This window comes from Coenobita brevimanus, chromosome 30 (genome assembly GCF_032717465.1).
Source record: "Coenobita brevimanus isolate Jiangsu-jjx chromosome 30, ASM3271746v2, whole genome shotgun sequence".
NCBI classification, from domain to species: domain Eukaryota; kingdom Metazoa; phylum Arthropoda; class Malacostraca; order Decapoda; family Coenobitidae; genus Coenobita; species Coenobita brevimanus.
The window spans coordinates 801,378-862,325 of NC_136983.1; the positions used below are offsets into that span (position 1 = coordinate 801,378).

Consider the following 60,948-nt stretch of genomic DNA (forward strand, 5'->3'; position numbering starts at 1 on the left):
ATCTGCCATTAGGTGACCAAGGCTGATGCATGCTTGTTGAAGCCATTATAGATGTTTCAATATGAACAAACAGTACACATAGGATGGAAGAGAGTGTTACTTTGTTCCTACAGAGGTTGTGTAGTGGGCAGTGAGAAAGCTTGGGATTGAGGAATAGCTGGTTTGAGTGGTTATGGCGTGTACGAGTGTGCTGACATCCTGGTGACAGTGAACAGAGGTTTGAGTGAGTTTTCTCTGAGTGGTGGCACGCATCAGGGGTCAGTTTTAATCATCTCGTTTATTATTGTGGTACCTGAAGCTCTCTCTCGTAAATTGAGAACTGGGCTATGCTGATGACAGTGTTGATCACAGACGATGAGAGCGAGGCGGAGGAATGAGTTAGGAAGTGGAGATATGGAGTGAGGTGCAGTTCAAGGTGTTTGAAAGTAAATGTGGATAAAACAAAGGTGATGATAACTAGGGTTGGTGGCAGTACTGTCAAAGCAGAGGGAGTGTGGCCATGTGTGGTTTGCCACAAGGGTGTGGGAAGTAATTCCATCTTGTGCAGTGTTTGTGATAAGTGGGTACATAAGAGATGTAATGGTATTAGAGGTAGACTGTGAGATAATGCTGATTTTGTGTGTGTGTGTGGTGTGCTGGGGAGAGCAGGTGGAGATTGTCAGGTATGAAAGGATTGAACTTGCTGGTGAGTCTCTTGAGTGTGTGGAAGAGTTTTGTTATTTGGGAGACATGTTATGTGCTGGAGGTGGGGCTGGAGCAGCGCTGTGGCTAGAGTGAGTGGTTGTAAGAAGTTAAGGGAGCTGTTGCCTCTCATGACATTGAGAGGGCTCTCCCTACATGTTAAGGGATCTTTGTATGCAGCATGTGTTTGGAGTGTAATGTTAATTGGTAGAGAGACCTGGGCAGTAAAGGAAGAGGTTATTTGTAGACTTATATGTACAGAAATGGTAGTGGATAGGTGAATGTGCAATGCATCCTTGAGTGCGAGGCTAAAGGAAGAGGGGGGGGGGGCTAGGAATATGATTGAAGAGCTGAGAGGAAGGATGGAACTTGAATGTACTGATGTTGTATTAATAATATGGAGTAGACTGAGATAGTCTGGCTATGTTGCGAGGACGGAGGATGACAGTTGGGTGCGGAGGGTGAGACGTTTGAATTGTCGAAGGTAGAGTTGTGAGAGGCAGACTGAATAAGACTTGGGATGGGGTCATAGAGGGGTGACCTCAGGGATTAGAAACTGCCAGAGATCAAGCAGTGTAGAGAGCTGCCATTAAGTGGCCAAGGCTGATGCATGTAAGCATGTTGGAGCCTTTATAAATAATTCAATACAACATGATTAAAAGAATGCCTAAATATACTGTAATCAAAGCAGTTAAATAAAATGATGCAGTACTTGGTGTTAAAGGCTTGGCCAGGTACTGAGCTTGTATAATATGACACAGGTGATGTGTTGTATGGATGCAGGAGTTGCCAGTGAACACACCAAATCCTTGTTACGGGAAAAACACACACAACTGAAAATGATAATGATTTGCATGGACTGGAAGGTAAACCCACAGCCATACTAAGATAATCATTCTCCAGCAGTTGAAAAAAAATCTCCATACATCCAGAAATCTGTTAACTACAATATAGCCAACATTCATGGAAAACTCATCACTCAAATCTCCATTCACTCTCACCTATTCCAGCACCCTCATATGGTACATGGCCAGAACCACTCTAACCAGCCACTCCTCAATCCCAAGCTTTCTCATTGCCCACTTATTTTTTATTTTATAATGTCAGGTGTTGGTGGACTGACTGAGTTATTTGTCCTATGGTCATGTATTTTCTAACCTGTTTTTCTTTCTGTTTTCAGGTAGGCAATAAAACTTCCGGCGCGGGAGCCCCCCTTCTCGTGGCATCTCTAAGTCAAGCTCACCGGTGGTGAGTGTTAAATTATCACTGTTTGGCTAGGGTGTTAGGCTGTTAGGTCAGTAAAACACCGCCATGAATATGAATAACACTTTTTGGCCAGTCTCTCCCAGCCAGGATGAGTGTGTGGCACAGAGCCGGTGACTGGTGGTGGCGGGTGTGGCACAGAGCCGGTGACTGGTGGTGATGGGCCAGGCACAGAGCATGTGACTGGTGGAGGCAGGCCATGCACAGAACCGGTGACTGGTGGAGGCAGGCCAGGCACAGAGCCGGTGACTGGTGGAGGCAGGCCATGCACAGAACTGGTGACTGGTGGAGGCAGGCATGGCACAGAGCCGGTGACGGGTGGTGGCAGGCCAGGAACAGAGCAAGTGACTGGTGGTGGCAGGCCAGGCACACAGCCACAGGGGACAAGGTAAATGTCAGCAGTGTGGACCTGCCTTTGACCAAGGTTGATGCTACAAACACATTGGTGTCTTTATACACGATGTGATACAAAATTAATGGATATAAAGATACCTTGTGGAGTTTGTTGCTTTAGGTGGTTGATATTGGTATACTTGTGTGTTAAGTATTTGTACAGCACAGATCAAAGCCAGGGTTGATATTGGTATACTTGTGTGTTAAGTATTTGTACAGCACAGATCAAAGCCAGGGTTGATATTGGTATACTTGTGTGTTAAGTATTTGTACAGCACAGATCAAAGCCAGGGTTGATATTGGTATACTTGTGTGTTAAGTATTTGTACAGCACAGATCAAAGCCAGGGTTGATATTGGTATACTTGTGTGTTAAGTATTTGTACAGCACAGATCAAAGCCAGGGTTGATGGTGGTAGGTTTTGGTGGGTGTGATCCAAGGCTTATGTGGTAGGTTTTGGTGGGTGTGATCCAAGGCTTATGCACTTGAACCCAGTGGACTGGAGGCTGATGCTGCCTTTCTCATGGGCTCCATCATGTCAGCTTTGGGGGATAGGGAATGATTTGAGTAAGTTATTCAACTTTATGTTAAATATTAGGTGGTAATAAAGCTGATATTTTTCAGGATGATTCTATGGCATTTGGATGGAAGGGAGAAGTGTTGACAGAGCAGATGCCAAGTAGTGGTTACTGCAGCAGAGAACACAGCAGTGATGCAGCACAGGGAGGCACTGCAAACACAGCAGTGATGCAGCACAGGGAGGCACTGCAAGCACAGCAGTGATGCAGCACAGGGAGGCACTGCAAGCACAGCAGTGATGCAGCACAGGGAGGCACTGCAAGCACAGCAGTGATGCAGCACAGAGAGGCACTGCAAGCACAGCAGTGATGCAGCACAGGGAGGCACTGCAAGCACAGCAGTGATGCAGCACAGGGAGGCACTGCAAGCACAGCAGTGATGCAGCACAGGGAGGCACTGCAAGCACAGCAGTGATGCAGCACAGGGAGGCACTGCAAGCACAGCAGTGATGCAGCACAGGGAGGCATTGCATGGTGCAGAGTGAAGAGGAGTGAAGGCAGTGTGGCCAGGAATCAAGCACAGGTATTAACTCACATATTCACCATTTCATTCATAGACCCATGTTTGGTGTACACAGGCCGATCAGGGGTGGGTCGTTGTGCTACTAATGTACTGCATTACCCACACTGCCATCACACACTGCATTACCCACACTGCCATCACACACTGCATTACCCACACTGCCATCACACACTGCATTACCCACACTGCCATCACACACTGCATTACCCACACTGCCATCACACACTGCATTACCCACACTGCCATCACACACTGCATTACCCACACTGCCATCACACACTGCATTACCCACACTGCCATCACACACTGCATTACCCACACTGCCATCACACACTGCATTACCCACACTGCCATCACACACTGCATTACCCACACTGCCATCACACACTGCATTACCCACACTGCCATCACACACTGCATTACCCACACTGCCATCACACACTGCATTACCCACACTGCCATCACACTGTTTATATGCCTGGTAGTTAAGGCACTAGCAGTGGATGGGATCCATAAGGGTGTCAGTCAGAGGGCTGGTTGGGGTGTAATGTCACAGTGTTTTTAAGAGGCTGTAAATGTGTGAATTGAAGAGCCTAGCCCTGGTCCCCTATGTGATGATGATGGTGGTGATGATGATGGTAATGATGATGATGATGGTACTGATAATGATAATAATGATGATGATGGTATTGATGATGTTGGTAATGATGATGATGGTAATGGTGGTGATGATGATGGTAGTGATGATGATGATGGTACTGATGATGATATAATGATGATGATGATGGTAATGGTGATGATGATGATGGTAGTGATGATATAAGGTACTTTTTTTAATATTCCGAGGCCTATTTTCAACTTCAGTACATTTTTTGCAGGTGTGTGTGATCTGTTAGGGAAGTCCAGTCCATCAGGTGGTGTACATGATATTACGTTACTGCAGTACTGTACTAAACACATGCCCAGCGCTCAACCAAAGGCAGTTACGTCGCGTTTAATAAGGTAAATCAGTGACATACAGATTTGTTTTATTTCTTTTCATAGTGGTTGTAAGGTGGATGATGATGATGATGATGATGATGTTGATGGTATACTTTTTGAATATACAATAGCCTTTTCTTAAGTAATCTTGTGTGTTTTTTTTTCCAGATGTCTGTGTTTGTTTGTGTGCGTTTGTGTGTGTGATACATAATGGAAAAACTCCGTCCCACACCTGGTATTACTGCCACACGAGGGACCATCGCACCACCAAACACGCCTCGTCGCTTCGAACAAGGTGGGTGTGGGTAATATTGTACTCATATATAGCACTGATGATTGGTGGATGTGTTTGAGAAAAGGAGAAATACACTGAGGTGGTTTGGACATGTGGAGAGAATGGAGAATGAAAGACTGACTAACAGGGTGTATGTAGGTGAAGTGGAGGGCGGAGGAGACTAAGGATGAGGTGGAGGGATGGAGTGGAGAGGTACATGAGAGAGGGGGGTGTGAATTGGGAGCAGGGCAGTGAAATGGCCGGGGACAGGGTGACACGGAGGCGATTTGTTTGTGGCCACCCCATATGAGGGATTAAGGCTTCTGGCAATAGATAAATCTATAACTGATGATTGGTGACAGATGTGGAACTTGAATGTATTAGTGTTGTGATGAGAGGGAGTAGACTGAGATGGTTTGGCTGTGTTGAGAGGATGGAGGATGGCAGTTGGGTGCAGAGGGTGAGAAGTGTGAATGTCGAGGGCAGAGTTATGAGAGGCAGACTAAAGAAGACCTGGGACAGGGTCACAGAGTGTGACCTCAGGGATAAGGGACTGAATGTAGAGACAGCCAGAGATTGAGCAGCATGGAAGGCTGGCATAGGTGACCAAGGCCAGTGCATGCAAGGATATTGGAGCCATTATGGACATGTGTTGGAAACAAATGTCTTGACAGAGTTGTTTTTCTCATAGTCATGTATTTTCTAACTAGTTTTTCTTCATGTTTTCAGGTAGGCAATAAAACTTCCGGCGCGGGAGCCCCCCTTCTCATGGCATCTCTAAGTCAAGCTCGCCGGTGGTGAGTGTTAAATTATCACTGTTTGGCTAGGGTGTTAGGCTGTTAGGTCAGTAAAACACCTCCATGAATATGAATAACACTTTTTGGCCAGTCTCTCCCAGCCAGGATGGATGTGTGGCACAGAGCCGGTGATGGGTGAGGCACAGAGCCATTGATGGGCCAGGCATATAGCTAGTGACAGGCCAGGCACAGAACCAGTGACTGGTGGTGGCGGGTGAGACACAGAGCCGGTGACTGGAGGTGGTAGGTGGGGCACAGAGCCATGGAAGACAAGGTAAATGTGAGGACTTAGACTAAGACTGGTTAGATTGAGTCATTGACATATACAACACATTATGTTCCTCACTGGCCAGTTTGTATTTTAGATTGTAAATAAAAGCTATATATTTTGGCAGGGAAGTGCAGATGGATATGGTGGTGTGGGTGTGCTGGTTAAGGAAGAGTGGGTGGAAAATGTCATCATGAGGGTGAATGAAAGGATTACAGTAGTTAAAATATTGTTGGGTAGACTCACAGTTTCATTTATATCGGTGTATGCCCCACACGCTGGCTTGGGTGATGTTGGAAAAGACAGATTCTGGGATGACCTAATATGTATGGTGAGTGGTATGGGGGATGAGAGTGTGGTCTTGGGAAGGGACTTAAATGGTCATGCGGGTGAAACAGCTCAAGGATGTGAAAGACTACATGTGGGATGCTCATATGGTATAAGAAATGTGGAAGGGGAAAGGATACTTGAGTTTGGAGAGGCAATGAACATGATTGTGTACAACACACATTTTAGGAAATGAAAGTAGGTTGATTATATATGAGTCTGGGGGAATCAGCAGCCAGACAGACCATTTCCTGGTCACTGTGGCTGATAGGAGGTTAATGAGGGATGTTAAAGTTATAGGGAGCGCAGAGCATGTCCAGCAACACGAGTTATTGATATGTGACACGCAACACAAGTTATTGATATGTGACATGGTGTTTAAGGAGAGGGTAATGAAAGAGAGGACCTATGCACCTAGGGGGAAAATATGTAAGTTTTAAAGCTAAGCAGTAAGGGATGCCTTCCATAGTGAGAGGAGTAGAGTGGTGGCTGAACAGGGAGCTGTTGACAGAAGTATTAATGAACAGTACAGAGCCCACAAGAACAATCTCCTGAGAGTTACTGATTCAGTGTGTGGATGGACAAGGGGCCCACCAAGACATAAAGTGACTTGGTGGTGGGATGAGGGTGTAGAAGCTGCAGTTAAGGAGAAAAGAAGGCTTTCCCAGGAATGGAAAAAGGGTGTTAACAAAGAGGAACCAAGCATAGGGCTAGAGAAGAAGTTTACAGTGCAACCTCTGAGTATCAAAGACGTTTACTGGAAAACCTAAACAACACTGAAAGGAAGAATATGATATTTAAGGTGGTAAATCAGATGAAGAGGGAAACTGGATATCATAGCAGTGTGTGAACAATGGTGAAGGAAAGTTAGTGATGAATAGTGGGAATATTAAAGACACCTGGAGAGAGCACTGTAACTGGTTGCTGAATGAGGAGTTTGACTGGGACAGGGAAGGATTGGAGTCAGCAGATTCAGTGTTTGGCCCTTGGCCTTTGATTGATGCTGCTACTGTGAGCAGGGCAACAGACAGGATGCATCTGGGGAAGGCAGCAGGTGTGTCTGGGTTGACTGCTGAAATGCTGAAGGCCTCAGGAGATACAGGAGTGGGGTTAGTTACTGACTTGATAAATACGATAATATACGAGTGTGTTGTCCCAGTTGATTGGCTGAAGAGTGTGACTGTAAATGTGTACAAGGGAAAGGGTGATGCCCTGGAAAGAGGAAATTATATAGGTATAAAGCTTTCAGATCAGATAATGAAGGAATGGAGAGAGTTTTAGAAGGTATGATTAGAGAAAGAGTGAATATTGATGAGATGCAGTTTGGGTTTATGCCAGGTAGGGGGACCACTGATGCCGTATTCATTGTTCGTCAGCTTCAGGAAAAATATACGGGAAAGAAAAGGGATCTGTACTTTGTTTTTGTTGATTTGGAGACGGCCTTTGACAGAGTCCGTAGAGAGGTGGTGAAGTGGGCAATGAGAAGGCTTGGCTTGGAGGAGTGGCTGGTTAGGGTGGTTATGGCTGTGTTTGTGCTGCTGTATTTATATTATTCCCAGGGGTCAGGTTGGAGTGAATGGAGATTTGAGTGATGAGTTTTCTGTGAATGTTGGTGTGCATCAGGGGTCAGTTTTGAGTCCCATGTTGTTTATCATGGTACTTGAAGCCCTCTCACGTGACTTCAGAAATGGACTCCTGTGGGAGATGTTGTATGCTGATGATTTGGTGTTGATTGCATAGAATGAAAGGGAGGCAGAGGAAAGATTTAGGAAGTGCAGAGATGTTATTGAGAGTAAATGTAGATAAAAGTGATCGTATCTAGGGGTGGTAGCAGTACTGTCAAAGCAGAGGGAATGTGGCCATGTGAGGTGTGCCACAAGGGTATGGGAAGTAACTCTATCTTGTGCAGTGTTTGTGTTAAGTGGGTGCATAAGAGATGTAGTGGTATTAGAGGTAGACTGTGATATAATGCTCCTTTTGTGTGTGGTGTGTGTTGGGGGAAAGCAGGTGGAGGTTGTCAGGTGTGAAAGGATTGAACTTGTTTGTGAGTCTCTCGTGTGTGGAAGAGTTTTGTTATTTGGGAGACATGTTATGTGCTGGAGGTGGGGCTGGAGCAGCTCTGTGGCTAGAGTGAGGAGTGGTTGGAAGAAGTTCAGGGAGATGTTGCTTCTCCTGACATTGAGAGGGCTGTCACAGAAATGACAGTGAGTAGATGAATGTTTAGTGGGTCCTTGAGTGCGAGGCCTGGGGACTGGGTTTACGATTGCAGAGTTCAGAGGAAGACTGGGACTGGAGTGTATTGGTGTTGCGATGAGGAGGGATAGATTGATATGGTTTGGGCATGTAGAGTGGATGGAGGATGACAACTGCATGCAGAAAGTGAGAAGTGTGAACATTTGGGGTAGGGTGCATGAGGCAGACCAGGAAAGACCTGGGACGAGGTTATAGGGTTCTGACCTCAGAGTTAAGGGACTGATTAGGGAGGCTGCCAGAATCCAAGCAGCATGGAGAACTGCCATTAGGTGGTGAAGGCGGACTCATGACACAAAATTATATGACCCCTGTCTTATCCGCACTTAAACCCAGTGGACTGCGGGCTGATGTTGCCCTCCTGTTCCAGTCCACTACCCTTCCTCTGGGGGATAGGGTAGGAGGTGAGGAACATTGTTGAGTAATTACTGAGCTTTATGTTAAATATTGTGTTAATAAGGGTGACATTTTTCAGGATGAAGCTGTGGCGTTAGGATGGAAGGGAGCAGTGTTGATAGTTCAGAGAACAAACAAGAATGTTTAGTGCAGCAGAGAGCACAGCAATGATGCAGCACAGTGAGGCACTGCAAACAGCAGTGATGCAACATTGAGGCACTGCAAGCACAGCAGTGATTACAACACTATGAGGCATTGCATATTGCAGAGTATCATAGAGAGGGCGGTGTTGCAGTGCAACCAGGAATCTTTCACAGGTATTGTTAACTCATATATTCATCATTTTATTTATTGGCTTTTTTATGGTAGTTTTGTGATGCACACAGGCAGGTCAGTGTATGTCAGAGGATGGTGTTAGTTGGAGGGAGGGCAGCCTGATAGCATAGGACAGGATGACATGGAGGTGATTCATTTGTGGCTGCTCCTTATGACATTAAGGCATCTGACTCTAGATAGGTGGATAGTTTTGGTGCTGGGGAGACAGGGTGAGGTGGAGAGACAGGGTGGTGGGGAGAGAGAGAGAGATAAATGATGACGATGTACTTTTTAACATAGAGTAACCTTTTTTTTAACTGATTTATATATTTTTCCAGATGTGTGGTAGACAGAGAATGGAAGACCTGGGTGTCCCACAACAGGTGTTATGTGTTTATATTACTGGGGGTCAGTGTTCAACCAACGCCATCTCATCACTTCATAATTAGGTATGGTATTATTATTATTATTATTATTAATATTATTATTATTATTATTATTATTCTTGTTTATCCTATGTGGCCCCCTTTTAGATGTACAGGAGAATATTGTGTAATTGTGATGTTGGTGAGAAAGGTGACTTAGAGAGAGAGGGAGACATTATTTCGTGAAGATAGTGGAGGGTAATGATATTGTGCATTTTAAACATACTGTCGGAAATAGACACCTGACTACAGTAGGATAGACTGATAGGTAGAGAATTTGATATACAGCTAAGCCAACTCTGTGCCTTCTTTACCCCTGCACAGTTGTTGACTTTATACAAGAGTTTTATTCACCCCTGTGTAGAGTACAACTCTCATGTGTGGGGAGGCTCCTCACATACAGATCTTCTCAATAGGGTGGAGTCAAAGGCTTTTCATCTCATTAACTCTCCTCCTCTTACTGGCTCCCTTCAACCTCTGTCTCTTTGCCACGCTGTTGCATCTTTATCTCTTTTCTGTCGCTACTTCAATGGTCACTGCTCCTCTGAACTGTCTGTTTGCATTCCTCCACCTCTACGACGGGCGCGTAGCACCTGTCTAGCAGCAAACTCTCATCCCTTTTCTGTGCAACTCTCTAATGCAAGAGTTAACCGTTACTCCCAGTCCTTCATTTGTGCAACAGGGTAACAGTGGAACTGTCTCCCTCTGTCTGTATTTCCTACTGCCTATGATCTCCAGTCCTTCAAATACTGTGTGTCCAGGCATCTCAAAATGAACGGATCTTGAATTTGGCTCTGTTATTGTTTTTGTTTTTTCTCGGAGGGAACAATTTGCTGGCTTCTGGCCTTTGGTTCCTTCTTCCTTGCATTAAAAAAAGAAAAAAAAAATTAATTCTGGATGGGAAGGGGTAGTAAGGGATGGAGAGAGAGGGAGGAAAGTGAGAGAGGAGGGATGTGGGTAGGGAGAGTATACACACACACACACACACACACACACACACCTACTAGATTCTGTTGGGCCAGTGACTCTCCCAGCAGTAACAGCAACAGCAGCAGCAATGACAGCAACAGCATAGTGGTGGGGTTGGGTCTGAGGGTAGAGCATCATCATCATCATCATCAGTCATCACCACCACTGCAGTCCTCCTCCTCCTTCTCCTCTTCATCATCATCATCATCATCATTATCATCAGTCATCATCATCATTATTATCATCAATCATCATCACCACCACCAGTCCTCCTCCTCCTTCTTCCCCTCTTCGTCATTATCATCATCATCATCACCATCATCAGTCATCACCACCTTCACCAGTCCCCCCTCTCATCATCATCATCATCAATCATCACCACCACCACCACCACCAGTCCTCTCTCTCATCATCATCATCATCAATCATCACCACCACCACAGTCCTCCTCCTCATCACCATTATCATCATCAGTATAATCATGAAATGTGGGTGATGATTGGGGTTAGAGCATCCTGTGTGTGTGTGTGTGTGTGTTGTAGCTATAGTTCTTTCACATTAACTTGGCCCACTCCATAGCACTTCTTCGTGACTAGCAACATATTCTAGGTTTTAAGCTATTGTTAGAACTTATTCAGGAGGGAGAGACTTATTTTGCACTTGACACACACACACAGACACACACACACACACACACACACACACACGCACCTTTCCCTTACCTTGCCAGAGTCCAAATGACCCCCTCCCAACCCACATCCCCCTTTATATAGCTCCCCCCACCCACCCCCCAGCCAATGCCCTGATGAGAGATAGATAGATAGTTAGATAGATATAGGTAGATAGATAGATGGTAGATAGAGATAAATATAGATAGATTTATTGTTTTCCTTGTCATATTTCTCAGTGTTATTATTATTATTATTATTATTATTATTATTATTATTATTATTAACAAAAAACAATCACACACCTTGTTAAATTTCTCTCTCTCTCTCTCTCTCTCTCTCACCCACATCACCTGTACAATCCCACCTGCATATGTCATTAATTGTAAATACAGGTACATATATAGGTGAGAGAGAGAGAGAGAAACAAACACCTACTGCTGTGTGTGTGTGTGTGTGTGTGTGTGTGTGTGTGTGTGTGTGTGTGTGTGTGTGTGTGTTTGTGTGTGTGTGTATCATGCAGGTAATATACATATTCATGAGTTCCTAGTACAGTACCAATTGATTCTCTCTCTCTCTCTCTGTCTCTCTCACTCTCTCTCTAAAAACAGCTATCACTCTGTTCCCTCTATATGTCTATTTATATCTACCTATTTACCAACCTATCTATCTATCTATTAACCTATCTATCATCTCTGTCTGTCTACCTACCCTACCTGTTTATCTATCTCGCCAGTTCCTGTTAGGGGTGGCCATAAACAAATCACCACCATGTCACCCTGTCTTCTGCTTTCAGGCTACCCTCCCTCCAACTCACTCCTCTCATACTTTACCTCCACACTCTCCTAGTTAGTCTCCTTTCTCCATTGTCTGCACCTCATCTTTGGTCTCCTTGTCCCCTTCCACCTCACACATACTCTCCTTGTTAGTCTCTCATTCTGCATTCTCTCCACCCCATCCCCCTCCACCTCACACATACACTTCTGGTCAGTCTCTCCAATCTTCCCACCACATCCCTCCACCTCATACACTTCTAGTTAGTCTTTTACTTTCCATTCTTCCACAGCACTTCTTCATGACTAGCACCAGAATCTAGTGTCAGTTCAACCTCAGAATTCAAAATGGAGGTATGCCAGTTTTTCTATCTATCTGTCTATTGCCAGACGCCTTAATCCCTCACGGGGTGGCCACAAACAAATCGCCTCCACGTCGCCCTGTCCCCCGCCATCTCACTGCCCTGCTCCCAACTCACACCCCCCTCTCTCATATTGGCTACCTCTCCACTCCATCCCTTCATCTCATTTATTTATTTTTTTATACACTACAGGTTAGACACAAATATTTCTGTCATACATTCTCATTATTTATTAACTTTATACAGTCAAGGTTATTCATTTAAATTCTGTGATGTCTGTTATACATTTGAATATAACTGTTATTATACCGTTGTTCTGCCGTCCATTTAAACTGTTACCTATATTAATGGTTTGTCAGGGTCACTTATAAAAATATTCTCGCTTGTCTGCTATACACTGGTGAAAGGCAGCACGGATCATTGGAATTATCATTAGTGTCGTTGTCATCCTCATCGTTGTCATCGCGTATCATCATCATCATTGTCATCACCATCATTATTTTCATCACCACTGGCACCATCATCATCACCACCACCACCACCACCATCTTCGTCACCATCATCATCATCATCTTTACCACCACCACCACCACCATCTTCGTCACCATCATCATCGTCATCTTCACCACCACCACCATCTTCATCATCATCATCATCATCATCGTCATCTTCACCACCACCACCACCATCATCATCATCATCATCTTTACCACCACCACCACCACCATCTTCGGCACCATCATCATTGTCATCTTCACCACCACCACCACCATCTTCGTCATCATCATCATCTTCACCACCACCACCACCATCTTCGTCACCATCATCATCTTCACCACCACCACCACCATCTTCGTCATCATCATCATCATCACCACCACCACCATCATCACAACCGTTTGAGTGGTATAAAAAAACTTACGCTATAAGTAATACAAAAAAGTTAATTTTATACTGCAAAAACAACTTTAAAAATATATATTAGTAGTTCCCTGACCATAATATTATGTAAAGCTGCTTTTTAAGGCAAAGTGCATGAAAATAATAATAATAATAATAATGCTGTATTTTTAATAGTAGTAGTAGTAGTAGTATTAGCAGTAGTAGTAGTAATAATAATAATGTAATTGTAATAGTAGTAGCAGTAATAATAATAATAATAAATATAATAAGAGACAGAAGGGTTTGGGGGATATTTGACATTAGTTTATATATATATATTTTGGGAGCTTCCAAAAATAAATCATCAAGGAAAAGGTGTTAGAGAGCTTCCAAGAAAATAAATTGCTAAGGAAAAGTTGTTAGGGCATTCCAAAAATAAATTACTAAGGAAAAGGTGTTAGGGAGTTTCCTTAATTGACGAGATTAGGGGCTTGAGGGAGAGTGTTGAAATACTGTATAGACAAGTAATAAAAAAAATAATAATAATAATAATAATGGATAGTTATAGGGCAGTTAGCAGTGAGAAATATATTTAGTAAGCAGCAGTTCACATTTTTGTACATTTGTGCTTAATTAACAAGCCTGGAATGTTTATTAAGTACATATCAATTAGTCACTTAAGTACACTATGTAATGGTATGGGGTGCACTGGATGTACTATAATTATCACCATCTTAAGTACATTCTGGCAGCTTCTTTGACATATAAATCTTTCTAGTATCACTACACCCTGCATAAATAGCGTTCAGAAGGATATTAACCAACCATATCCTAAAATAAATCACTAAGGAAGAGGTGTTAGGGAGATTCCTTAACATATAAATCTTTTTAATATTGCCATACTCTGCATAATTAACGTACAAAAAGGATATTAACCAGCCATAACCAAAAATAAATCACTAAGTAAGAGGTGTTAGGGAGATTCCTTGATATATAAATCTTTGTAATATCACCATACTCTGCATGAATAACATACGAAAAGAATATTAGCCACCCATATCCAAAGCTAAATCACTAAGGAAGAGGTGTTAGGGAGAGTTACAAATCCTAATATCGCCATACTCTGAATAAATAACGTACAAAAGGATATTAACCAACTATATGCAGAACTAAATCACTAAGGAAAAGGTGTTAGGGAGATTCCTTGATATACAAAGACTCAGCACAAATAATGTACAAAAAGGATATTAACCACCCATATCCAAAAATAAATCACTAAGGAAGAGGTGTTAGGGAGCTTCCTTTACCGACGAGCCTAAGTGTTTTGTATTTATAGTACAGTGTTTCGAAGGATTACAAAAATATCCTAGCACCTTTTCCTTAGTGGTTTATTTTGCACTTTATCCCTTAACATCATCCTGTGTGCTACTTTTCCTATTAAATGCTGCCATGCTTCTCCCAGTGGTAATCCTCATATTAGACTCCTGTTTTTTGGTTAAGGAAGCTCCCTAACACCTCCTCCTTAGTGATTTATTTTTGGACATGGCTGGTTAATATCCTTTTGTACTTCATTAAGGCAGAGTATGGTGATATTAGAAGGATTTATGTACTGGAGAGGACAGTAAGGTGTAATAAACAAAATAAATCACTTAGGAAAAGATGTTAGGGCGCTTAACTGACAAAAATACCAGCATATTAACTTGGTTTTAATATTGATGAAGTCTGGATCATCATCATTGCAGTCATCATCACTACCATTATCACCATACCATCATCATCATACAATCACAACCATCATCATCATCATGTCATCATCACTCACCACCACCACCACTATAAATACTATTACAATTATCATCACCATAACAGTCATCATCATCATCACAGTCATCACCATCACCATCACACTCATCAGTCAGTCATCACCAACACCATCACACTCGTCAGTCATCATCATCCAGCGCAGATTAAGTCACTAAGCAAGAGACGTTAGGAAATTATACCTGCAAAATTATCCCTATATGCTATCTATACCATTTTAATATCAATATAATTTGCATCAATAACATACAAGAGGGCACTGAAGTGACATGTAGGATAAATCACTGAAGGAAAGGTGTTGAGAAATATACAAAAGCCACTAAGAAAATATCCCTTTATCCTACCCATATTTTTGTCTCCAGAAAACAACTCCAGCACAAAACTTTACTAGTAATAATAATAATAATAATAATAATAATAATAATAATAATAACTGACAAACAAAACATAATATAATAATAATAATAATAATAAAAAATAAATAAAAAATATGAAGTGACAAATAATACATTTAATAATAATGGCCTAAATAATAATTATAGGTAGATAATAATAATAGAAAATAATAGTAATGTGACAAAAAATAATACCCATAATAATAATAATAATAATAAAAGTAATAGTATTAACAGTAACAAATAATAATAATAATAATAATAATAATAATAAAGTAATAGTATTAACAGTAACAAATAATAATAATAAAATGTAATAAAAAGAAAATAATAATAATAATAGTAATAACAGAAACCAAGAATATCAAAAATACTGTAAATATTTAAATGCCAATAATTGTGGTCTGCCAGTTATTACCTATTTATCGATGCCAAAATAAAAACTCAGTTATTTTGTTAGTAAATGCAGAAGCAAGGCCGTTAATCTAATATCAGTAACAAGCAAGGTAAACTGCAGTAACTTAAATGAATAAATGATTAAAGGAAAATAAAGCCAGTCAATAATAAAACCAAAAGAAAATAAACAAAAGGAAAAACAGATTAACAGCAAAATAATAATGATAAATGGTAAAGCAGAATAATAATGATAAATTATATAGAAATATTAATATGTGAGAAAGTATAATAAAAAAATTAGTAAAGCTAATTTTAAATGATACAGGATAAAGAAAAAATAAAGAAATTGGTACAGCAAAATAAAGAAATGAATAGTAAAGAAAGATGAAAAAATCAACAGTAAAGATAAATAAAGAAATGAGATATCAAGATACATTTATAACCAGTAAAGCAAAAAAATATAAACTAATAAAATGTTAACGGTAATCAAACAAAACTATAACAAGTCTAGTAAAGCTTAGCAAACAAAGATGACACGGCAATAAAGCATAGAGGCATAGCAGGGCAATTCACCTTTATAACTCACCTGTGTTTTGCTCTAATTAAAAAAAAAGGTCATTAACAAACAGGTAAATATTCAGCTGCAAAATGGGAGGATTAATCTATATAATTTACTTTGTCTTTTTGATCTAATTAAAAAAAGGGCGATCAGTGAACACAGGTAAAATTAGGCTACAGAATGGGAAAGAATGATGTACAGTTGCGGACATTAATGACGCCGCACCTTTTAGCCGAAGAATTCTGAAAAGGCAACATGATCTTCTGAAAAAGTTTAGGGAAGATTACATTGTTGGGTTTTGATAATTCACGCTGACTATTTTGTTACTTTTGAAAATTTTGCTCATTCTGTTACTTTGAAAATTTTTGCCCATTGTTTTGTTACCTTGAAAATTTTGGCTCGCTGTTTTGTTTATCATCGTTATGGTGTGGGTCATTATTTATATCCACGACTGTACACGATTAATACTGGTTCCTAAATGCCTGGCTATACTCCTGCTGTGTCATCTCATCAAATCTCATCGTGGACTGTGCTGGGAGGTGGATTCTGGAGGGCGTGTCCCTATAGGAGGAGGTGGAGGTAGTCAGCGGTGAAGGCGAAGAGAATGCGGTTGAAATTGTCGATGGTGGGGTAGTGCAGGGCCCTGGCGTCGTCCCTCAGGGTGTGCCACACGGACGGGAAGGGGACGGGGATTAAGTGTAGCACCGGCACACCTGCAACAGCGTTCAGTTAGACAGGTGGATGGATGGAAATAGATAGATGGATAGGTATACACAGGCTGATGGCAGCATGCAGTTGACAGATTATATGTAGCACTGGGACACCTGCAGGTTAGAGAATTATAGCTTCAGTTCATTGACCTTAAAGACCCAGTGTGACATCAGCCAGGTGGTTAGTGCTGTCTGGTGTGGGTAACTGGTACCGTTCACCTCAAATGGCCTTCCACCTTTATGGGCTGGCAGGCAGGATGAGCACCTCAGGCAGCACCAAGGGAAGGTAACTAAGGTAACTTGGATAAAATACCTCAGTAATGAAGGTGAGCACCATAGCCAAGCACCTCATGCAATCTCCACACATCTTTTCCTTTACCTTAACTGTCAGGGTTTGAGGGCTGGACAGTTCTTATGCCGCCTGGTTGTATTGTTTGGTTATAGGTGAAAGAGGTGTATGCAGATGCTATGAGGTGCTTAATCATGGTGTTTGTCTCTAACTCAGGCCTTTGAGCCTGTGGTGGGTTATTCACTCAATATTATGAGATACAAGGCCATTGCATCATCCAGGTTACCACAGTTACCTTCCCTAGTGTTACCCTGGCTATTCATTTTACCTACCTACCCACAAAGGATGGATGCACACCCGAGTCTAGTGATGCTAGTTAACCACCACCACCATTATCATCACCACCACCACCACCACCATCTTCATCATCATTATCATAATCACCACCACCACCACCATTTATCACCACAACCACCACCTTCATCATCATCATAATCACCACCACCACCATCACCCACCTCTCCTCAGGAATGGTATATGGTCATCCTGTATGCCAGAGGAAAGCATACTCTGGGTCTTGAACATGGGTTTGCGGGGGTTCAGTAGGTTCAGAGCATCCAAACGCATCTCGTAAGACACCATCCTTGCATACCAACGTTCCGTGTCTTTGAAGTAGTTGTAGAAGGTCACGTCTTCCGTTCCTATTAGGTCCAGTAGTACCAAGAGGTCCTGAAAGAATTGGTAGGAGTTAGGAAGTCCTGAAAGAATTGGTAGGAGTTAGGAAGCACGCACGCACGCACAACACACACACCAACACACACACACATTCCCTTTTAAAAACCAAAGAGTCACTCAGCACCCACAAAACTTTCAACTTCAAAGAGCAACAGGAGCATGGGATTTGAACTCAGGTCCTCTCAGACAGCAGACCCCATCCCCAACCACCCTCCGCTTACCATACGCTGGAGGTGGTTGGTCTTGTCGCTGTTTCCTGGCGGGTAGAGCTGGTTGTGTAGCTTGGCGGCCATGTTGCGAGAGCCATAGAGGGAGTCCGATTTGGTCCACCGCACGAAGGCCTCCTCTCCGTCAAAGAAGATGAATTGGAGGGTCAGGTCGGCATTCTGTGGCAGGATTGGACAGTTAACGAGTCTGAAGTTTGTATGGTAGTAGTAGTAGTGGTAAATATAGTAGTAGTACTTCCTGTAAATGTAGTAGTAGTATTAAATATAGTAGTAGTACATCCTGTAAATGTAGTAGTAGTACTTCCTGTAAATGTAGTAGTAGTAGTAGTAGTAGTAAATATAGTAGTAGTACTTCCTGTAAATGTAGTAGTAAATATAGTAGTAATACTTCCTGTAAATGCAGTAGTACTTTAACACCCGTAATTGATGGAATTTTGTGGGGAGGATTGGAGGGGTAACGTGTGTGTGGTGTTATCATCGTCACAGTCACCATCAAAATCACTATCAACATCAACATAATCATCACCACCACCACCATCACTTCACCACCACCACTACCGATGTTATCAACATAATCATCACCACCACCACCACCATTATCACTTCACCACCACCACCACCACTACCGATGTTATCAGCATAATCATCACCAACACCATTACCAGTATCACTCATCACCACCACCACCATTATCACTCATCACTACCACCACTACCACTGTCATCATCATCATCATCATCATCATGTCTCCACTAGTCACCATCACCCTCATAAAAGCAATAAAGACAGTATAACAAGACAAAATTCACTTCCACCTGTCCTGTTTACTCACACCTGATTATCCCTCTCCCTTCTACACCAGGTAGAATGTCCTTTAGATAAATGTGAGCCGTAGGTAAGAAGAAAATGAAAAAGAAAGAAAAAATTAAAAAAAGGATTATGGTAACACGAGTAATGCAAAGACCAGACCAAATCACATACACATTGACTACGAAAATCACTCACTTTTTTCCATCTCTCTCTCTCTCTCTCATTGAGTGACAAGCCAAATGGTTTCCTGTAAGCCAAGAAACCATTTACAACACTGGGTGGTAACCATATAACCAACCCATACGTGCTCTCTACGTGTCAACAAATGGGTTGGTGGAGGGTTAGTGCCCCTCCCTGTAAAACCAGTAACTCAAAGTCAAATGACCACCCTTTACGGGATTATGGCGTCTGGCAATAGATAGAATAGATAGACTCTCTTTCTCATCTCTTAATGCAAGGAAGAAGGAACCAATTGCCAGAGACCCAAAAGGTTGTTCCTTCCAATTAAAGAAAAATACAAGCACTGGGAAATCTTTTAAATTCCTTGGGCAACTTCAGCCAGCAGTCCACTGGGGTCACAACAAAATGAGTAACTTGTCAACTGAGGAAGCTCCCTAGCATCTTTTCCTAAACAATTTATTTTCCTGATTACATTATTGTCCTCTTCTGTGTTACATAAATCCTTCTAATATCGCCGTACTCTGCGTAAATAACATACAGAAGGATATTAACCACCCATATCCAAAAATAAATCACTAAGGAAGAGGTGTTGGGTAGCTTCCTTAACTGACAAGCATACAAGCCCAGGAGTGCATCAGTAAAACAAATTAACCACACATGTGTTAAGACAGAGACAATCATGCCATTATTTTCATGTCTTTGCAACTGCAGGAAAATGATTAAATTTGAGCAATAAGTTGGTGAGACACTAGAAGAAATAAAATAAATAAATAGAGGGATGGTGTGGAGAGGTATATGAGACAGGGTGCAGACTGGGGGAAGGGCAGTGAAATGCAAGAGGACAGGGTGACATTGAGGTGATTTGTTTGTGGCCACCCCTTATGAGATTAAGGCGTCTGGCTATAGATGAAGAGTAAATAAATAAAAATAAACCAATCCACACAGTTGTTAATAAAATCACTCCGCTTCTTCATCTACTCACAACTTTTGGAACATACACAAACTTGAACTGGCCTCTGTGCATCCGACAACACGTGGCTTTTCCCAGACACCTCAATGGTTTCCGCGTCAGAGTTACTTCGGAAAAATTCATTAAGGGCAGCGTGTTATCAAGGTGTGCTGCAGTGTGGCATGTTCGGCATCTGCGATTGCGTCTTGATCTACAATATATGATCTTGATTTCCTTCCGAGCTCTCAGTCGCCGCCAGAACTCCATGCGATTGTTTCTGTTGCAGGCTTGTATATTCACTCTCCTTTGTAGCCACTTCCTGAGCTTCCTTCCCTTCACACACTAAGAACAGAATTGACACTCAAGCCAATGTTTTTGTTGGGTAAGAACACTCCCCAGCACCGTTTCCCACTTATCATTTACTGTATCATTTATAAAGGTTCCATTCATGCTTTATCTTAATTTATAACAAAAAATGATCAGATGCTGTCCTTCGTGCTTATTATTCTTAACTACCCATTAATATCCCCTTCTTTTGCTTGTTATATCTTTTTAATATCAAAATACATTGCATGATTAACCCACAAGAATATATTAACAGCAGATAGAGAAATAAACTGGTAAGGAAGAGGCGTTTTGTCTGTGGTCACCCTTTGTGGGATTAGGGCGTTGGGCTATAGATAGATAGATAGAAGGAAGAGGTGCATGGGAGCTTTGTTACCTGACGTATCTATCCACGTTCTTGGCCTACCACACCACAATCCACCTCACAAGGCTGAAAGTCTCCTATGTTGAATTAAATCATCAACAACTGTACTGAAAGGGCTAAATGAGTGCATGTTGAGTGTACTGCGCCATAAATTATTCAAATGTTGGAATCAGACCCAAGAACTGTCCTACTAACCTCTTTGTGTTTCCAGACTGCTTTGAGGTTCAGTGGCATTTTAAAGCAATATTTATATACCTCTCCACTTTATCTTTAGTCTCCCCCTCTCCAGTCCACCTCACTCACTCTCCTAGTCAGTCTCTGTATCCTGCTAATCTCTCTCTCTCTCTCCCCCAGACTGCTTTGAGGTTAGTGGCAGTATGGAGTGACATTCATATACCTCTCCACCTTGTCCTTGGCCTCCCCCTCTCCTCTTCCATCCACCTAATTCAGATATGCTCTTCTAGTCAGTCTCTCAAAATATATCCCACTAACTTCTTTTTTCTGCAATTTCAAGCTGGTCTGAAGGTGTGTGGTGAGATGTAGCAGCATTTATGTACCTCCCACCCCCTATTCCCTCCAACTCACACACATACTCTCTTACTCAGTCTTTCTCTGTCTTACCAACCCTTCTTCCTCTCCCAAGCTGGTGTGGAGGTGCGTGGCGAGATGTAACAGCATTTATATACTTTTCCCTTCCCCTCTCCCATCCATCTCGCTTGCATACTTCCCATCTCCCTCACATACTCTCCTAGTCAGTCTCTATCATACTAACCTCTTTTTCTTTTCTTTTTTTCCAGGCTGGTGTAGAGCTGCGAGGCAAAATCTAGCAGCATTTATGTACCTCTCCCTATCCTTATTTGTTCCACCTCTCTCACATATAGTATAGCCCTTCTTTCCATGTCACCTCACACACACACTCCTAGTCAGGCAATATCCAGCTAACCTCCTTTTTCTGTGTCTCCAGGCTGGTGTGGAGCTGCATGGCAAAATCTAGCAGCATCCCCCTACCCTTAGTTTCCCCTTTGTCCTATTCATTCAACCTCACTCACAGCATAGCCCTTCTTTCCATGTCACCTCACTCACACACTCCTAGTCAGACTCTATATCCAGCTAACCTCCTTTTTCTGTGTCTCCAGGCTGGTGTGGAGCTGCGTGGCAAGGTGCAGCAGCATGGCGCAGGGAACAGCAGAGTCGGTGGCCCCTATGAAGTCCCCCCGATCATCTATCTTGGAGTCGTAGTGGCAGGCCAGGACCAGCTGGCGTGGGGCCGAGGGGTTGAGGGTGGCGATGACGTTGGTGAAAGTCTTGCGGCCGCTGGGGGTGTGGTCGTCAAAGGCATCCTCCTGGACGTCCCACTTCAGGTTTTGCATCGTGTCCACCAGGTGCTGTAGGTGAGATGGAAGGTTACTTGGTGGTGGTGTTGATGATGATGGTTGTGGTGAAGAAGAGACTTATGATGATGATGATGATGATGATGAAGCAAAGGTTTACAATGATTTGAAAGATGATTCGTTGATGATGCAAAGGTTCACGATTATAATGATGATGATGATGGTTATTTTTTTTTTTTGATGCTGACAATGGTGATGATGATGATGAGGAGGAGGAAGCATGGATTTACAATTATACAGTACTCATTGTTCTGATGATGAGCATGATGATGATGATGATGATGATGGCAACTTATAATGAAAAGTTATGTTTATCTATCTACTTACCTATCTATTGCCAGACATCATAATCCTGTAGGGGTGGCCACAAACAAATTCACTCCACGTCATCCTGCCCTCTGCCATATAGCTGTCCTTCCTTCAACTCACACCTCCTCTTACATATATCTCTTCATTCCTTTATCTCATCCTTGATATCCCTCATCCTCTCCCATTCAATCATACGTACACTCTTCAAGTCAGTCTCTCAGTCTCCTTGCTCTTCACATAGGCAGACCATCTCAAAGCATTTCTCACTTACGTACACTCTTCAAGTCAGTCTCTCAGTCTCCTTGCTCTTCACATAGGCAGACCATCTCAAAGCATTTCTCACTTACGTACACTCTTCAAGTCAGTCTCTCTTTATCCTTGCTCTCCACATAGGCAGACCGTCTCAAAGTACTTCTCGTAACATTTTTAACTGCATGATGACAGTGCTAATGAATTTAAGCTGTATAATGTAGAACTAACCCTCCTGACATCAGCGTGGCCTTGCGTTCCAACAATACGTGGCACCATGATGGGTCGAAGTAGGGTTTTAAACTGATCCAGGTCACCCGCCAGTGCACTCAGTTCTTGAAGCTCGGCATCGCTCAGGCCTACCCCATTGTGGTAGTCCTGAAAATAAATAAATAAATTAGTGTGGGAAGTAACTCCATCTTGTGCAGTGTTTGTGATAAGTGGGTGCATAAGAGATCTATCTATCTATCTATCTATCTATTGCCAGACACCTCAATCCCGTTTGGGGTGGCCACAAACAAATCGCCTCCAAGTCACCCTGTCCCCCGCCATTTCACTGCCCTGCTCCCAACTCACACCCCCCTCTCTCATATAGCTCTCCACCCCATCCCTCCATCTCATCCTCGGCCTCCCCCTCCCTCTTCCCCCCTCCACCTCACTCACATACACTCTCTTCGTCAGTCTTTCACCCTCCATCCTCTCCACATGGCCAAGAGATGTAGTAGTATTATAGGCAGACTGAGAGACAATGCTAATATCATGTGTGTGGTGTGTTGGAGGGAGAGCAGGTGGAGATTGTCAGGCGTGAAAGGATTGAACTTGCTGGCGAGTCTCTTGAGTGTGTGGGAGAGTTTTGTTATTTAGGAGACATGTTATGTGCTGGAGGTGGGGCTGGAGCAGCTTTGTGGCTAAAATGAGGAGTGGTTGGAGAAGTTCAGGGAGCTGTTGCCTCTCCTAACATTGAGAGGGCTCTCCCCCCATGCTAAAGGTTCTTTGTATGCAGCATGTGTTAGGCGTGTAATGCTGTACTGTAGTGAGACCTGGGCAGTAAAGGAAGAGGGTATTCGCAGACTCAAACGTACAGAAATGACAATGATTAGGTGGATGTGCAGTGCGTCCTTGCATGAGGGGCCCTGTGGGGCTGGGTTTACGATAGAAGACTTGAGAGGAAGGATGAGACTGGAATGAATTGGTGTTGTGATGAGGAGGGGTAGACTGAGATGGTTTAGGCACGTGGGGAGGACAAGGGAGGACAGTTGGGTGTGGAAGGTGAGAAGTGTGAATGCTGGGGGTAGGGTTGCGAAAGGCAGACCGGAAAAGACCTGGGACTAGGTCAAAGCGTGCACTCGGAGATAAGAGACAACGAATGAACGAAGGAAAGTGTGAGAGGAAGAATGTAATACAAGTATTAGTGATGAATTTAATTTTCCCGGCTCCCTAACATCTCTTTCTTAGCGATTTATTTTTGGATATGGCTGGTTAATCTTTTTGTATGTTATCTGTGCAGTGTATGGTGATATTGACAAGATTTATGTGACAGGTGGGAAGAGTAAGATGTAATATACAAACTAAATCACTTAGGAAAATTCGATAAGGAAGATATTCAACAGACAATACGTGCCATGTACGCAGAAAAATAATTAGAGCGGTTAGATAAGTATATTTTTTCTCCTCAGCTACTACGGTTATTATTATTATTATTATTATTATTATTAACCGCGTATATATTTTTGTATGTTTGCCCCCCCCCTCTCTCTCTCTCTCTCTCTCGCCACGTAACAGGTGTGGGTGAAGGGAGCTTGAAATTAGTGATGGCAGTTGGTGTACCACGTCTGAGTTTGGTCAAGTTTGAATATTAGGACCAGCCGTTGCCTTCCAGCTTGAATTTGAATGATGTAACGACTTTCCTACCCAATTTAAATCTGAATGGTTTAACGACTTTCCAGAACAGTTTTACCCCTTTACTACGATGTTTAGTGCTCGAGAGGGATGCCTACATGTGGTGGCACTAATATAGAGGGGCTGTTTCACTACTCATACAAATATCTTTCAGTTTCCTATTTATCCTTAGAGTAGGGGGGGGGGGAAGGTTCCTTGCTCACATTAAATAGGAACTTACACACACACACACACACACACACACACACACACACACACACACTTATAACTAAATAAAGCAATGATAAACGAGGAGTTATGTTGGCCGTAAAGAGTTTATCATTATTTTTATTATTGTTGAGCCAGGCTTCTTGGAACGTGAACCCGGTGGACTGTAGGCTGAAGTTGCCTCCCTCCTGCGGTCCACCATCCTCCTTTCCGGGGATGGGAGGGACGTTTGGGGAGGTTTGCAAAGCCGGGCAGTGGAGCCGCCCTGTTATATCAGTGCCACCACGTGAAGGCCTCACTCTCCATCTTAGAATCGTTAAATTCAAATATGTAAAACTACAAATGCTATTGAGTGCCACAACTACGCATATTTCAACAGCACTTCTTCGTGACTAGCACATAGTTGATAATTTGTTACAGCTCGGTGGCAGGAAAAAGATAGTAATGCAATGCCTATACATCCTCTCAGTAGCACTTCTTCGTGACTAGCGTCATATTCTGTTTGTTAGTTCAATGGAAGACTGTTTTCGGCCTTTCCATCGCACTTCTTTGTGACTAGCATCATATTCGATTAATCTGTTGTTGCCACTCAGTGGCTGATAATCCTGCTACAGCTCTACGTCATTTCCATCGCACTTCTTTGTGACTAGCATCATATTCTATTAATCTATTGTTGCAACTCAGTGGCTGATAATCCTGCTACAGCTCTACGTCCTTTCCAAAGCACTTCTTCGTGACAAGCAGCATATTTTAGCGCTATTTTCAGTCTATCATGTTCATTCGCACCTGTCAACGATGCCTACTTTCTCTCAGTTCAGTAGTGAGATCGTAAAGGATATTTGACTAGTAACCAAGGAGACTCATTTCTACCTCATCAGATTGCAAGCAACCATGATTTTTTTTATTCAAACTGTCAATGGTTCGGTTCCGTTAGATGATTTTTTTTAAATTCTTAATCTGTGTGTTTGTGTGTGTGTGTGTGTGTGTGTGTGTGTGTGTGTGTGTGTGTGTAGCACCTTATAACATTCCCACGCACCTGACGCACACATTTGCACAGGTGTTTTGATACTGCTGTGTACGTAACTATCTCAGTTTACACATACTCTTTGTGCACACGCATTAATTCCCTTTCTCTCTCTCTCTCTCTCTCTCTCTCTCATTAACGGTTAAGGGGATGTGCCCTTTTGAACAAGACTGAGCGAAAAACAAGTTTTGTGAGATTAGGCATGCGGAAGAGAGAGAGAGAGAGAGAGAGAGAGAGAGAGAGAGAGAGAGAGAGAGAGAGAGAGAGAGAGAGAGAGAGAGAGAGAGAGAGGATGAACACATGAATAGATACCCACATACATACATACATACATAGAGAGAAAGAGAGCGAGCATACGTCCTGGTAGTGAAGGGAATTAATGTGTGTGCAAATAGTACGTGTGTACATTGAGAAAATTACGTACACAGCAATACTAAAACACTTGTGCATATGTGTGTGTGTGATTAGGTGTTTGATATGAGAGATGCGTATGTAAGGACTTTCGTGTGTGTGTGTGTGTGTGTGTGTGTGTGTGTGTGTGTGTGTGTGTGTGTATCAATTATGTGTTTGATATGACAAACAATTATGTAAGAATGTGTGTGTGTGTGTGTGTGTGTGTGTGTGTGTGTGTGTGTGTGTGTGTATCAGTTGTGTTTGATATGACAAACAATTATGTAAGAATGTGTGTGTGTGTGTGTGTGTGTGTGTGTGTGTGTGTGTGTGTGTGTGTGTGTGTGTGTGTATCAATTGTGTTTGATATGACAAACAATTATGTAAGAATGTGTGTGTGTGTGTGTGTGTGTGTGTGTGTGTGTGTGTATCAATTATGTTTGATATGACAAACAATTATGTGTGTGTGTGTGTGTGTGTGTGTGTGTGTGTGTGTGTGTGTGTGTGTGTGATCACTTATCAGGTGTTTGATGCCAAGCATAATTATCTAAGAATGTGTGTGTGTGTGTGTGTGTGTGTGTGTGTGTGTGTGTGTGTGTGTGTGTGTGATCACTTATCAGGTGTTTGATGCCAAGCATAATTATCTAAGAATGTGTGTGTGTGTGTGTGTGTGTGTGTGTGTGTGTGTGTGTGTGTGTGTGTTATCACTTATCAGGTGTTTGATATGTCAAGCCTAATTATCTAAGAATGTGTGTGTGTGTGTGTGTGTGTGTGTGTGTGTGTGTGTGTGTGTGTGTGTGTGTGTGTGTGTGTGTGTGTGTGTGTGGGTGGGTGGGTGTGTTATCACTTATCAGGTGTTTGATGCCAAGCATAATTATCTAAGAATGTGTGTGTGTGTGTGTGTGTGTGTGTGTGTGTGTGTGTGTGTGTGTGTGTGTGTGTGTGTGTGTTATCACTTATCAGGTGTTTGATGCCAAGCATAATTATCTAAGAATGTGTGTGTGTGTGTGTGTGTGTGTGTGTGTGTGTGTGTGTGTGTGTGTGTGTGTGTTATCACATCAGATGTTTGATATGTCAAGCCTGATTATCTAAGTGTGTGTGTGTGTGTGTGTGTGTGTGTGTGTGTGTGTGTGATCACTTATCAGGTGTTTGATGCCAAGCATAATTATCTAAGAATGTGTGTGTGTGTGTGTGTGTGTGTGTGTGTGTGTGTGTGTGTGTGTGTGTGTGTGTTAGGAACATAAGCGGTAAATACTGTGTATCGTTCAAGCCACGTCTTGAGGCGTAACCATGGCAACGCTTGGATGGTCATGCCGTATTCACAACGTTTTTTAAATTTTCTCCCGTCACATGGTGTGTACAACTCTAGTACTTCTTGCTGCCTGGAGAATAACATTTTTTTCCCTCGCAGGCTGCGGCCGTACCGTACCCGCCTTTTTTTTTTATATATATATTTACGACCCACCCATTATTATCATTATTGTTGTTGTAATACCATTAATGAGTACTGTATTTTTATTGTACTATATTATTATTAATGAGTATTGTACTATTATTATTTTGAGCCGGTGAAGGTTTATATCCAAGGGATGGTTGGGGTTCATTGCTCACGTTATGCCACTCAGGGATGAGTGAGGCTGGTCACTCTCATCTTAAATGTCAGGACCAACTTGCCTAGCCCCGGGCTCCTACGCTCCTCATGGGACAAGTTAGGATTGGATGATGGATGGATGGATTATTATTAACGAGTATTGAGCTATTATTATTATTATTATTATTATTATGTGATAGGAAGCGTTATGAGGAACACACTGAGGTGGTTTGGCCATGTGGAGAGGATGGAGGGTGAAAGACTGACGAAGAGAGTGTATGTGAGTGAGGTGGAGGGGGGAAGAGGGAGGGGGAGGCTGAGGATGAGATGGAGGGATGGGGTGGAGAGGTATATGAGAGAGGGGGGTGTGAGTTGGGAGCAGGGCAGTGAAATGGCGGGGGACAGGGCGACTTGGAGGCGATTTGTTTGTGGCCACCCCAAACGGGATTGAGGCGTCTGGCAATAGATAGATAAATAGATAGATTATTACCGGGTATTATATTGAAGGAAAGACAAGACCAGTATATCGGAGAATCCCCAAGCCTTAAAATAACACAGTCAGCCTAAAGTTGCAATCTCTCCATCTTGAATACTGAGCTGTGATGATACATTAACACTAGATTACGTTGCTAGTCACGAAGACGTCTCTCTTCCACGGAAAATACTGTGGGGAGAGAGAAAGAAAAAGAGAGAGAGAGAGAGAGGTATAAGCATTTGTGTGTGTGTGTGTGTGTGTGTGTGTGTGTGTGTGACAAGCGTGTGGGAATGTTATCAGGTGTTTGGTATGAGAGAGAGAGAGAGAGAGAGAGAGAGAGAGAGAGAGAGAGAGAGGTAAGGTTGTCCAAGTGTACCTGCTTGTGTTTGTGTGTACGTTTTACGCTTGAAGCAAATTTCTGGGAAAGTTATTCTGTGTGTGTGTGTGTGTGTGTGTGTGTGTGTGTGTGTGTGTGTGTGTGTGTGTGTGTGTGTGCAGCCACATCCAATTATCAAAGTAATTATTTCGCCGGAATATTCTCTCTCTCTCTCTCGCTCTCTCTCTCTCTCGCATGTGTGTGTCAAACCCATTATCAGTAATTATTTCACTGGAATCTCTCTCTCTCTCTCAACACCTAATAACACACACCTGTCTAATTTACACCTGTGCTATTCATATAATCTTATTAATCATATTTTCCAAAGCTTTCATTCTTTAACCTTTGATGATGATGATGATGACGATGAAGAAACTAGTAATGATGATGATGATAGTGATGACTGATGATAGTTGTGATAGTGCTGCTGCTGATGGTGGTGATAATGGCGGTGATAATGATGAACAAGGTGGTGAAAATGATGGTGGTGATCGAGGAAGAAACAGGTGAAAATAATAATGATGATGGTAGTGATGGTGATGGTGGTGGTGGTGGTGGTGGTGATGGTGATGATGGAGGAACAGGTTAGTGAAAATGATAACGATGATGGTGGTAGTGGTGGTGGTGGTGATTATGATGGTGGTGGTGGTGATAATGATGATGATGATGATGAAGGAGAAACAAGTTAGTGAAAATAATGATGATGATGATGGTGGTGGTTGTGGTGATGATGATGATGATGATGATGATGATGGTGATGAAAGTAACGATGATGGTGGTAATGATGACGATGGTGATGAAAGTAACGATGATGGTGATGAAAGTAACGATGATGGTGGTAATGATGATGATGGTAATGAAAGTAACGATGATGGTGGTAATGATGATGATGGTGATGAAAGTAACGATGATGGTGGTAATGATGATGATGGTGATGAAAGTAACGATGATGGTGGTAATGATGATGATGGTGATGAAGGAGAAACAAGTTAGTGAAAATAATGATGATGATGGTAATGAAAGTAACGATGATGGTGGTAATGATGATGATGGTGATGAAAGTAACGATGATGGTGGTAATGATGATGGTGATGATGATGCTGGCAGGGCGGCTCCCATAGTCCAACATACAAAGCGTTTTATCGGGAAACTAATATTCTCTGTACACGTGTTGATAAGATTAGGGGCCTGCCGCTGTGGTGTCAAGAGAGGGTAGGAGTGCATGGGTATTTGAGAGAGAGAGAGAGAGAGAGAGAGAGAGAGAGAGAGAGAGAGAGAGAGAGAGAGAGAGAGAAATGTGAGGCAAAGTATATAGAGTACTGTACAGGTACCGTATAAACATTGTGTGTGTGTGTGTGTGTGTGTGTGTGTGTGTGTGTGAGAGAGAGAGAGAGAGAGAGAGAGAGAGAGAGAGAGAGAGAGAGAGAGAATGAGGTGTAAGCATTGTGTGTGAGAGAAATGTTTGAGGTATATGCATTGTGAGAGAGAGAGAGAGAGAGAGAATGAATGAGGTATAAGTATTGTGTGTGTGAGATAAATGTTTGAGGTATATGCATTGTGTGAGAGAGAGAGAGAGAGAGAGAGAGAGAGAGAGAGAGGGGGGGGTAGTACCGGACACAGGTGGAGTGTGAAGGTCTGCCACTTTGCAGCACCCATAGTCACGAAACATCCACACCACCTCCCAGCCAGTGCCTAACACCTCTTTGTTAGTGATTTAGTCTGCAATTTATAACTCAGCTTGCACCTATGCGCTTATAATCTTGTCCCCCCCCATCAATTAAAGGAGATACAGATGTGCATAGGATTCGTAGCACCTGTCCTTTTCCGAATTATTTCCTTAATTACCTTTAAAATTTTCACTGATATCTTAATATTTGTGTATTTTGCATACAGCTACTACTGTCAGGTTCCACAAATCTGTCCTAAGCTGAATAAAACCATCTGGTAATTACAAATGAAAACGATTTAGGTAATTCCCCGAGGGTAATTTCCCCCATAATACTCCAATATGGCCCGGGTGTGCTTAACTTTCCAATCATATAATTTGTTCGAATTAGTTATTAACCAAATTCCATCTTTATACAAACTGCGAGTATTTGTCACAAATTGCCGGAAAAAGGCAAATAAATAAATAAATATGGCATCGTGCGTCTGGCAACCCCGCACAGAACGAACGTATGCATAACTTTTCTCGGACAGGTTATATATTCACGTTTTTTAAGTAATTTTGTTTCATGCGGACACCAGAGGCAGATCAGTAGAACTAAAACTAATATGAAGTGAAAGACCTAACAAACAGTATTTCGGATAGTAACCAAGGTGATGTTTACGGTGAAGAAATACTGGAGATGCGTCCTGAATACCATCGTAGTTACGTCCTTCAGGTCCTGTGTTGCTGGAATAACAACACAATGTCCTGTTTCGATAACACTACGCAATTAGTTATCCATATTGAATGCTATTTAGGCCTATAATTAAACACGCTTACACTCCATTCACTTTGCCTTGGCCTAAAACTGCCATCTGTCCATCGAACTGACAGATTATAATATGCTAGTCACGAAGCAGTGTTATGGAAATGTCCAGCTGCAGCATGATATTCTCCCAGTGAGCCACGTTGTTCCAAAACAAGGATGAAAATAAAAGGGGAGAAAATCCATCCATGCTTTCGCTTGAATAGTAGCCTACATCTTGGATTCAAATATGGTGATAATTTATAATCCCATACTCTCTGAAATAAGGATATCCATTCGTACACCTACACATTCTCTCTCTCATTGTGAAACGTTGACTAAAATTGCACATCGTCCCACTCACTATCGTTCTGTACTCTCTCCCAGCACAGCATATTGTGACACGTTGAGGAAAGTAATATATGATCTACTCACCCTCGCTCTGTACCACACGGCCCTGCTTCTCTTTTCATTCGTAGCCTGGCCATTGCTGCAGTGTAAGGCCGCAAGAGTGTAGAAGAGGGCCACGCACGTTCTTTTGGGGAGCATGATGGCACTGCACCTTCCCCCACTCAACCTGCCACTCATCTGCTGAATTCAGACTTGTAGGAGGGTTCAGGGTTGCCAAATCAGATACGCTAGAAAGTAGCAAAGTGTACGAAATGCGCTAGAAAGTTGCTGTAGTTTTTTCACCTTAACTTGGCCTAGATTTTCGTCCTTTTGTAGCCTATTTCACGTTACTCAGTGGCAGAAAAGACATTGCTTTGACGACATTCTTTCCATGGCACTTTCGTGACTAACACCATCTATTGTTAATCCAGTGTTACAACTCAGCATTCAAGACGGAGAGATGGCAATTTTAGGCCAGGTAAAGATTTTATAATCTCTCTGCCATCACTGAGGTATTGATAAACTTACAAATATTGCTAATCATCTCTGCTGAATTTCCAATTGGCTTCCAAATCCAAAGGAACCTCGCCAGAAAGCCGCTAAGTGTACTATTGGGACCATTAATTCGTGGTACAGGTGGGAACTGGAGTAACAGGTATTGATAAAACTTACACCCCTTGAGTCCGGGGAGCAAATTTCTGTTCTGTATAGCTTTTTTGCACCATGTGGTAAACTTACTTTTTCTCAGGATGGTCATTCTTTCCTTTTTTCTTTAATCTAACGACCTGACCTAACCTAACCAAACAGATTAACCTAGCTGACCTAACCTGGCACTTAGAAAACAAACCAAACTTCGAATTTCTTGGCTAAGTCTTAGGGTGGTATTCCCGTGCTGTTAGGAAGCTGCCCGGACAACTGAACCAGTGACAATTCAACCAGTGGACAGTTGAACTAGTTGACAGTTGAACCAGTTGACAGCTCAGCCAGTGACAGCAGAACCAGTGACAAATCAACCAGTACAATGACCACTGGACTGATAGTATTCGGACAACCAGACCAGTGGCACTCAAGCCAGGGGACATTTGAACTACATGTTGTGTGTTTACTAATTCGTGGTTGTCAGTCTGGTTCAGTTGTCATTGGTTGAGTTGTTGTCTGGTCACCTAGGAAGCTTACTAACACCTCTTCCTTACCGGTTTATTTCTGCGTCAGCTCCTTTACTACCGATATATTATTTTGTGATATCGAATCTGTGTCGATATTAAAAGATATCCATCATCATCATCCAATCCTACATTGCCCCATGAGGAGCGTAGGAGCCTGGGGCTAGGCAGTTGGTCCTGACATTTAAGATGAGAGTGACCAGCTTCACTCATCCCTGAGCGGCATTACATGAGTAATCAACCCCACCCACTCCTTGGATATAAACTTTCACCAGCTCAATCCGACTGGAGCGCAATAATTACCCACTAAACCACCAGGCGCCAAAATTTGGTTGTATGGTTACCACCCAACGTAATATAAGAAGTCAAAAAGAGGATATCAGTTGGCATTTCGGAAGATAAATCGCTGAGGTGATGGAGCCTTCATAAGCGTCGAGAATACGAGCCTTGATCCCAATAATATCCAAATGAGCTGCAGCTTCGCTAAGAATACATCAGAATTGCGAAGTTTAAAAGCTTTCGAAATGGCCAGAACTATAATCTCGAGAATGTCATTAAGCTTTTGGTAAAGGCCTAAACGCTGCGTTCTGAGTAGTATTTCTACATCTTAAAGCATAAGAAAATGTCTAAGTATACAGAACTCCAGCAGTAGCTTTCCAGCCTAGAATATCAAGAAGTCACATTAAAACGCTTTAATATATAAAATGTAAAAGCTCAGTATTAGAGCCAGATATAAAGACGTGGGAACCGCGCGTTATTCATGTGGATGCTGTGGGTAGATAAAATTGCCAACCCATAAAAAAATCGACATTATTTTATTTATTAAAGGTCTTAAACCAAAGGTACAGAATAATGACTAGAGATCTATGCAGTATAAATAGCTGAGAAACAAGTGTTTCAGATAAGGAAACAAAAATATGGGCATTAAATATGAGTATAAAATTTGATATAAGACCACGAAAGATATTAAGGGTCACTGAAACGAGTGGCTGGAGGGTTTGGCGGCAAGAACTTGAGTGCATGATTTCGCGCCCATAAGTTTAAAGTTGCAAAATATGGCGGGAATATAGCAGGTCTGCCAAGTTAGCGATTTATTAGCTAGATACAGCGCAGAAGTTCCCATTAGTTGTGTTGATCGGATTGGATGTAGAGGGACACCTCCACGTGGTGACACTAATACTATATTACCAGGTGACTCAACTTCCAGGGCATACAAACGCCCCTCGGTTACTTCCTGTTTTCCTGGAAGGGGGATGGTGTACTGAGGAGAGCAGCAGTCCATAGGGTTCACATTTCAGATGATGAAAATGTTTATCATTATAGATGAACCTGGGGCAGTAACTATTTGTATTTACTTTCAAAATTAACTTCACGTGGTGATACCGATAATGGCGACTCGTTCAGTTGTGTGCGGAAATCTCTCTCATCTCCCTTCTTATCCCCCGAGAGAAGGATGGTGGGCTGCAGGAAGGCTACTTCAGTCTGCAGTCCATCAAGTTCACGTCCAGATAAACCTGGGACATCAAATATACCCACCCGAACTTTTGGTGGGAAATAGGATTTAGATGCGATCCTTGGTAATCCTTAATATAGCGGCTTTTGTTTAGTAAGATTGGTAACACTGTAAAGGGGGCAGCACTGTATCCCGGAGATGTAAACAAAAAGGCCGAACTATGGATATAGCCGAATATTTTAAGAGTTTAACAGTTTCTGAGGATCTTTTTAAGGATGTGAAGTTCTTCGTGACGGGAAGAATATCAGAGGAGGTGAGTTGGCCGGTAGAAGTTTAAATGTGAACTGAATTTCTGTCAAAACTTAGGCCGGGTAAAGTGGCTGACCACTTGACCGTCAACTAATTATTTGTCGCTTTCGAAGTATTCGCCGGATTAGGTCGTCGTTTATCTCCGCCATACGTTTTCAATTAAGGCTGGAGGGGTTTTATTATAGCCATGGATGCCTTGTAGTTTTCAAAAGGAGTAGCTAGCTTCAACCCCCTCTCTCTAATGGCGCCCCTTTCATTTGTCAGACTATCAGCTGACAAATTTTATCCATTTAATAAAGGTATGTAGTAGTGAAGGCCATGACTAAACCCAATATTGGAAGAGACTGAAGTTACCATTTAGTTTAAGCAGCAGAAATACATGACTATTTCACCTCTTAATTGTTTCATAGGTGTTTAGAAAACCGTAACACTAGATTCCTATGAAATAATAGTGTGATTTAATTCATTGCATACAGGTCAAAATCAGCTTTCTTCTGGGATGCCCCTTCTGTGAAAAAAAAAAAAAAGACCTTTTTGTTTTTTTAATGTGGTGTTAAGCCTTTGTAATCATCAACCTCAACTGAGTCCCTTTTATGGTAAAATAAGTGAATTTAAGGCCATGTTAGGGATACACCTACCCAAACGCCACTTATCCTAACCTACAGCCGTGTCATTCAAGCTTTACTGAGACCAATTTCCAGTTTTATCTGAATCGTTGGCAAGTCCGTTGTGACGCTGATGTCAGATTTGAAAACGTGCGACAGACCTACTTTCAGCCATCTGATTGGCTGAATCAGAACCCAGCTGTACCAGTGGCAACCAGAGCATACCACCTTTCACCATAATGCACCACCGAGAAACAAAAACTATCTATCTATTGCCAGACGCCTCAATCCCGTTTGGGGTGGCCACAAACAAATCGCCTCCAAGTTGCCCTGTCCCCCGCCATTTCACTGCCCTGTTCCCAATTCACACCCCCCTCTCTCATATACCTCTCCACCCCATCCCTCCATCTCATCCTCAGCCTCAAAACAAACAAAAACACATCGCTTTTAATGGATGAATCGTAAACAGACCGCCAGCGCAGGCCTTTGTTAAAGACCCCACAATATTTCACTTGTTTTTAACTTGGGAAAGAGATGTCACCAGAAAGACCTGTAATGATTTAGTTTAAGCAGTAGAAATACATCACCAGTTAATTTCTTCTTGATTGTTTTATATATTTTTCAGATTTTTGTGGTAAATCGATGTTACCTGTCTTGTATTTATTTATTTTTTTGTTCATTCTCCCAGTGCTTGTTTCTGTCTGAAGCATAATGGCGGAGACACAAAAACTAACTCATTTACCAATATTTTATCATTATTGAGCAAACGGAACCTTTAATAACCATAATCAAGTCATCATCGTCACCACCACCACCTAACTTAAATATTACCCTAACAAAACAGTGTAATCTAAGCAAGCCTAGCCTAACTTTACTTAACCTAATCTAACCATACGGTAACTTGACTTCTGGATATTTACAGCAGTAATAATTTAATCAATCAATCCAAACTCACTGAAATGAATTTCAGTACATTTGAGTAAGTTTTAGTGTCTGCCATTCCATCTGAGAAACAAAACATGCATTGGAATTAAGCAAAAAAATCATCATCATCATCATCATCTAATCCTGTGTTGCCCCATGAGGAGCGTAGGAGCCTGGGGCTAGGCAAGTTGATCCTGGCATGTAAGATGAGAGTGACCAGCCTCACTCATCCCTGAGTGGCATACGTGAGCAATAAACCTCAACCATCCCTTGGATATAAACCTTCACCGGCTCAATCCGATTGGAGCGCCATAATTACCCACTAAGCCACCAGGTGCCATTGTTTGGTTATATGGTTACCACCCAGCATAGTAAATGGTTTCCTGGTGTACAGGAAACCATTTGGCTTGTCACTCAGTGTAGAGTCACCCACAGGCAGAAGGAAAAGGAGAGAAAGAAGAGGATAAATAAAAAATATCTGTGAAACAATTATTTACCATCCTAAGAATAATAAAACTAAATATAGAAAATGGGAAGACTAAGAAGTCATTTGGTATGGTGTTTCTGCCTCTTGAGTTTGGCTGTTAGATTGTTTTTAATTTTTTTCTGGGAGGGAATAATCTTGTGCACTTCTGGCCTTTGGATCCTTATCATCATCATCATCATCATCATCCAGTCCTACTCTGCCTCATGAGGGGTGTAGCAGCCCGGGGCTAGGCAATTTGTTCCTGACATTTAAGATGAGAGCAACCAGCCTCATTCATCCCTGAGTGGCATAGAGCAATAAACCCCAACCTTCCTTGCATTAGAAAAAAAATATATATATATATAAAAGCTATTAAGTACCATATTTAGCTTCCATTCAATGGTGGGCCCTCGGTACACCATTTTTTTTCCCCCCTTCATGATGAGGTTAATAAAGGAAAGGAAAAAATAAGATCCATACCAGATTACAGGTGTCCTTCCTTCATTTATTTATACCGTATATAGGGTATATAAAAAAAAAGGAACAGTCTGATTTGAACTGCTGCAGGTTGAAGTGTGGGGAGAAAGCACCTTATTTTGGCCTGTGAAATTGACGATGGAGGGTGAGAGACTAATGAGGAGAGTGTATGAGTGAGGTGGAAGGGTGGAGAGCAAAGGGGAGACTGAGGATGGAGGGATGGAGTGGAGTGGTTAATGAAAGAGGTGTGTGTGAGCTGGGGGAAGGGCAGCAACATGGCAGGGGACAGGGCGACATGGAGGCAGTTCGTTTGTGGCCACCCCTTACAGGATTAAGGCGTCTGGCAATAGATAGATAGATAGAATTGATGCATTACTTAGGCCCTACAGATTGCCCAGAGGAAGGAAGAAAAGCCCAAGTGAGCCTAAATGATAACCCAAATGAAGGCGTAATTAGTCACACAAAAATTACCAAAATGAAGGAGAAAATACCTCTATACTGTACTCTTAATTACCCAGATGGAAAAATTACCCTTATAAACTCATAATTACCAGTATGAAGGAGTAATTACCCATATAAACTTACCCGAGTAATTACCCAAATAAACTTATAATTACCCAATTGAAGGAGTAGTTACCCATATAAACTCTTAATTCCCCTAATGAAAGTAATTACTCAAACTCATAATTACCCAAATGGAGTAATTACCCATATAAACTCATAAATTATCTTAATGAGAGTAATTACTCATAAACTCAACTACCCTAATGAAGGAGTAATTACCCATACAAAGTCACCTACAGTATTTACCCAAATGAAGAATAATTACCGAATACCCATATAAATACATAAATACCCAATTGAAGGAATAATTACCCATATAAAGTTGCTTAATTACCTAGGTGAAGGAGAAATTATAAAGCATTACATATCTCTTTGTAGGTACTAAAACTTCACATATCTCTTTGTAGGTACTAAAACTTCACATATCTCTTCATAGGTACTAAAACTTCACATATCTCTGTAGGTACTAAAACTTCACATATCTCTTCGTAGGTACTAAAGCATCACATAACTCTTCGTAGGTACTAAAACTTCACATATGTAGGTACTAAAACTTCACATATCTCTTTGTAGGTACTAAAACTTCACCTATCTCTTCGTAGGTACTAAAACTTCACATATCTCTTCGTAGGTACTAAAGCTTCTCACGGATGGAGGGGCCAAACAAGAGGCGCACATCACGGACTACATGACCCACCTCATCGTCGGGGAGGAGGCGGACGACAACGAGATCGGCGAGGTGAAGGACATATACGAGAAGCCCGTGGTGACGCAGAGATGGGTCCTGCTGTCAACGAAGTGTGGGAGACAGCTGCCGTATCCTTTCTGTGAGAGAGAGAGAGAGGGGGAGGGAAGAGAGAGAGAGAGAGGGGGGGGGAGGGAAGAGAGAGAGGGAGGGGAGAGGTGGGGGGGGATGAGAGGGAAAGAGAATGATGAGCGAGTGATATACAGATGTCATTGGATCGCAGTAGTTAATTACAAATCATGGTAGTAGTCGGAGTGGGGAGAGAGAGAGAGGGGGGGTGATTAATGGGAAGAGAGGGAGGGAGAGAGAGATAAAGGAGGGGAGAGGGAAAGAGAGTGATGAGGGAATGAATTACAGGGTTGGATTGAAGGAGTTAATTACAAATGGTAGTTGTTTTGTTGTTGTTGTTGTAGTACCAGTAGTAAGGTAGTAGGAGGAATATTAGTAATAGTATCAGCAACAGTAATAGTGGTAGTAGCAGCAATAGTAGTAGTAGTAATAGTAGTTCTAGGAGTAGTCACAACAGTAATAGTATTAGCAGTCGTACAGTAGTAGTTACAGCTGCAGGATTATCTGGCTATGACCCCAGTGCACTGCAGTAAACAGGTCACGTCAACAAGCATCACGGCTTTCCTATTCCCCTTAACCCTCACCGCAGTTCAGCCGCGTTCACCCACGATGCCAACCAGCTGTTCTCTGGGGTACGGGCGTGTGTGTCGCAGCTGGGCAGGGAGGACGCGCTGACAGTGTGGGCCATGCTGACCTTCTTTGGGGGCCAATTCTGCCTTAAACTAGACCTCAACTGCACACACCTCATTGTGGGAAAGCCGGAAGGGGTAAGCACGAGTTGGAGAGAGGGTGGCGTGATAGGGGAATTGATGGAAGCATCTGTACCATTCTTTGTTATATGGTATTGTTGACTCCTGTTCATTGTGTGTTATATTTTTTATTCCCCTTCAGGCCAAGTACAAGTGTGTGCTGAAGAACAAGAATGTGTGCACTATAAATCTTCCTTACTGTTCTTCCTGTTACATTGTTGTTTCCTGCTGTTCTTCCTGAGTTAATGTCCTCTCTCCAGGCTAATGTGTGCAGTAAATCTCTTTCCCACTGTTCTTTCTGTTATATTGGTGTTCCCTACTGTTCTTCCTGAGTTACACTCCTCTCTACAGTTTAATGTGTGCAGTATATCTCATCCCTACTCTTCTTTCTGTTATATTGGTGTTCCCTACTGTTCTTCCTGAGTTACCGTTCTCTCTCCAGGCTAATGTGTGCAGTAAATCTCATCGCTGTTTCTGTTATATTGGTGTTCCCTACTGTTCTTCCTGAGTTACCGTTCTCTCTCCAGGCTAATGTGTGCAGTATATCTCTTCCCCACTGTTCTTCCTGTTATATTGGTGTTCCCTACTATTCTTCCCTGAGTTACTGTCCTCTCTGCAGTTTAATGTGTGCAGTATATCTCTTCCCTACTGTTCATCCTGAGTTACCATTCTCTCTGCAGGCCAAGTACAAGTGTGCGCTGGATAACGAGGATGTAATCACACCCGTCACGCCGGACTGGGTCGTTGACTGCATTGACGAGGCCAGTAAGCTAGACGAGGGAGAGTACCACCCCAGGTTACTACGCCTACCTAGGTCACAGGCACACTTGGCGCAGGTATACTCCTTTCACCTTAATTTGGCTCAGATTTTCATTGTAACTCTTAACATTATTTTCTTTTTTTTTTAACAGAACAGAGGAAGGAAAAACGAATTAAAAAAAAATAATAATAATCCATACACCAGATTACTGGCATCCTCGGTCCAGTAATTCAGAACATTATCATGCTGTATTTTTTTAATTGTAGTTGTAAAGCCACCAAGTAATTTACTTCCTGTGGAGAGGAAAGAAATGAAGGCTCTGTGTATGCCCTCCAATTTGAGTCTATTGATCTTTATGTATCTATGTCTGTCCGTCTATCAGTATGTATCTGTGTCTATCTGTCTGTCTATCTGTATGTATCTGTGTGTGTCTATCTATCTATCTATCTATTGCCAGACGCCTCAATCCCGTTTGGGGTGGCCACAAACAAATCGCCTCCAAGTCGCCCTGTCCCCCGCCATTTCACTGCCCTGCTCCCAACTCACACCCCCCTCTCTCATATATGTGTATCTATCTATCTATTTATTTATTGCTGGACACTTTAATCTGTTCAAAGGTGATTACAGTTGTTTAGATGTAGCAGAAACGTAATTGGAAATGTATTACCGGATGTGGAGTTAAGTGGAGAGACAGACAGACAGATGAGGGAGTGTTTTGGTGTTGATGTGGATGTGGTGGAAAGCAGCAGGAGAAATATTGAGGTGGTTTGGCCATATGGAGAGGATGGAGACTGAGAGACTGACTAGGAGAGTGGCTGTGAGTGAGGTATGGGGAGGAGGGGGAGACCGAGGATGAGATGGAGGGATGGAATAGAAATACAGTATATGGAAGTGGTTAAAGCTCCCTAACACCTTTTCCTTAGTGATTTATTTTGGATAGGGCTGGTTAATACCCTTCAGAATGTTAATTATGGAGAGCTGACAGTACTGGAAGGACTTATATTACAGAAGAGGAAAGGAAGTTGTAATAAGCAAAATAAATCTCTTAGGAAAAGATGTTAGGGAGCGTAACTGATGAAATTATGGGTCTTAGAGAAGATGCCTTGATGGTGGAGGACATAGTAACATGGAGACGATTTGTTTGCTGCGACCCCTTGAGGGTTAAAATGTCTGGCAGTAGATAGATGGATAGATTTAGTAGATAGGTAGATAGTCAGTAGAGAGAATCATTAGATAGATATTGTAGATAGATAAATAAATGCAGGAGATTGATAGATAGACAGTCATTGGCTGGAAATAGTTAAAAAGGCTACTATCTTTCATCCAGCCGTCAAGGACCAGGAGCGCCAGGAAGAAGGAGAAGAAGGCGGAGCAGATGGTGAAGGAGGAACCCAAGAAGAAGGAGGCCGAGAAAGAGAGCAAAGAGAGCAAGTCGTTGTTTGACACCCTAGAGTTTAGTGACGACGATGACGACAATGGCAAGACCAGCGGATCCCTTCTGGACCAGCTGAAGACCTCGCAGGTGTGGAGGCAGCCGATGACCAAGCCCACGGTCACCACACGGTCCTCCGCCGCCTCACAGGAGAAGCCAAAGACGCCCCTCACTGCACCACTCCCCACCACAGCCACAGCCACCACACCCACCACATCTCAGCCCACCACCGCCCCTGTCCTGACACAACCCCCAACCTCACCGGTTAAAGCAACTGTAAGTTTTCATTGCTGTGTGTGTGTTTTGCTTATATGAGTTTATGTGTGTATATGTTTGTATATGAATTTCTTGTGTGTTTTTTGTATGTGTATGTTTTTTGTATGTGCATTGTGTGTGTGTGTGTGTGTGTGTGTGTGTGTGTTTTAGAATATCCATTTTTCCCTAGCATACCATCCTCCTCTACAAAATACAAATATTTAAAGTTTGCGTTTTAAGTTGTCTTTGTTTCTCTTTCTCCGCTGCCGCAGGATAAACGGAAGATGCCACTCACTGCACCAATCCCCACCACCACTACCACCACCACCACAGCTACCACCACACCCACCACATCACAGCCCACCACTGCCCCTGTCCTCACACATCCCAGCTCACCGATCAAATCTGTGGTAAGTCTTTTGGAAATTGCTTTTGTTTGGGTTAATTTGGTTACAGATTGTCTTTTTATTTTTTTTTATATTTTACCATGCAGACCATCATCATCATCATCATCATCATAACACGGTAATAATAATAATAGCAATCATCATCATCATCCGGACCTCCTTTCCCACCATAGGGCAGGGTGAGGAGTAGCAATGTCCAGACAGCCCAAATTTGCCCAATCCAGTGGGCCACGCTTCCATTCACTCATCATTCTAGCCCATGGAATCCTGGCTCTATCAAATACGCCAAAAACATTCACCACGTTCTGTAGCTTCACATAAACATATCTGATAAAGTCAAACCGGATGCTGTCATGTTAAAAAGGGTGCCAAATCCCTGATCATGCACTTCTCACAACATTCGTCCAGCCAGCTCGATCTCTTGTCAGTCCCCTAGCCTCACCGACTTCCAAACCTCTCTTCCTCACACACTCATCCACCATACCTATCCACCTTCTCCTTAGCCTACCTCGCCTCCTCCCTCCTTCAGATTCACTCAGATATACCTTTTTCACCACTGTTGTTATCCATTCTCTCCACATGACCATACCATCTCAGTACACTCTCTTTGATTCTGGTGTCCACAGATTTCCTCACTCCACATCTTTCACGAATCACATTACTGTATTTCGTATCCTATCCACCCTCTGTACTCCACGTACATTCCTCAGCAGTCCCATAATAATAATGATGAAAATAGCAATCATCATCATCATCTAATCAGTAATAATGATGATGATAAGAATAGCAATAATAAGTGATGATAATGCTTCCCCAGGCACAACCCCCTACACCAGCAACCACCACCAGCTCACAGACTCCCAGCGCACCCCCACCACTGCCATCCATCGCCGCCACCACAACAAGCGTAGCCTCACCGTCTGATTCATCTCAGAGCGGAAACGCAGGCGCGGAACCACTCCAGCCCCAGCCTCCTCCACCTCCATCAACCTCCGCCACAACCTCCACCCCCCAGACTACAGGTAGATACAAAATACAGCAGTACCCCAATTTAACTTACCTTGATAGACTGGGTATTGGAATTAATGTGCCTTGATAGACTGGGTATTGGAATTAATGTGCCTTGATAGACTGGGTATTGGAATTAATGTGCCTTGATAGACTGGGTATTGGAATTAATGTGCCTTGATAGACTGGGTATTGGAATTAACGGACACTACAAACGCCCCTAGACTTCCATCAGCCATAACAAACAGTGTCCGTCAAATGGGTCACAGTGGGTGGCAGTCCATGTGTTTCCTAACCTTTGTACTCCAACCTGGCCTGACATTGCCCTCTCCCCGTCATGACTGCTGAGTTGTAATTTAGTAATACTGTACTAGTCATGAAGAAGTGCTATGACATGGAGGTGAAATAAACTGCAAAAGGGCAAAATTGTGGATCAAGTTAGTGTAAAATGAGTATAGTTATTAGAGCCATAATGAATGAAGAAACACCACACCTCTACCACAGGCCCTCCCACCGCACCCCAGGCCACCACCACCACTACCTCCACCGCACCTGTCTTGGGCGCTGTGGTTGAATCAGCCAGTCAGCCCACAACGTCAGCGAGTCAGGAGGCCACACCAACACCCCCGCCTCAGAGTGAGTCCCTTTTGCCATCATTGTGCTTATTTTGGTGACAGTATGTTTAAGGAGGTGGTGGGTGGTGGTGCCCATCATCCACTCACTTGATGTAGTGCTGCCTACTTCTTCCTTCATCTTTATCATTCTTTTTCTGTGTCTGGGTGGCTCTACTGCTTGGCTATACAAACATACTTCATCTACTTCCCTGGCTATACAAATGTTCTTCATCTACTTCCTTATCCTCCAAATGTTCACATTTCAGATGAACCAGGGATTACTACTACTACTACTACAACTACAACTGCTATTATTACTACTTTTACATTACAAAACCTGGTCACATGAAAATTAATGAAGTTTATGGTTGTGTGAAATTTAATTAACCTTTTTTATTAGTTAGAATGAGTCTCCTTGGTTACTAGTCAAATTAGCCCTCCAGTCTGACAGCACATGGGCTTCAACTGAATTGAAAAGTGGTTATGGATCACTTGTCAAGGTATTCCTGTTTGTGGTGATGATGGTGATAATGATGATGATTGTTTCTCCTCTTTCTCAGGTGTTGCCCCGCGGGTCATTGGCCCCGCCCCACGTCTGGTTGGTCCCAGCAGCATCCGCCCCGCTCCGGTGGTCGTAGCTCGAACGGGACCCTCGGGGGTGACTAGAATTGCCGCCCCCATGTCAGCGTACCGCGCCACCTCCCCGAACACCTCCCGTGCCACACCACCCATCTCATCCCGCGGCACGCCACCCATACCCTCCCGTGCCACGCCACCCATACCCTCCCGTGCCACGCCACCCATAACACATGCAGTGCCACAAGCACCCCCCCATGGCACACCCCCCATAACCCATGCAGCCACACCATGTGCCCATGCAGTGCCACAGACCTCACATGCAACGCCACCCATGCCTCCCGTGTCCACCCATGCAACGCCACCCACAACTCATGCACCGGCACCAACATGTCCACACGGCACACCCGTATCCACCCACGGCACCCCACCCACACTCTCACACGCTGCATCCACACCCCCCATCACGCCCATACCACCCATGACACACCCGACATCCACACCGCCCGTCCCACACTCCACTCCCCTGGCCACACATGGTACCCCCACACCTCCTCTGACACGCACCACGCCTACACCACAGGGGGTTCCTCAGCTGCCAGTACGAGCATCACTCACTGCCCCCCCGACCCTGGGACGCGGCACGGCCCTGACTCGTGCCGTCGTACCCACCGGCGGACGCACACTGGTGAGCGCCCCGGGAGCCCGCGTACCCACCATGCCCCTGACCATGCCCAGCCCCAGTGTACGTGCCCCGGGTGCAGTGCAGTCGCAGGGGGCACCCTCGGCAATACCCGCCCCAGGCATGACCACACCCCTGCCCCAACAGCAGGTTCATACAGTAAGTGTTGTTATCTAATTGTTTTGAAATCAATATATATCTGTCTATCTGTTTGTCTGTCTTCAATGCAGTACTAACTCCAAGCATGACTACTCCTCTGCCTGAAAGCAAGTTCATATAGTATACACTGTGTCTATCTGTCTGTCCATCTGTCTATCTATGTATCTATCTATCTACCTTTGTCTGTCTGTCCCTATCTCTTTCTATCTCCCTGTCTGTCTACCTATTTATCAGTCTCTCTGTATCTGTCTGCATATCAATCAGTCTGTGTCTGTCTATCCATCTATCCATCTATTTGCCAAGTACATTACATATATTTTAGGGAAGAAGGAGACCAAGGATGAAGAGGAGAGGTATGGTATATTAATGAGGATGGCATGAGTTGTAGGGAGGGCAGCCTGACAGTTGAGGGAGAGACAATTGCTTCATATCCCCCCACCTCCAGATCCGCATTAGTGAGCACGATAAATGAGAATGCAGGGGAGAGAGAGAGAATGTCCCCTCACCCTGCTGAATAGGGATGGTCTGAGTTTGAATGTGAGAGAGAGAGAGATTTCCCCTCACCATGCTGATAGGGATGGTCTGAGGTTGAGGGAGGGAGGGAGAGAGAGAGAGGGAGAGAGAATTTCCCCTCACCATGCTGAATAGGGATGGTCTAAGTTTGAGAGAGAGAAAGGGAAGGATCGGAGAACTTGTATAATGGAGTATGTAATTTATGGTAAAGCTAGGGTTACGTTACTGACCCTGCTGGCGTCACCAAATTTAAGTCTAAATTGCCCATTCTCGTATTGGTATTTTGTATAGTGGTTGCTTTTATAACGGCACCCACCTGTATGTTCATTTTCCCGTTTGTTTGTTTGTTTCAGGTGGCTATACCCGGTGCGGTGGTCCGTCTGCCGCAGGGTGTCACGCCACAACAGCTGCAGATGATGACACCCAGTGAGCGACACTCCTTCCTGCAGAACCTACACCAGAAGCAGCTGCAGGAACAACAGTCCCGCGGCAAACCCAGGGCCGGCAAGCCACCAGGGCCGCAGGTGAGAGGAGCAGGTCGCACACCGTAGTTTACACAGTCAGTAGCATTATTATTACAGCATTTCTTCACTTCCTCATTAGTCTGTGTCCCCATGCAACTCCACATGATGAAGATGATTATTATTATTACAGTACTTTTACAACTCATCATTCTGCAGTTGTGGCTGTGTGATAAGGCTGATGTTGATGGTAATACATTTAATCATGGTAAAGTTGTATGCCCTTGTAAAATGATGATAATGATATGTATGTATATGTTGCAGTACAAGGTTGGTGTGCGATATGCGGCTCCAGGTTTACAAGGCCCCGGTACTGCCGTTACCCCCGCCACCTGGTCTGGGCCGGGGCAGGCCGGGGCACCGGTGAGGGCCATGACCACTGTGGCCGTCACCTACCCGGCGGGACAGATACCGGCTCAGGCTGGCGGGGCATCCGGTGGTGCCCCGAGTGAGGGGGTACGGCCAGGGTGGCCGGGACAGCAGCAGGGACAACAGCAGCAGCAGCCACAGCAGCAGTACCCCCCAGGCCAGGCACCACCTCCCAGGCTGGTGGTGGCACAGCCGGCGTGGCAACAACAGCAACAACAACAGGGCATTAGAACACCGGCACCAGGTACACTGATGACTGAGTTATATTCTTGCTGACTAAGAAGGTACCACATGATTTGATTCACTAAGAAGGTACCACATGATTTGATTCACTAAGAAGGTACCACATGATTTGATTCAGCTTTGGAGAGACTTTTCAGACTAGTGATGTTGATATATACTGTTTTTATGTACCACATCACTACACAACATCACCCCAGAGCTTAAATAAGATGTTCCAGAAGTAGCGTGAGTGTCATTAAACATCAGATTGAAGTTCTGTCGATCTATTGCCAGACAAATCCTATAAGGGCTGGCCACAGACCAATTGCTTCTACATCACCCTGTCCTCTGCCATTTGGCTGCCCTTTCTTGAACTACACCTCTCTCTCTCTCTCTCTCTCTCATATACCTCTGCACTGCCTCCCTTAGTCTCGTCCTTGGTGTCTCCTCCCCCTCTCCCCCTGCACCTCACTCACATACTCTTCTAGTCAGTCCTTTATTCTCCATCCCCACCACATGAAGGGGTCAGCTTGTGACTGTGTCCACAGGTCAGCAGGGTGCAGCGCCCCAGGGCCTGCTGCCTCAGCACATGCAGCAGTTCCAGCAGCAGATCCAGCAGTTGTGCCACCACTTCCCGCACCTCACTCACCAGGAGGCGTCGCAGCTCATCCAGCGCATCCCGGCACACTACCGTCAGATTCAGCAGCTGGACAACGCTCAGAGGAACGAGTACCTGGCACAGCTGGATTCCAAGGAGAAGCAGGTGGTGACGTTCTTTATTGTGAAGAAGCAGCAGCAGCAGATACAGCAGCGCCAGCAGCTACTTCAGCAGCAACACCAGCAGCAGCAGAAAGTAGGCACCCCCCAGCAGTCCCCCCACGCATGGCAACACCAGCCACAGCAGGGGGGCCAGTACCCCCCCGTGTCCCCACACACCAGGCCAGTGCCGGGCCGACCCGTGCCCCAGGGGTACCCCGGTTGCCAGCCCAGTGGTGTTGTGTCGCCAGGGCAAGGGTCGCCACACATGGTTGCCAGCGGGCAGTTGACGCCACAGCAGCAACTAACGCCACACGTGTCGCCTCTGGCCTCGCCCCACGGCCACTCGCCAATCCAGCGGCCGGATGGTACCATAGTTGGCCACCCAGGAGCCCTACAGGGGTCTCCGGTGCCACAGAATTTAGTCAACCAGCAAAACCTGGTGAACCCCAAGACCAAGACTGCCCTGGCCATACACCTGACCAATCGGCTGGCCGGGGGTGTCCACCAGGGCGCAGTGTTACCCCCGGGTGCCCAGCCCCCTCAGGGGTCACAGCCACCGGTAGAAGTGCCACCCCATGTCGTGCAAAAACCTGGAATACCACAAGAGGCTGTACAGGGTGGGTAACATTACTGTGCTAAGTAGTACATTCTTAATACCATGTGCAGTAGCTGTGTGGTATATGTCAGGGAAACAATACAAATTATCACACCAGTTGTAATACTGTACTGTATGGCTGTTACTTGTGATAGATATTGTTGCTATTACTACTACTGCTACTGTTATTATTAATATTATTATCATTATTGTTTATTGCCAGGTATCGTAATCCAGTAACAGGTGACAACAAACACATAGTTGCCCTGTCCTTTGCCATGTGACTGCCCTCCCTCCCAACTCACACACCCTCCCTCTCTCATATATCTCTCCACTCCATCCCTTCATTTCATCCTTGGTCTCCCCCTCCTATTCTCCACTTCACGCACACACACACGCTCTTCTTGTCAGTCTCTCACTCTCCATTATTATTATTATCATCATTGCAGGTGGTGGTGGTGGTGAGTCGGTGATAATGTACCAGCGTCGTGCTCTGGGCAACATCACCGGCACCGTCACCAACAACCTGGTCCGCCCCACCGTCCCAGGTGGCCCCGCCGTGGCTGTGGTCGGCCCCCACGGCTACCCCCGCCCTGCCCCGCCCCCACACCCTTCTGCCCCCACCCCTGTCATGGCCCCGGCAACCCCACACTACCCCAGACCGCATCTTGTGGGCCATGATACTAATATTATGTGTAAGTATGTTGTGTATTGGATTCCGGGGGCTTGAATAGTGAATGAATGAGAGTGTGGCCCATTCAATTAGGTACTTCTTATATCATTGTTACTATTATTATTCATTCATCATCATCATCCAATCCTACATTGCCCCATGAGGAGTGTAGGAGCCCGGGGCTAGGCAGTTGGTCCCGACATTTAAGATGAGAGTTACTATTATTATTATTATTTTCATTATAATGTTAACTCTACATCAACCAGTCCTTAGATGGGAAAAGAGGTATGAATGATGTTGATTTTAAAGTTGAACAGGGATAGGAGGAGGATATGAGAGAGATTCAGGGGGATGGAGGGTAAATCTCCAACTAGTTAAAGTGTCCGTACTATTAGTGGCAAGAATAAGATGAAAAAAACATCCTAGAACTCAACAACCAAACCACCATTGCATATCATTGTAGTCATATCAGTACTGTGGAAATATTGTATTGTATTTTTCCACCATTGAGCAATGTGAATTAAGGTGCAAAAGGATGAAAATCTCCAGGCAGCGTGAGTGAAGTACACTGAGTGTGTTTTGTTTCCTGCAGTGCCGCGGGAGCTGTGCCTGGTGGGGTGTGTGTTCTACATTGCTGACTACCACGGCGAGGTGACCGTTGACACACTGCAAACGTGGAAGAGGGTTATACAGCAGCATGGAGGAGAGGTGAGGGTGGCAGCCATGGATGTATGTGTATTGTTTACGTATTTACTTTTAACGGCTTCTGTGTGTGTCAGCCTTCATCACCTAATTCACCCAGTGGCGGCTCTCTACACTGCTTGATCTCTGGCAGCCTCTCTCTTCAGTATCTTATCCTTGAGGTCACACGCTATGATCTTGTCACAGGTCGTTTTTGGTCTGCCTCTCGCAACCCTACTCCTGACGTTCACAGTTCTCACCCTCCGCACCCAACTGTCATCCTCCATCCACTCCACATGCCCCGACCATCTCAGTCTACCCCTCCTCATCACAACACCAATACATTCATTTTATTCGTGGATGGGGCAGGTATAGGCTGCTCTGTTTATAAGTCAAAGATATTCTCCACTTAACACAGGTTTTTCTTTATGTGACAGTACATTAACAACTTTTCTCTCCATCTGCTGTATCTCTCTGTCTATCTCTCCATTCATCCATCTATCTGTATCTATCAATATCTGTCTATGTATAGCCAGATGCTGTAATTCCACATGAGGTGACCACAAACAAATCACCTCCATGTCATCCTGTCCCCTGCTATTTCACTGCCCTCTCCCCAACTTACATCCCACTCTCTCATATACCTCTCCACTCCATCCCTCCATTTCATTCGTACTTTTATTTGTTTATTATTATTATTATTATTATTATTATTATTATTATTTCACAGGTGGTTCCACTGTATGACTCGCACCGTGTGACCCACCTGTTGTGTAAGCACCAGAAGTCGCCGGTGTTCATGCAGGCGGTGCGGGACAACAAGCGCTGCATCACCATCTTTTGGCTCAATGACGTCCTGCTCAGGGGGAAGATGGCGCCCCCCTGGCAGGCTATACATCTGCCCACACCATTTGGGTGAGGATTCCTGGAGCTTGGTTGATGAGTGTATGGCCCACTGACCTAGGCTTAAATCCTTCTCAGTTAAGGAAGCTCCCAAACACTTCTTCCTCAGTGATTTAGTTTGCTCAGGGGGAAGATGGGCCATACATCTACCTATGCCATTTGGGTGTGGATTCCAGGAGCTTGCTTGATGAGTGTGTGGCCCAGTTCACCCTTAGGCTCATGTTCTTGTCAGTTAAGGAAGCTCCCTAACACTTCTTCCTCAGTGATTTAGTCTGCTAATTGGGAAGATGGGCCATACATCTTCCTATGCTGTTTGGGTGAGGATTCCAGGAGCTTGAAGGATGATGGTGGTGGTGGTGATTATGATGGTGAGGAGGATGAGGGTGGTGGTGGTGGTAGTAGAAGTAGTATTAGTGATGATGTTGATATGATAATGGTGATGAGTATTATGATGATAAGGAGGAGGATTGTGTTGATGAGGATAGTGATGATGATGATGATGATGATGATGACTGATGGTGGTAGAGATGTTGATAATGACGATGATAATGAATATAACGACGATGACGATAACGACGGTAAATTTCCTCCCCGTACAGCAACGACAACAAGCCGTGTAAGGACCTGATCATCAGTGTGAGTGGCTTTGAGAATGAGGAGAGAACCATCATTAAGCTGATGTTGCACCTCGTTGGGGCAAAGTACACCGGATATTTCTCCAAACAAAACAGTCTACTTATATGCAAAAAGTAAGTGGGTGTGTGTTAAAAGTGTGGGTGGGTGTGTTAAAAGTGTGGGTGGGTGTGTTAAAAGTGTGGGTGGGTGTTAAAAGTGTGGGTGGGTGTGTTAAAAGTGTGTGTGTGTGTGTGTGTGTGTGTGTGTGTGTGTGTGTGTGTGTTAAAAGTGTGTGTGTGTGTGTGTGTGTTAAAAGTGTGGGTGGGTGTGTTAAAAGTGTGTGTGTGTGTGGGTGTGTGTTAAAAGTGTGGGTGGGTGTGTTAAAAGTGTGTGTGTGTGTGTGTAAAAAGTTTGTCTGTTTGTATGGGTGTTTAGATTCTAATTATAAGCTTTTTTCTTGTTTCTTTTAATAATAATAATCATCATCATAATAATTATAATGATGACGACGATAATGATGGTGATGATAAAGGTAATGTTAATGATGGTGATAAGATGATGATGATGGTAATAATGATAATGATGAAGATAATGATCATGATAGAGGTGATAATGAAGGTAATAATAATAATAATCTGCCAGACTGGAGGGCGCGAAAGTCTGCAAGGCCCGTGAGTGGAAGCGTCCTGTGGTGAATGGGGTGTGGCTGAGCGAGGTCTTGTTAGGCCAGAACACCCCACCACTAGTCTACCACGGAACACGCTACCAGCACTATCTTGATGACCCACTCAGGATCGACCCATCACTGGCATCACATCTATTTAGTGAGTGTGCAACTATCTGTCAATCTACGGTATCTATTTTATCTGCCTACACAGTATCTATCAGTGTCTGTGGTACCTATTTTTCTATCTATCACGGCACACACTGTCAATACTACCTTGCCGACCCCCTCGGGATTGGCCCCTGACTGGCATCTCATCGCTTTAGTGGGTCTGGAATAATCTGTCTATCTGTTTCTGTAATAATGATAATAAGTAGAGGGAGTGCTGCATGCTGGGCCAGAAATGAGTGACCTGTGACCTGTGAATGACCTGTGACCTTGGCCCATATTCTCGTCGGATGAGGAAGCTCCCTAACACTGTTTCCTAGGTGAATTATTTTGCTTATTACCCCTCGCCATCCTGTTCCAGACCCCTGTGCTTAAATGGAGTTATGTGTAATTTCAGACGCGTGGAAGTACCCGATCAGTGTGTCGAAGGAGTCTGTGGAGAAGGCTAAGGCTGTGAGGGAGATGGCACTGAGGAAGAGAAAGACTGATGGCGAAGGTGAGTGTGTGGGGTGTGTCAAATTCGTCGCATCTACGGCCAGACGCCATAATCCAGTAAGGGGTGGCTGTTTGTCTTTGAGTTAGTTTTACAGGGAGGAGCACTAACCCTCCGCCAACCCACTTGCTGACACATACGGAACACGTATGGGTTGGTTATGTGGTTACCACCCAACGTTGTAATTGGTTTCCTGGCTTACAGGAAACCATTAGGCTTGTCACTCAGTGTAAAGCCACCTGTAAAGGAAAGAAGAATAATACTGTTTATTTTTCATTTTCATGCCACACCATAGTGTCACATCCATACATTAAAGTTGGCACTAACACTCTTTCATGTAAGCCTCATGCAGCTGCAAAACTCAAGCCTCTGTTTCTTATCAAGGCCTAGTAATAATGATAATAATAGTAATAATAACAATATAATAATAATAATGATAATAATAATAGTTAATAGTAATAACTATTAACTGATAATAATCTCTTTCTTTCCAGGGGATCAGGAAAACAAGCGCACCCGCTTGGAGCCGCCACCGGCGCCCCATTTAAGCGCGACACCAACACCAACCATCCCACCCCCACAGCCCCAACTACCCCTGCTCCCCAGCAACAACAGTGGCCTTAACCAACAACAACAGCAGCCATCCTCACAGCAGGCCGCCCTCCCCGCAGGTCTCCCCCGCGCCTCACTGACCCTAATCAACAAAGACCCCCCACCAGACCATCTCATGCCACGAATACTGCTGTCCTACATCAAGCACAGAGAGGCTGTGGAGAGGGTACGTGTGTGTGTGAAAGGTAGTTTGTTAAGGGGGTATGTATGGATGTATGTATAGAAGAGGCTAGTGTGAGTTTGCTTGAGTTGATGGTGATATTACTGGTGTTAATGATAATGGTGCTAATGAAGATGATGGGATTGATGATGATGATACTATTAATGATGGTGATAATGATATTACTACTAATAATGATGATGATTTTCCCATTCTTTTGCCCATCAGAAAGTGCTTGAGTTGGGTGGATGCAAGATGATGATGATGATGGTGATAATGATAATACTACTAATAATGATGATGATTTTCCCGTTCTTTTGCCCATCAGAAAGTGCTTGAGTTGGGTGGGTACCTTGCTGAGTCCAGCCTTGATGCGACACACCTGGTGATGGGCGCCAAGACTGCACAGCGCACAGTCAAGTTCATGTGCGCCATATCCTCCTGCCGCTACGTCCTATCCATACACTGGCTCCTGCAGTCACACGCACAGGCCAAGTTCCTACGTAAGTTTGGTTAAGTTCCCATGTGCGTTTCTTAAAATCTTGCAACCAGACACCTCTAATGCACAGTCAGTTTCATGTATGTTGTCATCCTGCCACTACATATATACATACATACATAGCCACACACACAGGCTGAGTTCCCGTGTAAGTTTTGCTGTGTGTGTGTTTGTTTTTGTCTTGCAACCAGACACCTGTACTGCACAATGAGGTTCATGTGCGCATTATCATCCTGCCACTACATACATACATGGCCACATGCACACAGGCTAAGTCCCTATGTAAATTATGTTAGGTTCCTGTGTGCATTTCTATTCACCTAACGGAACCAGACCGCTATATGATGCTAGTCATGAAGAAGTGAAATAAGCTGCAGAAGGATGAAGAGTTGGGTCAAGTTAAGGTGGAAAGAGTAAATATATCAGTGTTTATATGTTTCTCTCTCTCTCTCTCTCTGCAGCTGAGGAGTCGTTCATGCTGGATATGCCGGAGTACGAGCGGGTGTTTAAATTCTCCTTGAAAGAGACGCTTCTGAAACCCAGCAGGCGACAGTTTTTGCTGGTGAGTCTGTTTACCTTCCCTGGCTGGCCCTCGCACTCATGTATGCGTCGGTTGAGGAAGCTCCCTAACACCACTTCCTTAGTGATTTATTTTTGGATGTGGCTGGTTGATATCCCATTGTACTATTGACTCAGTTGGATACGTTCATGTGAAGCTACAGAACGTGGTGAATGTTTTTGGCGTATCAGATAGAGCTAGGATTCCAGGGGCTTGAATGGTCAATGAATGGAAGTGTGGCTTATTGGATTGGGCAAATTTGGGCTGTCTGGGCATTGCTACTCCTCACCCTGCCTTAAGGTGGGAAAGGAGGTCAGGATGATGATGATGATGATTATTATTATTATTACATTAAAATTCTTTCTCTCTCTCTCAGGGCAAAACCTTCTACCTAACCCCTACTGTGGTGCCGGGGCGAACGTGGCTGCGGCAAATCATCGAGTGTGCCGGAGGGAGCGTGGAAAACAAACGGTCGACCCTAAAGGACATCAAGGAGAAAAACAAGTGAGGAAAAATGTTTAGAAGAAAAAAATGGTGGTGGTGGTGGTGATGAGGAGGGATGGGGTGGAGAGGTATATGAGAGAGGGGTGTGTGAGTTGGGAGCGGTGCAGTGAAATGGCGGGGGACAGGACGACGTGGAGGCGATTTGTTTGTGGCCGCCCCAGACGGGATTGAGGTGTCTGGCAATAGATAGATAGATAGATAGATTTTATTATTATTATTATTATTGTTGTTATTATAGTGCTGCTCTTAGGTGACTGCCTTTTCCTTTCTTCCCTTCTTTCTTGCCTAGCCCCGGGCTCCTACACTCCTCATGGGGCAATGTAGGATTGGATGATGGATGGAGGAATGGATAATAATAATAATAATTAACAGTAATAGTTACAGTAACAGTAACAATAATACTGTAGTAATAATAATGAAATTTCCCCATTCTTTCAGAGATGGGCAGTATAACTACGTCGCCATAGCAACAGAGGCGGACGAACACCTCGTGAAAGACCTGCTTGCTGAAAAATTGCGTAAGTAAAAAATACAGCACTTTATTTTTTGTTTTTTTTTTCTTTCATTCTTTATTTATATTTATTTGTATATTTTAGGTATTATGTTTCCCTTTATGTTATTTCTTTATTTGTTATTTATTGCAGTTGTTTTCCATAAGTTTTCTGTCAAAAACCAAGCCTGCATTCCCTTTATTTTTATTCATTTTATTTGTTTATTTATTAAGAAGAATATTTGCATAAGTTATAAAACACAACCCTCACTCCTGTTTTATTTATTTATTTATTTATTTATTGAAGAAAAACACAGCCCTCACTTACATTATTTATTTTTTATTAATTTTTTTGTGTATTATACTAATTTGCGGTGGTTATTTATTTGTTATAGTTTTTTTTTTTAATTCATGGATTTTCATTTACATTTTTTGCAGAAAATTTGCGTGTTATAGTAAAGAACATACTTAAGATTTACATTATATTTATTTATTTCATTTATTGTAGAAGGTTTCCATCAGTTATCCAGTCAGAAACACAGCCCTCACTTATTACCTTTATTTATCGGTTTATTTTTTATTTTATCTATGTATTTGTTGAAGAAAATTTAAATAATTTATGGTCAGAAACATAGCTCTCGCTCCCATTACTTTTATTTATTTATAAGTTAGTATTCCAGTCAGCAATGCAGCCCTCACTCAATATTTTTATTTATTGGTTTATTTTTTATCTTATATATGTTTTTGATGAAAATTTATGTAAGTTATAGTCAGAAACACGGCTCCCACTCGTATTATTTTTATTTATTTCTTTCTTGAAGAATATGTGTGTTAGTTATGAAGCTCCTATTATCTCACAGTCTGTCTCTGATACCACTACATCTCCTGTACACGCATTTATCACAAACACTGCACAAGATGGAATTATTTCCCACACCCTTGTGGCAAATTTCCTATGGCCACACTCCCTGTACTTTGACAGTACTGCCACCAACCCTAGATACCATCACTTGTGTTTTATCTGCATTTACTTTTAGGCCCTTGTGCCCCATACCATCTCTCCACTTCCTAAATCTTTCCTTCGCCTCCCTTTCATTCTATGCAATCAACACTAAATCATCAGCATACAACATCTGCCACAGGAGTCCATTTCTGAAGTCACATGCGAGGGCTTCAAGTACCATGATAAACAACATGGGACTCAAAACTGACCCTTGATGCACACCAACATTCACAGAAAACTCATCACTCAAATCCCCATTCACTCCAACCTGACCCCTGGGAATAATATAAATGCCCCCTGGGGGTAGGGGGGTTTTCAAGAATACTCCCCCAGTATCCCTGCTTGTCGTAAAAGGCGACTAAAAGGGTTGGCGGAGGGTTAGTGCCCCTCCCCGGAAAACAACTAACTAAAAAAACAAACAAGAAGCCTCGGACAAGGACTGACCAAACGTTGACGACCCAGGACCGGACAAAGGACTTGGTAATGTGTACATGGAATGTAAGAGGAGCGAATGATGAGGTGAAAGAGAGAGAGATTGTCCAGGTGCTTGAGGATGCGAAAGTGGATGTATGTGGAATAACTGAAACAAAATGGAGAGGAGAAAGTGTGAGAGAATGGGAGTATGGATGGGGTATATGTGCAGGAGTAGATGAGAATGAGAGGGCAAAGGAAGGAGTGTGTATAGTTGTGAGTAAAAGATGGAAGAAGAGCATAAGACAGTATGGATCAGTTGGGTCAAGGATTGTGTGGGTAAAGTTGAAAGTTGGAATACAAATGTATGCGATTGTGTGTGTGTATGCGCCAACGCAAGATCGTGCTAGAAGAGTGAGAGAAGAGTTCTGGACAAATGTGGAAGTGTGCATGGAAAAGTTTGGAAGGAATGAGAGAGTGTTTTTGCTTGGTGATATGAATGGTAAAGTTGGTAATGTGAAGGTGGATGGAATAGTTGGTGAGTGGGGTGTGCCTGCTGAGATAGATGAGAATGTGAGTGCGTTAGTGGACATTTGTGCTGGGAGGGGGTTGGTAATAGCCAATACCCTCTTCAGGCATAAAATGATCCACAGGTATACATGGCGAGTGATGAGAAGGGTGGGTGGTGAACTGAATGAAAGGAAGGCAATGATTGATTATGTGTGTGTGGATGAAAGGATGCGAAGATGTGTAAAGGATGCAAGAGTGTATAGAGGTTGGTGGAGTGGACTTTCTGTCCACTACTTGGTGGTGGCCAGAATTAGGATGCAAGTAAGATGGAGGAATAGAAGAAGGGAAAGACGAGAGGGAAGGAATAGTTGCAAGGAGAGTGGAAAGGTTACAAGAGGATGAAAAAAGGCAGAGTATAAGAGAGAAGTGGAGGAACGATTGGGCAAATATGAATTGGAGCAGATGGGAAACGTGGAAGGTGTGTGTAAGATATTTACAGAAGAAATATGCGCAGCATGTGATGTGGTGTGTGGAAGGAAGAGAGAACGGAGGGGGTGCAAGGAACAGCGTGGTGGACTGAAGAGGGTGAAACAGGCTGTGGCACAAAAGAAGAGCATACAATGAATGGATGAGAAATAGGGCGTGGAAGAAGTTGAGAGGCGGAAGAGAGTTATATGTGGAAAGGAAGAGAGGTGAAAAGATTAGTAGAGAGAGAAGAAGAGTGGATGAGGAATTTGGAAGGAATTTGAGTGTAAAGTGGAGGGACTGTAAGAAAATGTTCTGGAGAGAAGTGAAAAGAGTAAGACAGGGTGGAAGTGAAGTTAGCAGGGGAGTGAAAGATAAACATGGTAGATTACTAGTGGAGAAGGGAGAAAAAGTGAGCAGATGGAGAGAACACTTTAAGGAATTGTTGAACGTAGAGGATGGAAGTAATGCGAGTATAAGTGGCTGGGGAATGGCTGGGAGAAGGAGGGAGGTGAGAAGACAGGAAGAAATCAGTAGGATAGAGGTTGTGGAAACAATGAAGAAAGTTAAATTGGGGAAAGCCCCAGGAATTGATGGAGTGTGTGGTGAGATGCTGAAGCATGGGGGAGAGATAGTGGTAGAATGGATGTGGAAGATGTGCAGATTGGCCTGGGAGGAAGGTACAGTCCCGGAGGATTGGAAGTCAGGTATAATTATTCCCTTGTACAAAGGAAAAGGGAAAAAAAGAAGTGTGTGGTAATCATAGGGGCATTTGTCTTCTTAGTATAATAGGAAAAGTGTATGGTAGGATACTTATAGACAGAGTTAGAGAAAGAACAGAGAAATTAGTTGGAGAAGAACAGGGAGGCTTTAGGAAGGGAAGAGGTTGTGTAGATCAGATATTCATTCTTAGATCTTTAGTGGAAAAGTTTCTAGAGAAGGGAAAGAAGTTGTATGCGGCTTTCATGGATTTGGAGAAAGCATATGACAGGGTGGATAGACAAGGATTGTGGAAAGTGTTAAGAATATATGGAGTAGATGGGAAGTTGTTGAATGCTGTGAAGAGTATGTACGATGGTGCGAAGGCTGCAGTGCGTGTGGATGGTGAACTAAGTGAATTTTTCTCTTTGAAAGTTGGTTTGAAACAGGGATGTGTCATGTCTCCATGGTTGTTCAATCTGTACATGGATGGGGTAATAAAAGAGGTACAAGGTAGGGTAGTGGATGTTGGAGTGGCCCTGGTGAGAGAGGATAGTGTTTGGAAACTCCTGTACTGTTGTTTGCAGATGATACTGTGTTGTTGAGTGAAGATGAAGGGGAGCTGCAAGGCTTGGTGGATGAGTTTGAGAGAGTGTGTAAACGGAACCTAAAGGTGAATGTAGGGAAGAGTAAAGTGATGGTCTTTGAGAGAGGTGAAGTCAGTGAATGTATAGCGAGGTTGGATGGTGAGAATTGGAAAATGTGAGTACGTTTAGTATTTGGGTAGTGTGATGAGTAAGGATGGAGGTTTGGAGTGAAGTGCTTGAAAGGTACAGCAGGGAAGAAAGGTTGCTGGTTCCTTGAAAGCAGTACAGAAACAGGGAAGTGAGCATGGAAGTGGTTACTACATGACAGGTATTGTGATACCAACTCTAACGTACGGAAGTGAAGCTTGGACATTATTGGAAGGACACAAGTCAAGAGTGAGAGCAGTGGAAATGTAAAAAAGCCTGTGGACTGGACAGGCTGACGAATGAGGATAAAGGAGCGTTGTGCTGAACGTGGATGTGAAGTGAAGCTTGTGAGGAACATTATTGGAAGGACACAAGTATGGAGAGGATGGAGGGTGAAAGACAGTGGAAATGAGTTATTTAAGAGGAGCCTGTGGAGTCACGTGGAGGAGACAGGGATGAGATGGAGGGATGGGGTGGAGAGGTATATAGAGAGGAGCGTTGTGGTGTTGACAGGGGCGACTGTGGATTTGTGATAGGAAGCGTCTGGCAATAGTGAGATAGACCCACATACTGTACATAGCCATAACCACCCTACCCAGCCACTCCTCCAAGCCAAGCCTTCTCATTGCCCACTTCACCACCTCTCTAGGGACTCTGTCAAAGGCCGTCTCCAAATCAACAAAAACAAAGTACAGATCCCTTTTCTTTCTAGTATATTTTTCCTGAAGCTGCTGAACAATGAAAGTGGCATCAGTGGTCCCCCTACCTGGCATAAACCCAAACTGCATCTCATCAATATTCACTCTTTCTCTAATCATACCTTCTAAAACTCTCTCCATTACCTTCATTATCTGATCTGAAAGCTTTATACCTATATAATTTCCTCTTTCCAGGGCGTCACCCTTTCCCTTGTACAAATTTACAATCACACTCTTCAGCCAATCATCTGGGACAACACACTTGTATATAATTGTATATTTTGTAATCAATAAACTGAGAATAATTAGTCTCTCTCTCTCTCTCTGTACTTATATCCTGAAAAAAACTTAGTATCCTTTTTCCAGTTTATCGATAAAAAAAGAGAGAGAGAGAGAGACGATACTAATTTTTTCTTTTCAGGATATCAGTAAAAAAAAAGAGAGAGAGAGAGAGAGAGAGAGCAAGCGAAGACCCTAATTATTCTCAGGTTATCGATCAAATTATATATAAAAAAAACAAACTGTGAGAAGGCGCTAATATATGTTTTGTTTTCGTTTTTTTTCTTTTCCAGCGGTGCACACGGCCGAATATATCCTGGGAGCCATCATGAGGCAGGAGCTGAGTCATGAGGTGGCTCCATATGTCCCGGAAGACTAGTGGACGGATAGACATATAGATAGATATATGAAGATAGATAGACAGTCACAGGTATATACTGTAGATAGACATTTACGGATAGATAGAAATTTACTGATAGATAGACATTTACTGATAGACATTTACAGACACTGTCACGTTAAAAAGGGGTGCCAAATCCCTGATCATGCACTTCTCCTCACAGTATTCCTCCAGCCAGCTTCATCTCCTGTCAGTTCCCTAGCCTCACCGACCTCCAAACCTCTCTTCCTCACACACTCATCCACCATATCCCTCCACCTTCTCCTTGGCCCACCCCACCTCCTCCCTTCCCTCAGATTCGCTCAGACATTTACATATATATATAAACTTGAGTATTCATATTTACACACATGTTCATTCATTCATTGCCAGACGCCACGTGTCCCAAACGGGGTGTACACATATCAATTGGCACATTTTTCCACATTCAGGTGTACATTATACCTACATCCACGGCCCACACCTGCCACACATATACACCTGTATGAATTTGCACATACACATTTACACACGTATGCTTTCATTGTGGTTCCATGTATCCCAAAATAATTATACATATTTACATTTACACATACATTTACATACACAAATTTACACACACATCTGCATACAATGATACCTGCCTTCACATACACCACACTGTGCATTGTATTTGTCATGGGGTGCCTGGTGG

The 60,948-nt window shown here is 43.5% G+C and overlaps 2 protein-coding genes across 2 annotated transcripts; one reads left to right on the forward strand and one right to left on the reverse strand.

The window, feature by feature from the left end:
• Positions 1 to 16,678: 16,678 nt before the first annotated feature.
• LOC145395221 (glutaminyl-peptide cyclotransferase-like) lies at positions 16,679 to 31,830 on the reverse strand. Its single transcript, XM_080268908.1, has 6 exons — positions 31,705 to 31,830; positions 23,086 to 23,232; positions 22,021 to 22,290; positions 18,252 to 18,416; positions 17,814 to 18,024; positions 16,679 to 17,009 (listed from the first exon to the last, which is right to left on the reverse strand). Exons 1-6 carry the CDS (start codon positions 31,816 to 31,818, stop codon positions 16,858 to 16,860), a joined length of 1,059 nt encoding a protein of 352 aa, XP_080125034.1. The 5' UTR covers positions 31,819 to 31,830; the 3' UTR covers positions 16,679 to 16,857.
• Positions 31,831 to 34,495: 2,665 nt separating this feature from the next.
• On the forward strand, positions 34,496 to 60,254 carry LOC145395201 (uncharacterized). The gene is given in 23 exon segments (XM_080268890.1): positions 34,496 to 34,588; positions 38,252 to 38,436; positions 39,024 to 39,201; positions 39,864 to 40,019; positions 41,271 to 41,651; positions 42,855 to 43,059; positions 43,550 to 43,681; positions 44,220 to 45,076; positions 45,943 to 46,113; positions 46,375 to 46,723; positions 47,250 to 48,099; positions 48,467 to 48,750; positions 49,321 to 49,436; positions 50,140 to 50,324; positions 50,912 to 51,061; positions 51,570 to 51,751; positions 52,157 to 52,255; positions 52,747 to 53,030; positions 53,353 to 53,527; positions 53,985 to 54,085; positions 54,459 to 54,586; positions 55,025 to 55,104; positions 60,169 to 60,254. Coding segments are annotated over 23 exon segments (5,427 nt in total).
• Positions 60,255 to 60,948: the final 694 nt, after the last annotated feature.

Excerpts from the sequence above, each read along its gene's own strand:
- LOC145395221 (XM_080268908.1), bottom strand. The coding sequence starts at position 31,818 with ATGCTCCCCAAAAGAACGTGCGTGGCCCTCTTCTACACTCTTGCGGCC. Across the intron at positions 23,233-31,704 it reads CCGTGTGGTACAGAGCGAGG|GACTACCACAATGGGGTAGG; the intron begins GTGAGTAGATCA and ends ATTTATTTTCAG. Across the intron at positions 18,025-18,251 it reads CCAACCACCTCCAGCGTATG|GACCTCTTGGTACTACTGGA; the intron begins GTAAGCGGAGGG and ends CAATTCTTTCAG.